This window comes from Styela clava, chromosome 14 (assembly GCF_964204865.1).
Source record: "Styela clava chromosome 14, kaStyClav1.hap1.2, whole genome shotgun sequence".
NCBI lineage: Eukaryota > Metazoa > Chordata > Ascidiacea > Stolidobranchia > Styelidae > Styela > Styela clava.
Window position 1 is genome coordinate 2331441 of NC_135263.1, and position 72089 is coordinate 2403529.

General features: G+C 37.0%; 5 protein-coding genes across 6 annotated transcripts in view; 2 read left to right on the forward strand and 3 right to left on the reverse strand.

The window, feature by feature from the left end:
- Positions 1 to 5417: 5417 nt before the first annotated feature.
- Positions 5418 to 31217, reverse strand: LOC120340768 (coiled-coil domain-containing protein 158-like). Of its 2 annotated transcripts, none has more exons than XM_078119717.1 (28): positions 31061 to 31217; positions 30147 to 30454; positions 29538 to 29645; positions 28963 to 29046; positions 27922 to 28091; positions 26417 to 26564; positions 25974 to 26096; positions 25013 to 25126; positions 24196 to 24323; positions 23428 to 23547; positions 22529 to 22655; positions 21882 to 22040; positions 21365 to 21456; positions 20292 to 20499; positions 19310 to 19391; positions 18593 to 18714; positions 17624 to 17755; positions 15987 to 16117; positions 15307 to 15441; positions 13690 to 13846; positions 12874 to 13045; positions 12223 to 12293; positions 11396 to 11526; positions 10814 to 10908; positions 9311 to 9464; positions 7472 to 7533; positions 6164 to 6286; positions 5418 to 5794 (listed from the first exon to the last, which is right to left on the reverse strand). In XM_078119717.1, the coding sequence occupies exons 1-28, from the start codon at positions 31173 to 31175 to the stop codon at positions 5724 to 5726; spliced, it is 3642 nt and encodes a 1213-aa protein (XP_077975843.1). In that variant the 5' UTR covers positions 31176 to 31217; the 3' UTR covers positions 5418 to 5723. The 2 variants fall into 2 exon arrangements, with proteins under 2 accessions (XP_077975843.1, XP_077975842.1); XM_078119716.1 differs by having other exon boundaries at positions 12868 to 13045.
- Positions 31218 to 33220: 2003 nt separating this feature from the next.
- Positions 33221 to 36512, forward strand: LOC120340404 (FIGNL1-interacting regulator of recombination and mitosis-like). Its single transcript, XM_039408650.2, has one exon. It carries the CDS (start codon positions 33861 to 33863, stop codon positions 36510 to 36512), a length of 2652 nt encoding a protein of 883 aa, XP_039264584.2. The 5' UTR covers positions 33221 to 33860.
- Positions 36513 to 36799: 287 nt separating this feature from the next.
- Positions 36800 to 45756, forward strand: LOC120341511 (putative cysteine--tRNA ligase, mitochondrial). The gene is made up of 10 exons (XM_039410036.2): positions 36800 to 37062; positions 38103 to 38239; positions 38883 to 39000; positions 39349 to 39526; positions 40005 to 40096; positions 41581 to 41696; positions 42224 to 42357; positions 43322 to 43456; positions 44701 to 44834; positions 45473 to 45756. The coding sequence occupies exons 1-10, from the start codon at positions 36808 to 36810 to the stop codon at positions 45704 to 45706; spliced, it is 1533 nt and encodes a 510-aa protein (XP_039265970.2). The 5' UTR covers positions 36800 to 36807; the 3' UTR covers positions 45707 to 45756.
- Positions 45757 to 46248: 492 nt separating this feature from the next.
- Positions 46249 to 56292, reverse strand: LOC120341512 (uncharacterized). The gene is made up of 7 exons (XM_039410038.2): positions 56103 to 56292; positions 54698 to 54786; positions 53708 to 53881; positions 52924 to 53089; positions 50485 to 50618; positions 48990 to 49157; positions 46249 to 47057 (listed from the first exon to the last, which is right to left on the reverse strand). Exons 1-7 carry the CDS (start codon positions 56236 to 56238, stop codon positions 46797 to 46799), a joined length of 1128 nt encoding a protein of 375 aa, XP_039265972.2. The 5' UTR covers positions 56239 to 56292; the 3' UTR covers positions 46249 to 46796.
- Positions 56293 to 68363: 12071 nt separating this feature from the next.
- Positions 68364 to 72089, reverse strand: part of LOC144431905 (uncharacterized) — an 8735-nt gene continuing 5009 nt past the window's right edge. Inside the window, exons 5-15 of the mRNA XM_078119660.1 lie at positions 71482 to 71842; positions 71076 to 71114; positions 70681 to 70731; positions 70378 to 70425; positions 70153 to 70206; positions 69789 to 69842; positions 69564 to 69662; positions 69215 to 69283; positions 68866 to 68913; positions 68499 to 68553; positions 68364 to 68400 (exon numbers count right to left, since the gene is read on the reverse strand). Of these exons, the coding sequence (XP_077975786.1) occupies positions 68379 to 68400; positions 68499 to 68553; positions 68866 to 68913; positions 69215 to 69283; positions 69564 to 69662; positions 69789 to 69842; positions 70153 to 70206; positions 70378 to 70425; positions 70681 to 70731; positions 71076 to 71114; positions 71482 to 71842 (900 nt within the window). The 3' untranslated portion in view covers positions 68364 to 68378. The remainder of the gene's footprint in view (positions 68401 to 68498; positions 68554 to 68865; positions 68914 to 69214; positions 69284 to 69563; positions 69663 to 69788; positions 69843 to 70152; positions 70207 to 70377; positions 70426 to 70680; positions 70732 to 71075; positions 71115 to 71481; positions 71843 to 72089) is intronic.

Consider the following 72089-nt stretch of genomic DNA (forward strand, 5'->3'; position numbering starts at 1 on the left):
AAATTTTATATGACGATATCAACTTCCCTTCACTTCGCTATTACTGCACGCATTACTCGACGTCGGTACTTCAATCCATACAGGGTTAATATCATATCGAAACTCGGCGACCGATGTCCCGCTGAGACGTCGTCCTGAAAGTTATCTTGCGCATTTTGCCACGCAATACGTTTCGAACGTACTTATCAACTTCTTCATGACGGTAGTCACGTGATCGGCTTTTGCGTAGCTGCGTAATCAGTGCGTCATGGCCGCTTATCGAAGTTGTTCACCCGACACAATGATACACAATTAAATATTTAAATATAAAATTGGTTATATGGCAGCCACAATAGTAATTCGAATATCAACAAGAAGCTTATAAAAAACTCCTTATGAACATCAAATATTGGCAGTATATTTTGTACCAAACTAACACAATTTCAAGCCAAAACTCACATACATGCAGAAAAATCACTGTTAGATTAGGGTCAATTTTATTAATTTTGACAAAATGTATTTCAAATTGGAAAATACATTCTGAATGCACGATAAAATTTACTTTCGATTGAAATATCACACAACGTGCTACCTATAAATGGTAAAAAGGTATAAGCGTGCCAAATAGCCAGTATTTAGACTTATTTTATTGTTCTACCAATACGGCGCCGCGAACCTTCAGGGTGAGCGAGTAACTTCGCTCAGAGCCGTCAGAGTTCAAAGAGTTAAACGCTCTGCGGACTCATTTGAGACCGCGGACTCGGGTTGGGAAACACTGATTTAGTCGAACGCATGGCTTCGACTCCGCACACGACCCTAGGTTAGATAAAAATAGCAATATTTAAGCCGTTTCACTCGTTCTTCTAAGCAAAATGAAGTCGTATCAATCCCCCTGCCACAGGGAGGATTCAGGCAATAATCTCGCAACGCATTTGCCACTAAAGAATAAAAAAGATTGGGAGCCACCAGTGTAGTAAACAAGAGAGCTAAGCTCAGATATATGGACACGTCACAAGGTGTCGCTATTTTATATTCGGACACATAAAAAACGAATCTCTTGAAGTCCACAGAAATTTTTGAAATAAGTAAAAGTAATAGCCTCCTGGCAAAAAAATCAATCTTTAACCACCGAAAATTTCAAACAATTGGTCCAGTATTCGAAAAGAAAAGCGATTTTTTAATGATAATGACGAAGAAGAATAACAACATAATATTGAAACGGTTGTTATGTACACTAACGTGTCCAATAACTGCTAAGCAATATTTCCTCCAGCCAACATGAAAAAATATCTCCAGGGGGAATTTCTCGCCAATTGGGAAACACTGCATTAGACTCGTGTCGCGGTTTGCCGTAAGCCGTCCGTCCTACGAGTTCTCCTCTCATCAATAATGTACATTAGAATCCTTTTTGCAAGCCTAAATTAGATACATTCCAATAGTGCAACTCTCAAAACCCGAGAAATCACACTTCGCTTATTCAGAGATGACATAATCATACTTAATTGTCTAAAATTTATTTTAATAATAACTAAAATACAACTTCTACAAAAATAAAATCTTTACAGAATTTAATGTGCAAATGAAAGAAAAAGACGAGTGAAAAAAAATTTCTTACTATAAATTTTCTAAGGGTATGCATTTCGATCAGAGAGCATGTCATTGCGTTTATTTTCCAAGTATATTCATGTATTATCACAAACCTAAGGTCTGATTAGATAGAATCTGTGCTTTTTCGTCCGCATTCTGTGTCACAAAGAGCGATTGCCCATGTTGTACATGTATATATGGTTTTCATAGAATCTTAGAATTTTTCAAAATTGCAAAGAGCATTTATCGATACCAGATATTGTTTTGGCCCTCATAGATGCATTGAATGAAGTAAAAATATATTGAGAACTGACTTCATAACAAATTTGATATGGTAAAGGGACTTTATGTCAGGTTTCAAACCTCATATCAAGTTTTGGCTTTCCAGAATTTCCAATTTATCTGTTTCAATTTTTATGTACCATGGCGTTCAAAAATAAATGAATTATCTTGTATAAAAGGTCTCACACAGGGAATGTACCAGAAATATCAGAAGAATAATTTGATTTAGAATTACCGTAATAAAATTCATATAAAAATATGATTCAGTAAAAATGTCGCAAAAAAGGATACATATACTTCTCCTTACATACAAATAATACCGCCTTGAGATTTCAAATTAAATGTGTACCATGAAAAGCATTTATTGGCACTGTTTTGACATATGGTCAGAAATTTGGGGAATCAAAATATGAATTGAGATAAAAATGAATCAAAAAAGGACTGAGTGAAAGTGAGAGTCTTGGCAAATATTAATGTACCATATATGCTATTATAAATATATATAACTTAAATTAGGAGACTTGAAAGAGGATTCAACAAAAGCTTATTGAAGAATTGGATCCATCCATCTTGGGAAGCCACCGGTCCTTCCAACCTATAGTAAGTTACTCCTTACCTAACAGTGGCTGTTTGTGCAGAGACTAGTTGAAACTGACCTATACAGGGTTATAAATCATAATCGTTTTATTTAATAGGAATTAACAACCAAAATTAGCACCTGGCCAATGGGAGTGTGCAGCCCACATGGTCGAATAGGTTGCATGGGCCTAAGGGCGGCCCTGATATAGAGTATTACAATGAAAGGACCTTCTGAAGTATGCGCACCAAGATGGCGCACAACCTGAACTCAGGTTGTGTACCAGGTTAGGATTCAGGTTATGCGACATCTTGGTGCGCATACTTCAGGAGTATCTAATAATATATAACAAGTCTCCAGTGCATTAATAAAAAACGTCTTCATTACAGAATGGCACACAATGAATATGAAATAAAAAGTTGAATATGTTAAAACAGTACCATGTCTATCGCCCAGTCATTAGTTCGGGTTGGAAATTGGGTAAGCCAATAGCCCAGGTTAAAATAGAAATTACAATCATTTGAAGGTCCTAGATAAGCCTGTCTCAACCTTTTATTCAGTATTATTATATTATTTATTTATGCACACATTATAAAATTATTCAAACTGTACCAAATCTTGAGTGTGAATTGCGAGTGTCTCTTGCTGATTATCTTTTAAAGATTGAACAGAGGAAATAGAGTATTTTGCTTCACAATGGGGAAAAAAGGAGGAATGTATATGAAAAAGATTGGATCTAGGGCCCGACCGATACTGCCTTTTTGAACCGATACCGATAGTTTTCTAAAACTAGGCCGATACCGATGTTTCCTCACCTACAAATATGGCTACAAGTAACAAGCAACACTCTAAGAATATTGTGTTTTTCTTGCAAAGGAATTGAAATGTTGACCTCATGCAATTGTGTGCATGGCAAGAAAGAACATATATTGTAAGGGCAGGAAGCTTATGAATCTCAATAGCTCCAGTTCAACAGTCTCAGATGTAGTTGAGCAGAGTTTTACTGCATTGGCTCCAATGCTTTTCTGCATTGGCTCCAATCATACTTGCTCTTGTGTTTTGCTTTGAAATGGCTCTACAAATTATAGCCATCTTTTTTTTTTTAAATTGGCCGAACCTTTCGACTTAATAATGATAAGCATATCCTACAAATTACGCCATCATTATGGCACACGAAGTATTGCCAAACTTTGCTCTGACTGCTAGAACCAGCCATCTATTGCATATCAATACAAGAAGTTGAATCGCGCCTTGAACGACCAAAGTGCAAGGGAAATCCAAGGCCGTGGAAAGTGGAAACGGCGAGAATTGTTTATTAATCAACGTATATTATTTGACACAAATAAGTCGTTCAATTGTTTCTCTCGTTTCAATTTGCAAGGCCACCACGCTCGCTTACAAAGAGTTAAATCCCGTGCCATACGTCCGTTTTGGATAAGTGAAACATAGTCAAAAGAATTTCTTTATTAACCCTTTCCATGCGATTTTTATTTTTTATTAAATAATCGTATTTGCTACGCCGACTTTATGCATTTGTACACCCACAACTAATCGATCGACTGACGAAAAAGTAATGATCCTCTGCTGCCCACTGACGGCTCATTGGAAAGCTTATTTAAAGAGCTTGCAATTGGCGTTTAAACAAAAAAGTTTTTTTTTTAAAAGGGGTGGTCTGAGTCACAAACCGGATAGAAAAAAGGCATTTTTTTTTTGGGTGTTGAAACTTCAAACCGTGATAAAAAATAGAAATATTCGCTAAATCCTTTACTGTTACCGCTTCTTGGTTGGCAAACAATAGTATAATATTGCTGTAGCAATTTCGTTCTATAACTCAAAATACTTTGGTAGATGGAAGGGATAATATGTCTTCTATTACCACCCAAAAAACACCGAAATTTGCATAAATTTCAAAAACACTCCATCGTTCCTCCGCAAATAAAATTCCCATGGTAAACGAAAGCGAGATTTACCGTCGCTTATGTTAATCTCAAAGAAGACTTCTTATCAATAAACTAAAACCCGGAAAAAAAATAGACCAACAGTTTGCGACCAATTGCTAAATAAAACAGTGGAGTACATCAACGTACCAGCCGCAATCTAGTGAGTTTTGTCGTGGGTACGTATACGTGCCCACCGCACGGAAAGGGTTAAACAACGTAAATTATTTGACACAAATAAGAGGTTCACACGTTTCTTTCGCTTCAATTTGCAAGCCATCACGCTCGCAAACTCGCTTACAAAGAGTTAAATTCCTTGCCATATGTCCGTTTTGGATAAGAGAGTCTAAAGAGACACAGTCAAAAGCCGCTTTTTGATAAGAGAGAAATAGAAGTAACCAAGAAAATGAGTATTAGGCAGAACCGGTCTCAATTAAACAAGCGATAAAACTGCTTTCCCGGCGAAATTTGGACACTTCGCAGTCACGTGATTGGCCGATATATATCGGTAAAATTAGCCGATACCGATAGTTCGAAATTTGTGAAAAACATGGCCGATATATCGGTCGGGCCCTAATTGGATCACTGAGTTAAACATTCTGGATGACTTGGGACCAGTGTTCCCTCTAAGGTGTGCGCGTGTGCGCGCGCACACAGCTCTCAGAGGCTGCGCACACGCAAAGATTTACTGCGCACAGACGCATTTCAATGTAATTTAACAATGTGCTCGGTTGGCAGGTTGGGAAAGTTTGTTGTTGGCCCACTTATTACCCGGTTAGAACGCCAAAATTTCTTTATTGGTTTTTGCACAAATATTAGTCATTTCCAAAAAAGTGCGCACATACCAAAATTTCTGCGCACACATACTACAAAAAATTAGAGGGAACATTGCTTGGGACGTTATCGACGCCACTTCTTTTCTGGTTATCAGCCCATGTACAGTATAGAATTTAAATTCAGTAATTCAGAGTCTAGACGTGCAACATTTTTTGTCGTGGGCCATATACCCAACTTCAGTCAAAAAAACAAAAAAATTAGTTTTTCCATGTACCAAACGAATTAAAAATTTAGCAACAACCAGAGCGCCACGGGAAGGCAAGAGAAGAGAATGCGGATATCGCTTAGCCTTCCATTAATGAAGGCACTGGGCAAAACGGCAAAAGATTTAAAAAGTATCGACAAGAACAAAAATTATTATATATTTTCACCCATTCACACCTTTTTAAACCTAAACTGTCGGTTTTATGCTTGATAGGAAAATCCTCTGAGTGTTGACAAGGACCACATTTAATTGTTTAGCGGGTCAGGTTGTGGCATGCGGGCCGTCTGTTGCACACTCCACATCTAGACGCTTGAACTTCTCATCTAAATTTCATTCCTCCACGAACTTTTTGGATCTTTTCATCTTGTTTTTGTATCATTCTTTCAGTCACTGAACAAAAAATTGACTATTTTTGAGTAATGGCAAAGCGACCACATACAGCCTAGTGTTTGAATCTTGGGTTTAAATCCCATCCTCACTTCACCCATGGTGTAGTAGGCAATTCCTGAATTAGCAGTACCTTACATATCAGAGGCTGCTTGTACAGTTTTTATTTTTCAAAAACAGGGGCAAAGTACGCCCCCCCCCTCTAATGTTGCTATAAATTTATGCTTTCAACCAATCTTTTATCCATAATTGATATATGTTTAACAAACTTGTGGCGCAGTCGTTAAAAATCAAACAGTGCTATCTATTTGGCTATCCTGATTGTTACACTGCCAATACTGCACATGATGACATTTCTACTAATGAACATACTTTTATTCTGTTGTTTGAGCTTTCCCCCCATTTTGCTCAAACCTTCCAGTCTGTCTTGCAATTGTCGACATAAATCCTCCGCTGTGTTTGTGATCGCATTCTTCAATGCTGCCGTGTTGGAAACTGAATAGAAAAGCAATATACTAAAACAGTGTTGTGAGCCAGGGTGAGTTAAATGTCTCGCCAAAAATTGCACGAGTTTCACAGATGCCAGATTTTAATTCACCTACACATTAGCATTACCTTAAAGCAGTACACAAATGATAAAGCACCAACAAGACACGACTCAGATAAAGCATGCCAAGTATGACTAAGCAGATAAAATACAGTTGCCAGTAAACAGACACATTAACGTACAGAATGATCAAACACTCCATCCAAATTTTTCAATTATATACCCGACCAACAAATTTTTCGAAAAGCTTCTGTTGGCCTTTCACCATTGCTCAAGACAGGTTTCCCCAGATGGGCTTTCTCCCTTCCCACGTGGCCATTGAGCGATCAGTGGGAAGTCACAAGCAAAAGACTGCACTTGGTATCATTAGCCATGCCCATGGCTACAGTCATTTGCAGAAATACTGACTGTGGTTTGTTTGATTATTTGACTGTAATGCATTTATTACTTATCGATTTTAATTGGTAAGTATGAGGTATTTGTCTGTATGTCTGTTAGATGCACGCGATATCTCACGAAAGCGAGATTGAATCTGCTCCAGATTTTGCATGTGCATTCATCTTATCTCGGACCAGAAGCCTATTGATTTTGGGCGAATTATGTCGTATAATTAGCGAGTTATCAATCAATTATTGATATAGTGATCTAGATTTTTGTAAAGCGAGAGAATTTTGAGACCCGCCGAGTGTGTGTGTGCGATGCGCAGTGCGCAAGTTACAAGAGCGGATGAATCGAAACTGCAGTTTCTGTTTTGGGGGATCCCCTAACTATCGATCGATAAGTCTTCGGTTTCCAACCGATATTCTCGTTTTTGTTTTATTGGCTTTTTATTAAACATGAGACATGAACTAACAGTTGAAATCGTTCAAATTGTGTCTTGCATTGGCAATAGTTCAAAAATTCTTAAGCGCTAGAAATTTTCCGCATTAGCAATGTGGAAACCCTAATCCTCAATTTATAGCAAAATTGAATGATAGATAGATAGATAATGATTTATTTCCGATACAAGTACATAATACAGTAATCATAAGCAAATAACAATAAGCATAAAAATATATACGAAAGGAGACTGGCAAGACTTCCAAGGTCAACAAGGTCGACCGACCCCTATGGAGTGGAATAGAGCGAGTTACCTGGTATATCACTGGAATTATCACTTGTCCCAGAGTTTGAGTCTGTGTTGTCATGAAGGACCCTGAACAACAAGAAAACACAAATAATAGGATTCATTCCATACAGTGTTTTTGCATGCTATTCACTCAAAACGAGGTTCACTGGTTTATTAGGAGCGACTATTATCTGCGAGGACTGTAATCGTTCTAGTTCAGCATTGCCTAATCAATTTATCACACAATCAGCCACTGATATGTATGACTGTCGGCCATGGGACACAACTAGGAAATCACTATCCGCCGAAAGTAATCGCGGCAACTGTTTCAGAAGCCGTTGCATGGAAATTTCCGACTTTGAATTACCCCGTTTTTGAAAGCCCTGAGCTCCTGTGTATGGAACCAATATATTCCCGGGAGAACCAGAATCTTTCCTGTTTGTCTTTGCTCACCCAACTGGGTAAGGTAGTGGGTTGTAATACCCAGTATCAACACACATAAGAGTGTAATTTTTTTTATATTATTTAGCTTATAGCAGTGGTAGGTCGCCGATAGAACACAAAGGGTCATATAAATCCAATATTACATATGAATTTTTTGACAAATGTTTTTTTCATACATCAAATGATCATACATTACGTTCATTTCAACTAAACAAATTGAATGCCCTTTAATAGATTTATTATGTGGTTAAATCTAACAATTCCAACAAAACTGTTCGGCCTTTTTTTTCCATTTTACTATTTGAGCCTCACTCAAAAAAACTTTGCCGACGACCACTGGCTTAAAAGGAAGTTGATGAGACGACTGAACTGACAGCATGACTTTGACTTAAAAGTACAAGTCATTTGAAAACATCTCCGGGGGCTCCCGAAGTATGCGAACCAAGATGGCGGACATAGGAATGTAATATGTGTACTAGGTTAGGGTTAGGCCATAATTTTAGGTATAAATACTACGGGAGGCTTTTGGCTAGTCTTCGAACTGATAATAGGACTAAAATAAGGAAAATTGGAAAAAAATTATCGCCTAACCCTAACCTGTTACGTTCCGATGTCCGCCATCTTGGTTCGCCTACTTCGGGAGCACCCATCTCCGGCTCACAACTTGGGGGGTTGACAATTTCTATTGCGGCTCCCGACTTCACATTGAAGTTTCACACATTTGGATTTGGAGTATTCAAGTACCATATTTGCTCGTTTTGTAGCCCGGGCCCATATTTTTTTCAACCAAACTCACTAACCGGGCCCTTATTCAAACCGGTCCGTATTCAAGCACGGGCGCTTGTTATTTTTAAAGTAAAATTATACTCAAAAATCACAGTATCTTTGAAGACAAATATTTGACGACATTAATCCTTTTTTCATGTCAATTTATTCACGGTTAAGTGTAATTCTCTAAATTTTTCTACGCACCACAGGTACAAATCCGCGAAAGAAGAAAAGTGTTGCGACGCCCTATAAACATTGAAACGACGCACTTGGGTGTCGCGACGCCCAGTTTGAGAACCACGGTGTTACGTAATCAATGCTATCTGTTATGTAATTGAAACCCTAAGGCGTGAGTGTTATCTACCAGCGCTTAAAATTCAACAGCGCTGTGACAAAAACGCTTCTTATTTCCTATTGTTCTCTACCACTCAAAAATCAGCTTTTACATCGAGCGGGTATTCAAGCACCGGCCCTTATTTATTTTTATGTTTTGTTCCCACGAGCGGCTATTCAAACGGGCCCTTAATCAAGATCGGGCGGTAAAACGAGCATATATGGTATTCAGGAGGGGAATTAGGATTTATTTAAAAAAGTTGTGGGACATAACAAAACTCCGTATGTTAAATTTCAGTATAAAAATATTAAATCTCACTTTTTTGGTGATTTTCTTTGCAGAGAAAACAATTCTCGTTTCAGTCTCGTATCGGGTGGTCTGAGGAGCTCGCTAACAGGTGAAGGATGTCGCTCAATGGCACCACCACTGGTGTGTGTTTCATCCGGTTTATATGGAGATGTAGTGAGAGAATCTGTGAAGATAACAAATTTTTGGTGCTCCCGAAGTATGCGAACCAAGATGGCGGACATCGGAACGTAACATGGTTAACAGGTTAGGGTTAGGCAATAATTTTTTTCCAATTTTCCTTATTTTAGTCCCATTATCAGTTCGAAGACTAGCCAAGAGCCTCCCGTAGTAAGGCCTAACCCTAACCTATTACATTCCGATGTCCGCCATCTTGGTTCGCATACTTCGGGAGCCACACAAATTTTTTATAATTATTAATTATTTACTTATCAATCCTATTTGATAATTCTGATTGCAAGGTGTCAATAACTGATCTCTTATTTGTTACTTCTTTCTGTTTTTAGCAACCTTGGCTGCTCTACTGTCAGCATTCACTCTGAATAAGGCACTGTACAATCAGCTACTATGACTAAAGGCGTTGGACATGTGTATTTAAAAGTGTTGCGTAAAAGTGCCTAAACCTCAAGTCACGAGTTGAAACATGGGTCATCAGAGTACAAGAGGCTGTTGTTTGCCATACGACTAAGAAGTCTATCTAACAGGATAGATTTGAAATTCGCATTCTAAATCAAATTTTGATACGATGCTTCCTGCACTGAACGAACAAGACTCGGTATAAGCGGCCACTGATATGTAATGAACTGCAGTTTTTGAAAGTACCAGGAATCTTTCCAATTCGGCATTACATACCAAAAATACTAAACCCTTGGTGTACATGGGATTAGATATATCTTTTATATGACGATTTGCACGCTTTAGACTATGAACAAGGCTTTGTACAAGCAGCCATTGGTATGTAAGAATAGGTTCTATTACATTTGAACCCGTGTACATTTGAACCCGTGTACATTTGAACCCACGTATATTTGAACCACGTACATCTGAACCCATGACAATTGCACCGGCATACTATTGCACCTATGGAAATTTTTTTGGTTTTACGGATATTTGAACCCATACTAACCCTAACCCATGAGTTTTAGCACCCGCATATAGATTGAACCCGCGGATATACACATGGGTTCAAATGTACGTAGGTTCAAATGTACGGTCACCGTAAGAATATGCTATTTTTGGAAGGACCGGGATATTTGACCACCAAATTTTATCACATTCTGGGTGACATGAACATGAAGGCCTAAGGTTTGAATTTTGGTTCTGTAATCTGTGATGCCAACAAGGGCCCAATGCTTGAACCAGAAAAGCATTACAATCAAATATAGAAAAAGGCCATAGTACAAAAAATAATCAAGCTGTCTTATCACCTTTCCTCCCCCTGAGGATAAATATGTCACATTTTGTTTCATTTTATGTAAATGAATGGGAAAATTTGGCAACAGTCATAGTAGTTACCTTTCATAGTAGAGCCCATAGTTGCAGATTGGAGTAGAGATAGGGATCCCATTGAGCTCATTTCTGATGCCATTGTAACCACCGGTAGCTCAGAACTGAAAAAATAAGATACCAGAAAGTAAACTGATGTGCAACACTCATATTCCCAAACACAGGAAGAAACTTGGACAAATATAATCTCTTTCCACAAGTAGCAAGTATAATTACAAGTATTCGTAGGATCATAACTTCTTCAGACAATCATGATACAACTGCAAAGATAAAGATCAAAATAACAGATAAATCAAGTTTCATATTAAAATTGAAAATTATAGAGACGGAAAGACTTCGTCTGTCTCCACTTCGCTGTCTAAGCTAATTGATATGGATTAATTCTGGGTTGGTATATTATAGTTATTATATTATCTTATTCATCACTTCAATACTAACTCTTTCAAGAATCATTGTAGCAACCGCCACATATGACCCAGAGTAGGAAGTATAAAAGGAGAATGCACCTGCAGTTCAAGATACAATATCTTAGTACTCAACACATAATCGAATCGTCGAAAAAATTTCAAATGCATATAACTAGGAAGATACCTTTCTGAATCAAACTCAATGAGTCTCTCTTCCAAATCCTTAGATTTTCTTGTTTTCTTTTTCACTGGCGATCTTTTCTTAACTGGTGATTTCTCTAATTTCGCGAGATGCTCTTTCACTTCTGAAAGGACCTAAATTATACAGAGATGAGCTAATGAATGGGCAATTGGGCAACAAAAAAGTTTCTAAATCACGTTAGAAAATTGGGGTTTAACTTCCGATTCCAAATTAAGAAAATTTGGACTCCGACATCAGCTCAGCACTCCAAGAAAATTAAAGTTCAAAGAGTAATAATGTAGTCTTAGTGCTAACTATTTCACCTATATTCACCACTAAATAATAATAATATTCCTTGCATTGTACGCATACAGATCCAAAAACACAAATACAGAATAGGTAGTTAGTACCAAAGAGACCCAATGGAAATGTCTACACCAGCGCGGGGGCCAACCGCGACCTCGCCAGAGTTTCTATGGGGCTTTTCTCGCTGGCAATAATTATATATTATCCAAATTCAACTAAGAGAAACTGTGGTGTAACAGTTTTTTTAATTCATTGAGCGGTTCAAAAATATATACTTTGCAATATTGCTATTATACTTTGTGTGAAGTTTTTTTCAGTTCACAGTATTCTAATATTATTAATTTTAAAAATTATGCGACTCTCACATATTTCTGACTTGCTGCATGCGGCTCTTATACTAAAATTTTTTGACCACCCCTGGTCCACACCATAAAATATCAATAATACTAAAAACTACATTACAAGCATGCTGCTTATCAAAAGACTATTTCAGAGTTATTTGATGAACATTCCATTCAACATACCTTATACATATCAGATGTTACAGTATCATTGCCAGGAGGGTTCTCTGAGTTACGGGGGACGTTTTCAGCACCTTTAAAACATTATAATTTCGTTATTCCGAGGTGAGAGTGGCAAAAATGAAACACAAAGTAGGATAGGATTTCTCATATATTTATCTCAGAGGTGAGGGGAGATAATAAAAGAGATTCCCAATATAATGACAACCACAGCTCCTCATGTTTCATGTTTAAATTAGCAGTAGAAATACCTAACTAGTCAGTTTAGTATTCCAGACATATGGGCTTCCTTCATGCAATAGACACGGCAAATGCTGCAGAAATGTCCTATATCAAGCCATGTACTTACTTAAAGAACCTGACACATACAAGATGTTAAAAAAGTTACGCAAATAAAAGGTACAATTTTTCGTCATGGCAACGTTAAAAAAGTAACCGTTAAAAAGAGTCAGTCATGAAATGATTAAATGGCATTTCACCGTAATTCAATACTGTTAAAAGGTGTCAGTCGGGAAATGTTTTAAGTAGCATTTCATTTTAACTTCTGTTAATTTTGCGTCGCTCTTTTAACACCCTGTATTCATCCCTGATGAATCAACTATGTTTTTCTGAAGGGACCAAGACTCAATTTGTATTTCAAAATCTTACCTTTACTTGGTACTTTTGTAGGATTTCCCATTTGGTTTGTGACATCATTCATTGCTGGTTGTGATTTCATATTCATAATGAGTCTGGCCAGCATAGATTGCGCAACATTTGTACCGGGTTGCGCAATAGTCGGCTGATATAATGTATTTATTGTAGAAGGTTGGTCAGGTGCTTGGATCTGTAAAATGAAAGATTCAGTAACAAATGTACATGAAATAAGAGTAAATCCAATCAGAAGAAAATACTCAAATATATAGGCGTATACTTTTTATATATGCCTTCTGCTCCGAACACGGCTCGGCACAATGCCAGCAAAGATATGTCTAATTGCTATGCTGGTTGAATGAGGAAGATAACCCCTACTTCAAATAATCAAAGTTTGAAAGCAAATAGCAATTTCTTTGCCCTAATAACAACAAATTACGAGAATATCGGTTGAAAACCGAATACTTATCGATCGATAGGTAGGGGATCCCCCAAAACAGAAACTGCAGTTTCGATTCATCCGCTCGTGTAACTTGCGCACTGCGCATCGCACACACACACTCGGCGGGTCTCAAAATTCTCTCGCTTTACAAAAATCTAGATCACTTAATCAATAATTGATTGATAACTCGCTAATTATACGACATAATTCGCCCAAAATCAATAGGAATCTGGTCCGAGATAAGATGAATGCACATGCAAAATCTGGAGCAGATTCAATCTCACTTTCGTGAGATATCGCGTGCATCTGACAGACAGACATACGGACAAATACCTATCAATATACTTACCGATCTTAAGATCGATAAGTAATAAGAAAAACAGTACACATATTACCTGGGTTCCAGGCCTCTTATTCATCATTTGTAAATTATGTTGAATATGTAATTGCGCAATATCCTTCTCTTGTTGCGCAATAGTTGCCTGAGCTGCTGAATTTCTTATCGCTGCTTTCTCAAGACCTTTTTCAAGCCTTTCAACAGCAAGTTTGTATCTGTAAATAGAGATCATATATAACAGGGGTGGCCAACCTGTTTTCTACCGTGATCGAATTAAAATATTCAAAATAGCTCGCGATCGACTGATCGGTAATAGGATCATACACAAAAACGAATGAGTACTGAACATGCAGATAACTGTACATACTCATAAAACAAAATTCATTCTGCCAATAAGTTGTATATGTACAGTATTCGTCCTGTTTTTAAAACACACAGCAGGCGCTGCATGGAACTGGTTCAAGGCAATTTTTATAGGTATGTTATTAAATTCTCTCAACATCAGACGCGATCGACTACTCAAGATGTGGCAATCGACCGGTCGATCGCGATTAACGAGTTGGCCATGATATATAAGAATATGACGAATTAGTTTCATATTCTATCGCAGTACACAAAATTGTAAAACTGTCAAATGTGTGCAAAATTGAGATATAGTCATTCCCTGCAGACGACTAGTTTCTTGGAGACTCGAGTCAGCTTGTGTGACTCGAGTGAATTGTTTATCTGAACAACTAACAACTCGACACAGAGGAGTGCAGTGAAGTTTAAAATCCGCTGAGACACGGATGATCTACGACTTGGGGTCTTGAGGCTTGTAACCACCACTCAGACCTCTGATACAAAGGTATAGGTATGGAAAGAGATGTAATTCCCAACAGCATCCTAAATATATAAATAACGCTCATACCAACTCAGTTGGGTATGACGATGAAAATCATAGCAGCATACTATTATAGAACAATGCATTCTGAAGGTTAACCCTTTCCATGCGATTTTTATTTTTTTATTAAATAATCGTATTTGCTACGCCGACCGACTTTACGCATTTGTACCCCCACAACTAATCGATCGACTAACGAAAAACTAATGATCCTCTGCTGCCCACGGACGGCTCGTTGGAAAGCTTATTTAAAGAGCTTGCAATTGGCGATTTTTTTAAAAGGGGTGGTCTGAGTCACAAACCGGATAGAAAAAAGGCATTTTTTTTTCTTGGGTGATGAAACTTCAAACCGTGATAAAAAATAGAAATATTCGCTAAATCCTTTACTGTTACCGCTTCTTGGTTGGCAAACAATAGCATAATATTGCTGTAGCAATTTCGTTATCTAACTCAAAACAACTTTGGTAGATGGAAGGGATAATATGTCTTCTATTACCACCCAAAAAACACCGAAATTTGCATAAATTTCCAAAACACTCCCTCGTTCCGCCGCAAATAAAATTCCCATGGTAAACGAAAACGAGATTTACCGTCGCTTATGTTTATCTCGAAGAAGACTTCTTATCAATAAACTAAAACCCGGAAAAATTAGACCAACAGTTTGCGACCGATTGCTAAATAAAACAGTGGAGTACATCAACGTACCAGCCGCAATCTAGCGAGTTTTGTCGTGGGTACGTATACGTGCCCACCGCACGGAAAGGGTTAAGTCCATGAAATACTTTATCATACCCTTTCTCCGTTTTCTTTGATTGCTTCAAATCTGTTTCTAATTTTTGCCGTGTGTTCTCCATTTCATCATATTTTTCTGTCGATATTTCAACCTCTGACTTCAAATTTTTATTTCCTCTTTCCAATTCTGTGAGCCTAAAAAGGTAAGATCATATAGCAGGGACAGCAAACTACTGACTCATGGGTTACAAAATAACTCTCAAAAGTTTTTGTGTGGCCTTTATTAGGAGATAAATTTTGTCTGGCTGAAATATTTCTTGGAGTAAAGTCATCATGGGTGAAACTTTCCTTCAAGGGGGGACTTTTTGATGAAGTTTTCTTATTACTTGTATTGACACGTTGCTAATGTTTTTATCAAATCATTACTACTACTGTTTACAAATTATATGAGCTCTTAAAATAGAGGTTTTCAATTTTCTTGGAAATTAAAAAAACTTTCAATTTTTCGAGCTGCATCAATTGAAATAATACAGAAAAGATGCAAATTCTTTTTACTGAATTGAATGAATGTTAATATGAATTGAATTCAAATTTTTATATGTGATACTTATACACATTTTTTACTCCGAATAGGGGTTTATGTAAGCAGCCACTGTTATCTAACGATATTTGAGGAGTTTATATCATTTGTACAAACTTTTATGTGGGGAGGAGATTAAAACCTTTAAAAAACCATTTACTTATCAAGAGTCTTTGATAACTCTGATTGCAAAGTGTCAATGACCGATCTCTTATCTGTCACTTCCTTTTGCATGTTCTCAGCAATCTTTGCCGCTCTGCCATCCACAGATTTAATAGTCTTCAGTGAGGCCTGAAATACAGTTTGTTAGTCATCGTTTTAAAATAAATCATATTCATGCTCCAAACAAGGCCGTACAGAAAAATCTACTGATATAGAAGCTATTATTTTAAAAAAAAACTGGAATTTTTCCTGTTCAGCATCCAATTTATTAAAACCTGGGCATGAGATTTGAACATACGATGTGTAACCTGCATAACTTTGCTCAGAGACGAGTCTCACTTACTTCTGAGGGAGAGCCGTAACTTAGCTCAGTGATGAGTCTTCTTTACTTCTGAGTGAGGGCCGTAACTTTGCTCAGAGATGAGTCTCCTTTACTTCTGAGTGAGGACTTTAACTTTGCTCAGATACAAGTCTCTTTTACTTCTGAGTGAGGGCCGTAACTTTGCTCAGAGATGAGTCTCCTTTACTTCTGAGTGAGGGCCGTAACTTTGCTCAGAGATGAGTCTCCTTTACTTCTGAGTGAGGGCCGTAACTTTGCTCAGAGATGAGTCTCCTTTACTTCTGAGTGAGGGCCATAACTTAGCTCATAGATGAGTCTCCTTTACTTCTGAGTGAGGGCCGTAACTTTGCTCAGCGATGAGTCTCCTTTACTTCTGAGTGAGGGCCGTAACTTTGCTCAGAGATGAGTCTCCTTTACTTCTGAGTGAGTGCCGTAACTTCGCTCAGAGATGAGTCTCCTTTACTTCTGAGTGAGGGCCGTAACTTTGCTCAGAGATGAGTCTCCTTTACTTCTGAGTAAAGGCCGTAACTTTGCTCAGAGATGAGTCTCCTTTACTTCTGAGTAAAGGCCGTAACTTCGCTCAGAGATGAGTCTCCTTTACTTCTGAGTGAGGGCCGTAACTTTGCTCAGAGATGAGTCTACTTCTGAGTGAGGGCCGTAACTTTGCTCAGAGATGAGTCTCCTTTACTTCTGAGTGAGGGCCGTAACTTTGCTGAGTCTCCTTTACTTCTGAGTGAGTGCCGTAACTTTGCTCAGATACGAGTCTCCTTTACTTCTGAGTGAGGGCCGTAACTTTGCTCAGAGATGAGTCTCCTTTACTTCTGAGTGAGGGCCGTAACTTTGCTCAGAGATGAGTTTCCTTCACTTCTGAGTGAAGGCCGTAACTTCGCTCAGAGATGTGTCTCCTTTACTTCTGAGTGAGGGCCGTAACTTTGCTCAGAGATGAGTCTCTTTTACTTCTGAGTAAAGGCCGTAACTTTGCTCAGAGATGAGTTTCCTTTATTTCTGAGTGAGGGCCGTAACTTCGCTCAGAGATGAGTTTCCTTTACTTCTGAGTAAAGGCCGTAACTTCGCTCAGAGATGAGTCTATCTAACTCTTGAGTGGGTGCCTCTACTTTGCTCAGGGATGAGGCTCCTTCATTTAAATATTATTACAGAACAATTCAGAATGGTGGATTGTTAGGTTTTGGTGCCAAATGCTCATCATCTCATCCATCTGTTTAAGTCTGAATTTATCTAGTCAGAATTTAGTGAGTGAAAAACAAAGCAATATAATTCTGGCAATAACATCTCACCTCTGCATCTTGTAGATTTCTCTTCATGTGTCTTAGTTGTTTCTTTAACTTATCACTCACACTTTTACTCTTGCTCTCGAAATCTATCTTTTGTCTCTTTATTTCATCCTTCTCCTCCAGAAGAGTTGTGATCTGATGATGTAAATCAAATTTCTAATTATATTGAGAATAGGATATATTATCCAAAGGAGAAGAAGGTGATAGAATTGATACTTAGATAGGGCACTCCTGAAGTATGCGCACCAAGATGTCGCACAACCTGAACCCTAACCTCGTCATAACCTGAGTTCAGGTTGTGCGCCATCTTGGTGCACATACTTCAGGAGGTCCAAAAATGTATTTGTGATAGTCCGCAGCAAGACTTTCGAATCACTTTAATAATTGTCTTCACTCCTGTCACAACATCCTTGTATTATTTGCATATGGACTGGAGCAAAATCATTGAATATACATTTAATTTCATCTATTTTTGCTGCACATGACCCATAATAGAATATAAATTCACAATGTTTTTATCTTCGCCACCTTCAAATGACAAATTCTCCATTCATTACACAAATTCAACATATCTTATAATTTGAAAAAATTAATTTTCAATGAATTCAAAGTATTGAGTTACGCAACGCAACCGCGAGTTACATTACACATGATTCATATGGCATAACATTTTTAATGTTATGCAGCAATCATGGATGGAGCATTCGTTGCAAAAGAAAAATAATTTTCAGCCAAAAACGAGTGGCTTAATCGCAACGTCGTCTCAGATTGAGACTGAAGCGCTAAATTCAAAATGAAATGTTGAACCCATGGCTGATACTCAGACAGCGATGCCAAACGCAGTCTAGTCGAGCGACTGTTTCAAAAGCAATTTCATGGGATTTCCGAGGCACTGAATGTGTATTTTTGAAAATCCTGGCTACACACCCTGTCTTGTGCCGAAATAGTGAAGATAAAGCACATTCAATCTACCTGCAATCGAGCTTCGCCCAAATCTTTGTCCAATTGCTCTAAATCTCTTTTCAATTCTCGATTCTCATCTTCAGTTATTCTCGCTTTTGAATCCACTTTGTTTTTCTCTTGAATTAATTCTCCTGAACGCAAATTGTTTTTATCAGAATTTGGTTGAAAGAAGGCCAGACATACAATTCAATGTGTGGTGGACGTCCATAAACTCTGCGTACTGGTCATTAATGTCAGGTTGGGTTAATCACTCAATGAAGGGGGTTTGGGGGCCGAAACCCCCTTTTTAAATGTAAAAAAAATTCGGTGCTCCCGAAGTATGCGAACCAAGATGGCGGACATCGGAACGTAACATGGGTACCAGGTTAGGATTAGGCGATAATTTTTTTTCAATTTTCCTTATTTTAGTCCTATTATCAGTTCGAAGACTAGCCAAGAGCCACCCGTAGTATTTATACCTAAAAATATGGCCTAACCCTAACCTAGTACACATATTACATTCCGATGTCCGCCATCTTAGTTCGCATACTTCGGGAGCCCCAAAAATTCTGTATCATATATAGCAATTTTACGTGGCTTGAAATGCTTTTTAGACCCTCATAACTCTTGAAGGCCCAGTCCCGCTAACTGTTGCAGTCTAACTTAGCAATTAGAAAACCTCCGCCCCCCGTCTAACTACACCCATGAGGTTAAATACCAAAACTCCTGAAATAACGCATCACTTACCAATTCTATTCTCATAATCAGACACTGACTTCTCATTCACAGTTAGTTGGTTTCTGATCTGGTCCAGATCTCGACTTTTCTCCTAAGTAAAATTGAAAGTAAAAGTCAATTCCCTTGCCCAGAGATAAGATAGTTTATGCATATTTATCCCAGGAAAGAAGAAAGACGATAATACAGCTTAATCATATGGCAAACCCTGGCCTCTGGTCTGATTACAAGTTGGTTATGGCAGGGGTGCACAACACGGTGCACGCGTGATAATTTTGGCACGCCATACACTCAAACGTGGCACGCGAACGGTTTCACGGTTTTGTGAAAAGAAAATTTTATTCATGATATACATTGAAATATCATGTTAATATCAAAATCAGCAGTTTTTCAGGACATTAAATTGTTTCAATGATAAGTTGATCAATTATTTGTTTGATGTGTGTTTTATGAGAGTCAATTTACAGTACAGACATTTGTGCGTGGCACGTGACAAGAATATTTTGAAAAATTTGGCACGTGTCCTCATTTGAGTTGTGCACCCCTGGGTTATGGGATTAGTCAGTTTGTTTCAGACACATGGACTTGATGGTGGAGGAATCCGTAACAGACCAGCGGTTATGTCAATCACCCTGTCTTGTTAGAAGCGAAGTTAGGAGGGTTACTCCATAACAAAGATGTAGCTTACATGAAGCAAATATGAAGTTTTACCAGAGTTTTTGACTCTTGGGATGTACGTGCACCAAGATGACGCACAACCTGAATCCCAAAGCTGGTACACATACTATGTTCAGGTTGTGCGTCATCTTGGTGCACATACTTCGGGAGCACCGAGTTTTATATACAGCGGTCATAGGTTCCACTCATTTTCAAGTCAAGTTAAGACTCGACTCTCCCCGACATCGCATGATAGTCAACTTACAAATTCAACTCCTCACCCCCAATAAGAAAAGAAAGTCAACAATTTCTTCAAGAAAAACGAGGTTTTACTTACTTTCACTTCAACGTTCAACCTTGATCTTTCAACTTTGACCTCTTCTATTTCCTTAGCAACCTTCAACGCTTCAGTGGTCATGTTCTCCACACGCAGCTGGAGCGTCATCACAAGTTTCTCTTTTTCATCCAATAAATTTTTCATTTTCTCGTTTTCTGTTTGATTTTTTCTCCATTTTTGAGATATTTCATTGTATTCTTTGTATAACCTTAAAGTAGAGGAGAGTATAATAGGTATAGAGCAGTGGTTCTCAAACTTGATTTGGGAACCCCTTTCCAAAGACTCTTAGCATCTGTTCTTCTATGAAAATACCTAGTTTTGTCCCATGTCCCCACCTAACCCACAGTGTCTGGAGGGGGGCCAAAGAGTCAGCCGCTCCGGGCAGTACGTTAAGAGGGTGACTTTGTTGCTTAGTTTGACAATTTAAATAATAATAATGCAAATATTTTACTCTTACTTAAATTTATTTATTTTCATGTATAACAACATCTATGATTTGTTTATCCTCCAAATTATTTTTGAAGTTAGGTATAAGGGCAGCATTGTCAGAAACTAGCCCCGAGCAGTAGAGAAGTTTGACACGCCACTGCTAACCCAAGGTTAAGAAAGATTTCATAAATAATAATTCTGTATCTATCTTTCATATCAATGGGTACTTGTACAGGGCATTGTTCGGAACAAAAAGTGTGAATAAACGTCATATAGAAAACTGAACTTACTTGGGGGACTCCCGTAGTATGTGAACCAAGATGGCGGATACCAAAATGAAGTATGTGTACCAGGTTAGGGTTAGGCCATAATTTCAGGTACAAATACTACAGGAGTCACTTGGCTAGTCCCCGAACTCATAATAGAAATGAAAAGAGGAAATTTGGAATAAAATTACGGCCTAACCCTAATCTGGTACATATACTACGCTTCGGTGTCCTCCATCTTGGTTCACATACTACGGGAGTACTGATTTACCTTGTATTCTTAGAGTAACTTTGGGTATAGTTATGGGCACTTTTAACATATACTTTTACGATAATATATTTATACTAAGATGGAATTGAAGACAAAACAGAACTTACTTCTCCCATTTTTCTTCTATATGTTTCCTAGCTTCAGTTGTTTCAGATAACCTTCTCTCAGCAGTATTGCATTGGCTCGAGATTCTTTCAAGCTAAAAGAAAGTTGGCAGCATTAATCCAAGGACTACTTTAGATCTTTGTGGTAAACCTCTCAAAAAGGAAAGATTTTCAGACCTTTTTCTTGGTTGTTATGGTCTAATCCTTAGCAACATTGGTCTAATAAAGCCACAAAATCTTATTGTATGTAATCTCGGAGAGAACCACTACTGAGGATTTAACTTTGTTCTTAATATATGAAAATTGGGAGGGTAGATATCCCAGGACAATATTAGCATTTGACAGGATAAATTGCTTATTGTCCTCCATTCTGGAAATGATGAAGCCGGTAGCTATGTTCAAGAATGTACTTCAAAACAAAGATCGTTTGATAAATTACCAAGTCACCTGTCACCTCCAAGTCCAATTATTGAAATTGACAGTTTTCAACAAAGTTGTCTGACTGATAATTTATTCTAACCTGCAAGTCTTTGTCTTGTATTATCTTCAGTGTGTCTGAGCGCTCAACCATGACATCTGATATTTGTCTTTCAGTCGACTCTAAGGTTGCTTTGGTTCTTGACAGCTCGTCCCTTAATCTTGTCATGTCCTCGTTTAATTCAGAGATTTTCCTGTCGGCCTGTTTATTTAAAAGAATAGTAAAAAGACATTTAAGAGTACATTACAGTGTTGTATGACATGTGACTCGGGGCATAGTGGCTTCTACTGAACATCAGTACCTTCCTCAAAGAAAATTTATTTTAGGAATTCAGATATGGAAATTCAGTCTCTGGCATTCTTATAGCTTTTCACCTCTCGTTCATGAGAAAAAGGGATTCTTTGGGATATGTTAATTTCTAAAAAAAAATCTTGTTTTCGAAAGTTATAATGTCAAACTTCATTCAATTGAATTTTCTGGGCCCCCCCTGGTTGTTATCATTACCCAATTATAAAAACAATTTGCAAAAAACATTAATTTTAGAATTTTCATATTAATCCAAGGAGGGAGAAAAGTTAATCGTAGGGCAATCAGCTACCAAGAAAGATTGAATTTTACAATAAAACTGGGAATTCAGTGTGCTGAATTTCCTTAGAACAAATTGTTACTGAATAAACCTTAGTACTGACCTTTGACCTCTCCACAACTTCCGCTTCCCGTACTTTTTCGACAACCTGGGTTGAAAGTTCAACTTGAAGTTCAGAATTCTTGTCTTTCAAGGAAGCAATTTCTGACGACTTTTCTTCCAGTTGTTGCCTGAGTAAATAAGAAACCAGTTGTTAATTTTTAACATGCTTAAAATACAGGCTATACAGAACGGTATTCCCGTAATGTGTGTACCAGGTTAGGGTTCGGCCATAATTTTATTCCGATTTTCCTTATTTTAGTTCTATTACGTGTTCGGGGACTGTCTGTGTTAGCCAAGTGAATACACCCCCTGCGCATAGGTTTCAGTCCCTTTACACAACTTGATGTAAAGTATTTAAGTAGGCGAACAAAGTTAGTTTCCTCCATATTAGTACACATACTTCTGGAGCGCCTAGAAAACAGTGTAAAAGTAAGTTTCATAACAGATACAGATTATCAAGCTGTGACACCATGGTGGAGTCTAACATAAAATGAAAAAAGAAATAAGAAAAAAAAATATTTTTAAAAAGGTCTTTTTTTTCTGTTTGTTTGTTTAAAATTAGAAATGGGCAATGCCTTAAAACCTCTGACACATGATGATGGCAATGGGAAGACAGATCATTGACTCAACTTGAGTTGGACTCAAACCACAATTTATTTATTATTTAAATGAATGACTCGGACTTGTACTTCATTAACAGTCAGCAAGACCAAAATCAATAATTCAAGGCATTTCAGACTCACAGGTATATTTTACCGAACAATTAAATAAGACAAAGATTGAGAACCCCAGGACGAAACAATAAATAAAAAATGTTCTTAATATATAATTCTGTAACTGACTCGATTTCGAATGACTCGATTTGGGGTTTAGGGAAGTCGACCCAATACTGGTTCTTACCTGATTTCTGTTATTTCTTTACTCAATTCATTTTCCTTAATCCATAAATTTCTTCTCTGCTCTCTTTCTGATTTCAAATCCTCATTAGTCCGAAGAAAATTCTCTTGAGAGTCTGATAATCTGAAATGTTTACAAAATTACGTTGGAATTTGTTTGAACTTTGAAGAAATAATTTGCAGATTTTTCGATATCAAGCTTGCAACCCGAGCTCTTCCAAGGATGACGATAAGTCCAGCAATTCTCTCGTACATGATTATCTCACAGAGCAGTGGTTTTCATACTTTTTCTGCTCGCGGTGCACTTGGCAAAAAAAAAAAATTTGCGGCACACTTGTAAAAAATAAAGTTAGCTTTAAACAAATTTATTCTACAAATAGTAATGCGATGTGTGTGCCTGTTTTGAGAAACAATTAAAACAAGGTTCCGTCGATCCCTTTTTTGCTTTCAATTATGGTCAGAACAGAAAACCCTTTTTAACAAAGCCATGGAGATGCAAATGGGTAGATTATTTTGATGGCTTTTGCACCAATAATTGAATATAATTTGTAAGTAGATGGCCAAAACTCATGTAAACTTGCTTTCCTGTTAGCCTATCTGAGCGCTCAAGTCAACATGGTAGAGAGTGGATGTCTTGTTTACAAATACATTATAACATTTCAACACAATTATAACGTGATAATCACCCTTACTACAACAAGAAGGCAGATGCAATATTATCAGTCTAGCAATGGCAAGAGCCAGTCACCAATACACTGAGAACCATACTTACTGTTTTTTCAATCTTTCACATTCGCTTTTATAAGTCTCATTTGTCTGCTTTGTCGAAGAAAGCTCGTTTTCTGTGTCTAGAAGTTTGGATTGAAGAGATTCCTTGTCATCAAAGTAATGACTTTTCAGCTGAAAATAGAAATTTGAAGTATCATTAAAAGATCCACAGAAATAAGAAATTATAATAAAATTTATTATAAAATAAGATTATATATAGTTCAATGTTGCTTGGCATTTCAGTGGTTATTCATGACAGAGATAAAATTTCTTTGCTTCTAAGTGAGAACAAATATTGACCTTGCTTTTGAAAAATTTATATAGTCAGTAAAAAGCCACTGATAGATGCGAAAGTACTATTTGTAAAAGGACCATGATTTTCCCGTTCTGCAGTGAAATACCCACTTTATAACCAGTAATTCTGAGCCGCAAGTCAGCTCATTTAAGACTTGGGTCAAGTCACTGGTCATCTGAAATTCAATGCACTTAATTTTCAATTCAAGTGTAAAATTCAATCTTGCTCAGTGGCTGATTGCTTTATGGTTAAGCCGTCTCATCAGCTTTCCACTCTTTTCAAATTAATATGAAAATCCTAAAATCATGTCAATCATTGAGTCAAATCTCACTGGTGTTTGTTTGATGATCGGTGAGGCGATGAGCATAAACCAAAGTTTTTTTGAACCAACGAGGTCAATGGGTTTAATGTTGACCAATGTAACCCAGGTATAGAAATATTTTTTCGTGAGTTACTCGCTAAGTAACTTGTCCCCTTTAGCTAAAATGTTGAATTTTTTAGGGCCCTAAGCTATATGTGCACCTACCTCTTCAAATTGGTCCGTAATCACAGTAAGTTCTTTTTCAATATCTCTGATTTCTTGATCTTTAGATGATATGACATATTTTTGCTGCTGAAGCTCGTCTTGGAGAGAATATACCTGTGTAAAAATATCATGTATATGAAGGTGTTCACTCTATGAATATAAAGAATACAAAGGTGCCTCACAGTTGGAAAAAAGTGAGAAAGTGCCCTGGCCGATTTTAACTAGTTAGGTGCCATAGCTTTTGTTCTAACTCTTTTAAAAATATTAGGTACTAAAAAAACGTTGTGCCCGTTAAAAAACGGCAGTCCCCATTGGTAACACATCATTGGACTGACTGTTGACTCCTCATGAAAACACTCGTATGCTAATTGGTTCAGAAGTTATGATGTTGGATATCCTACTCGAATTTTAATGTTCAGTGTTCCCCGACTCCCAAACAATTTTATTAGTAATCAGAAATTTATTTTTTCACCATCATAAAAATACACTTAGTATGAACAATGAAAAAATAACACATAAAAATGGCATTTCAGGGCGAAGGGGACTCAAAAAACCAATACTGGTTAACAACGGCGACATTAGTTATTACATTTTAAGATTTATTTGGATGGGGACACTATTCTAATTTGGTTACCAGTCCATGTCGGGTGTGAGGTTAGTCAGCCATTCATTCATTTCAGATGCATGGACTTGATGGTGGAGGATGCCATAACCGACTAGGGGTCATTCCTCATCGTCAAATAAGGGACACTAGTCTCACTCGGGTATAATTCCATCTTGAGTATGGGATTAGTTAGCCAATTATTTGTTCCAGATGCATGGAGTTGATGGTGGGGGAAGCCCAAATCGATTAGGGGTGCTCTTGCACATAGTTATCCCACAGAATTCGAGCCTACGAACTCGCGCAAGATAATCACAGGGGAAATGGCACGAGTATTCTTGGTGCATCAACCACATATACCTGTTTCATTGCACTGTCTGTGTTTAACTTCTCTTCCAGAACTCGTTCATTCATTTCAATTTTCAATTGTTCGGCAACATCCATTTGTTTGGATGTCAGCATATCAATTTCTCTTCCGTGGTCCTTCAAAATCATTGCCATTCATAAAAAAGTTGTGAAAACAAGGTAAATGGTAAGAAAAATATCAAGACATAATGCTACCGCGCCCGCCCACTTTCCTTGCACTACTGTCTGTATAAGCAACCATATTACAGTATTATACTATTTGATTTATTGTTTGTACTTATCAAAAGAGGTGCATAATGCACATTTGAGTTTTAGGCCAGTATGGTAATCTTGTGCATACAACCAGTCTCCAGTATTGATAATTATCAACTATTATATACCCCTTTACGAGAAGAAAAACATACCTACATATATTTTGATCAGTCTGATCACACTACCTGATTGATATCGCATAACTCGTTTTCCAGTTGCATAATACTATTCCTCATTGCTTCAATCTCCTCATACATTTCATTCATTGCATGCTCGACATTTTCAGCGAGGAATTCTGGAGAGATTTCTGACAAATGATCGTTATCAGCCACTCTGAAAAATAAGTTAAATAAATGAAACATGCACAAAGTGCCTGGTTGGTGCATCATGCTAAACTAGTGCCACAGAAACCTTTTTGAGCTGCGCCCCCTTTTTAGAATTTGTCAAGTCTTGCTCCCCACCTCAAAAATAAATAGCTAACAATAAACTACAAACAAGAATATCGGGCAGAGACCGAAGACTTATCGATCGAAAGTTAGGGGATCCCCAAAACAGCGCTCTTACTCCATAGTGACACCCTGTGTCCCATCACTAATTAATTAATAACTCGCTAATTATACGACATAATTCATCCAAAATCAATAGGCTTCTGGTTCGAGATATGATGTTTGCACATGCAGAACTTGGAGCAGATTCAACCACGCCTTCGTGAGATATCGCGTGCATCTAACAGACAGACGGATAGACAAACAGACAGCTGGATAGACAAACAGACAGATAAAAACCGATTTAAAGATCGATAAGTAATAACAGATAGTAAGGCGAAAGCATGTTTTATTCATAAAACACGTTGAAAATAAGTGGACGGAACGTAAATATCAAAATAAAGAAAGGTGAATGTCCAAAATAAAGTGGGCAAGATCAAATTTAACAAATAATTTTATTTTTAATTAGCGCCACGTCATCTAAAAAAATGTCTCCACCCCTCTTGTAAGGCGCACCCCACCATTTGAGAACCACTGGTTCAGTATAACGCTTCAACTGCTAGGCTACTGCACCAACAATAAAACGAGAATATCGGTTGGAAACCGAAGACTTATCGATCGATAGTTAGGGGATCCCCCAAAACAGAAACTGCAGTTTTGATTCATAACCTGCGCACTGCGCATCGCACACACACACTCGGCGGGTCTCAAAATTCTCTCGCTTTACAAAAATCTAGATCACTATATCAATAATTGATTGATAACTCGCTAATTATACGACATAATTCGCCCGAAATCAATAGGCTCCTGGTCCGAGATAAGATGAATGCACATGCAAAATCTGGAGCAGATTCAATCTCGCTTTCGTGAGATATCGTGTGCATCTAACAGACAAACATACAGACAAATACCTATCAACATACTTACCGATTAAAATCGATAAGTAACAAATTATCTTATATAAAAAATTGGGTAGGCCTACTCCCGTAGTATGTGTACCAGATTAGGGTTAGGACATAATTTTATTCCGATTTTCCTTATTTTGGTTGTTATTATTACAAGTTCGGATTTGTCTGTGTTAGCCAAGTGAATATACTCCCTGCCCATAGTTTTCAGTCCCCTTACACAACTTGATGTAAAATAGACAAACAAAATTAGTTACCTCCATATTGGTACACACACTTCTGGAGTGCCGAAAACCGTACCTGTATGTTCTTCCTTTTATTTTCTGGTGGGAAGAAAATAACATTTTAATTCTGTCGATCGCTTTGTCATTGGACTGATTCCGCTTCTCTAACAATTGCATTCTATCATTTGCATCGAGTAGTGATTGCTCTTGCATCTGGTTTGCTGCTGCTAACTCTTTTAATGTTGTCTAAAAAAAGAATGTTTTTTAAACAACGCTTATTCATCTTTTTCGATGCAACTGATATTTAACAATATGTTAGGAGCTTCTGGTTTTGGAAAAACAGGAATCTTACCAGTTTGGCAAAGGCTACATAATTTCATACACATTGGGTGATGGACATGAGATTTGAACAAGAAATATTTAACATGCGATGGGGAAACAGTCAAGCGCTTTAACTGGTAGTCCAAGGGTCGGCGACCTTCAGCATTGAAAGAGCCATTAGGCATCTTTTCCATCACTCTCAAACCTAACCTGAGCCGCAACATACATTCTCATGTCAGTGGCTATTAAAGCTCTCCGAAAACCACTTATGATGTAATAACCTAGTTCTCAGTAAGAAGACAAATGAAATAAAAAGGACGCAATAATTCAGTCTATGAAGAAATGAACTTGTAAAATGCAAAGAAAAAGTTTGTTTTAATAATAGACTTGCATCACCTTGAAATGCCACCTATTTTCACCACTCGCGTCTTATATTTTGAGAACTGACGTGATGTGCCCCAAGGACAAAGAGCCACATGCTGTTCCGAAGGCGCAGGTTGCCGATCGCTGCGATAGGCCATTACGTCCACAATATTGCAATGTTTTTTTACAGTAAAACAAACTGGGGTCGATTAATGTTAGTGAAAATCAAGTCGATCAGTTATTAAAGACTCAAAATTAAATGACTCGGACTAACACTTAACTAAATGTAAGTAAAAGTAAATTCAGCGAGTGCTCATTACAATCGATTGCCAACCAATTTTCACAAACTACAACAACATAAAAAATATCAAACTAACGTATAATTGTACTGACATGGGTTGAATTCAAACTCTCTGCATTTAGTTCAACAAACCTGTAACTTCTGGATCATTTCCTCTTGCTCTTCCATCTCTGTTTCTCTTAATTGAACAAGGTGTTTCCTGCCAGCAATCGTCTCCTGGATGGCAAAAAAAAAATTAAGTAAAAAAACAGAAAATTGGCTGATGGCTGAATGTACTTTGTAGTAATATTCAATTGCTTGCTATATATCAGTTTCATTTAGTACTTCAAGCCATGACTGCTCTGGCCTGCTCCCATAAAAATCTATTTATTAGAAATATCATCACAGACTGTGAGGAAGTGACAGATTGAAGATCTCTGGTGGCAGCAGAATTTGAATTGAAGATCATGGGGTTCGAGGTGATGTTTACGACCACGCTTGAAAATCTGTCTGGGTGAGAAAAGTGTTTGAGCGGATGCGAAAAGGGAGCATTTTTCCGTCACTTTTTACATCTTGCTGATTGGCCAATGTCTCAAAGTAAACAAGGAAGTCGATGCTCGGGGAAAGGTCCATTGACCTACAATTACAATGAAATCTAATGCTTTTAACCACTAGGCCTCCTGATTTTTGATCAAAGTGAAGGTGTAATACCAAAAAAGAAGCTCAACCTGTAGTTTATTCTGCAATTCCTCCACAGCCGTTCTGAAATGAACTTTCTGTTTCTCAGTAGTTTCCTGAGATTCTTCAAGTTTCCTGGTCAAGTATTTCACCTGGGTCTGTAATAGAAAGTGTATATTTGGATAACATATACAGGAAATCCAGAACTCATAATGTCATTTAGAGGTTTGGACTTGAATTGACATTTGACCCCGACTTTAGACTTTTTGCCCCCCCCCTCCCCCAGTTCTGAGAAATTTCAATTCCGATGAAAAAATCTTTTGCGACTGCAAGCCTTTTTCAATAGACTGTTAAAAAATCTTGGTAAACTTAATTTTTTTTGAGTTTCATCAAAAAACTTACTTATTTTGTGGTCATTCTTATTCAGTACAAAATTACAACTGAAGCAATTTTCTTTATGAATCTTGCATGTACGTAATAAACATGCTGAACTATACTTGATCATAATTTATAATGATAATTTAAATACTGTTCAAACCTGGAATTAGCAAAAGCCTACAGGAGTCTGCGGCCCCACTGCAGTTGCATAGGTTACAGTGGCCTCACTGGCATAAATTAATAATTCTAAAAATGCAACAATCATTAATAAAACATAGAACCTGTGAATCTTCCAATGCCCTTTCTAAGTATTCTGAAGTAGAGGTCCCTTGGTATTGTCTTGGGGGTAGCGGAACACTTGTAACATCTCCATATGGACCCAAAACAGGTGGGTAATTGTTAGAATTATTATTGGTATTCATGTTAGATAAAAAGGCTGGTTTTGGTCTTGAAGAACTTGTGCGGAATTTTACTGTAGTTTGTTTTATTTCATTTTGTAATTCCAAAGTCTTTTTGTTTTGATCGTCAATCTCTTGTCTCAGCTTTGAAACGTCGTTCGAAAATTGTCGAGTTCCTATCGGCTTTCGATCTGAAAGTATTTGTTTAAAATGATTGAGAATTAATCAGAAAATACTGAGCACAAAGATTGAAATGTAAAGAGCAACAAATTATAGAGAGCAAGTGGTACATATTCCCAAACGGTGGGGCACATCCCACAAGGGGGCGTAGACAATTTTTTGAGGGGACGTGACACTAATTAAAAATAAAAATATTTGTTAGACCTGATCTTGCCCACCTCTTTTGGATATTTTCAACGTTTTCAAAAGTTTGAAAACCTTTCAAAAGTTTGAAAACCACTGGTCTAGGTGAGAAGTAGGTGCTACTATAGTGTGGGATGTACTATGTCACCTATTTAGCAGAAGGTTTGATATAAGTGACATCATCACAGATGAAAATGTGCAGTTTGAGTACCACGAGCCTAAGGTTTAAATTAGATATCGAAATCAATATAACAACAATCAAGCATTACCAAGATCAAGAAACGAATTATATGAGCTTTTCCTTTGTTACTCTGAGATATACACACACAGTAGCAATGCGTAAACATACAGTGCACGAAACATGAACAAACACATGACATTCTCTCAGAAAATGCGCTGAATTATAAAAAATTACACATAGATGTATTTCTCACCAATTTTGACATCACAATCAGTTTCAACTGTTCCAAGTCTTCTTCCTTCTTCTAACAATTTCTTTATTGTATCGTCATAATTAAAGTTTTTCGAACCTCCCACATCTCGACTCATTTCTTAGGCAAAATAGAACCCTTTACATATTTAATCAAACAGTCTTAAAATGATAATAATTAGAAGAGTTACATATTATGATTTATGCAAATAATTCCCAGATAATTTAAGGAATTAGGATAAGGATTTACAAATTCATCCCCTTGGAGGAAAGCCAATAAGACGACTCAACCATATGGCGAACCACGGCCTCTCGTCCAATTAACATTCCATGTCTGGTATGGGATTGGTGAGTTATTTGTTTTCAGAAGCATGGACTTGATGGTTGAAGGAGCCGTAACCGACCAGCGGTTACGTGAACCACCCTACGGCGGCGAGGAGTCCAGCAATCCTCTCGCTTATAACCATCCCGCATGGGTTTCCAACCTGCGAACCAACGCAGAATAATTAAAGGTGCGGTGGCGAACGTATTCCTAACGCTCAGCACGATGAGCCACACCGCCGCAGGATAAGGATTATTTGACCTTATTCTATAGACTGGGGCAGGATTTCTGAAGCTCTGCCCTCCTAGGGGGCTTTGTAGCGGTCCACAAGCAAAGGCCACGCAGAATAAATAGAGGTGCATTGGCGAGTGTATTAAAGTACCATATTCAGATATTGCTCACGCTTACCGTGATGCGCCACACCGCCGAACCTATTCAGTTAGCCATGGAAAACTCAATGGACTGGGCATTCAGGCATTGCTAAAAAGGTGATAAATTGTTTAGAAAATCTTCAGAGAAAATTTATGGAATTTGGACAAAAGAGTCTAATGTCATACAACAATCTGATAATAGTAAAACACTGTTAGCTTTATTAGTAGACTATATCCTGATATCACTCACATATATATAAGTATATAAGTTTATTTCGACTCCATAATCAGCAAAACAATAAAATGAATGCTAAAAATAAATAAATAAAAACTGATTATGAAATCAGGAGAGCGAACAAAACCTTAGATAAGGTTTAAAACGTACAGAATGTATATAAGATGGAAGGTTTTGCCAAGAAGATGTGGTACGTGTTCACTCACCTAAAATAATTGAAATATTTCACACACGCTCACACACACACAACCATATAGAAGTTATTAAGTAAAGGGAACATGAAAAATTACATACTGGTAGTTAATAAAAAATAAATAAATAAAAATTACTTGCCACACCATATTAATAAATTTATCATGATTGCCACTGCCAAATTGATCAATTTTATAAATGGGAGTGAACAGTAAAGATAAACTTTTATAAAAAAATATATTGTCAAGCTGATTATAGATGGAGTCAAATGCCAAAATGCCCAACCAAAGTTGCCAGAATTGGGTGCATGAAGAGGTGGGCTAGACCACTTCATTGCCCAAACTAGAGCCTATTACCCGACATTAACTGTAACCGGACGAGAGACCTGTTCCGCCATATGATTAAGCGTTCTTATCGTCATTCCTCTTACATATTTTCCTTTTTAATCGGAACATATATGTAAATCTTATCTTATCCAAAATTATCACGGCCTATTTAAAATTCTTTGTCCAATTACGGTACCGGTATTATCAGAGACAAAAAAGGCTAGACAGAGCTCACTTCATGAAGACACCAAAATTTCATGAAACTGACAGTCTGATTTGGATGCCAAACAAACTAGAATAACCTTCAATTACAGAATTAACCGACTTTTTCGGATTAAATCTCTAAAAATAATAAAAGCCAAGGCGAACAATTTATAAAAACGTGAACGTTTAATTTTGTTTGTTTATGCTTTTACGCATCGGCGATTCTATCGAGTTTTTTCATGCGTGAAAGACTAAAAGGCGCTGTTTTAAGCTTATGATTAAACTTTTAACAAGGCAAAAAATATTTCAACAAAAGTTATTATTTTACATTTATTGTTTTAATTTATAATGTTTCAGAAAATAACATGAAAATATTGAGCTCTCTTGCACACCCCAGTGTTGTCGACAACCTTAAAAGTTGAAATGCCGCGGTTCAATAAATCACTCGATAGTTGCCAGATGCTGCATTGCTTTCAAGTTAGGATGGGATTGGGTTTGGATTTACATATTTATCCCGGGGAAAAGCAAAGCCGAATAAGGCGGCTTAATCGTATGGCGAACTACGGCCTCGTTTCCAGTCCATGTCTGCATGTTGGGTATGGGATTAGTCAGCCAGTTATTTGCTTTCGGAAGCATCAAATTTTCTTCGCTCAGCATTACTGCTTTATTTGGCTGCTTACCACTTTGTTCACTTTACTTGCTAGGCCCAAAAATACATACTGTACCGGTATGGCGGTATACAGGCATATGAAAATACCAAATCTGCAAATGCAGAAATGCTACACTAACTGTCTAATATCAGAATACAAACAGCCTGGCGTTATAATTTATAATACAGTAACTAACACATGTGCGTATTGTCGAATGGAAGAAAAAGATTTTTACAAACTTACAGCACTGGTTATAAACCCTCTCTAGGTTTTGCCCTTTTTTACCCAACTGTTTGTATTGCATTGTAACTATTTTTTTTATTAATACTGTAATAACATTTTTTTTTTAATGCTAGACTTGAAAAGGACCTAATAATTTCATATCAATGTTGGGCATATTCTGTCATTAGTTTTGCATGGTACCCTTGAAAACAATTTCAGCTAATCTAGGTATTTGTGTATTGCTGTATTGTCTGGTTGAAATCTTAGAATCGGATAATAAAAATGGAAAAATTTAACAACAGAGATTGTATTTTGGATGAAGTTTTGAAATCAAGTAATATCATGTCAGAGGAATTTATTCAACAAATAATTTTGAACAGTAATGAAGAGAAGGATTTAAAATCCCTTTTCCCTCGGCTGTCATCGGAATTTGAAAATGTACTTTCGAGACTGCCTGGCGGAGAAATAAAAACATCAGATCTTACTATAGAATCAATTTCAAAAAAATTAGAAGATGCATTAAAAATTATACAGTGTATTAACAATATTATTAATCAGTTGATTTCGATAATCTCAAATAAATCATCTGCAACTGAGTTGAAAGACATACCATCCCTTCCTGATAGTACTATCCATGTTTTGTCCAAATCATACAAGCATTGCAAAACTAGTGAAAAAGTGTACGGAAATTTCTTTAAAAACGTCAGCAAAACTCTTGGTGTGTTGTTTCAAAATACATACACATTACAGAAAAGTTTTGGCTTTGTTTTGAGCAAAATCGAGTTTGTTACGAATGATGAGTATTTTGAAGAAACTCAAATATCTGCCATCAAGATTTCCTCAGGATTACTCGAAATTTGTCAAGTCATAAGTGGAATGGATAATATGTTACTCGGGGCAACGTGGAAACTATTACTCAGCTTTCTATCCGAATTCAAAAAAGTTTTGCCGAATAAATTAACTATAGAACCATATATCGCATTGCTGTGTGATAATGTTCATGATTGTATGAAATATACAAGCGAGTTATCTATAAGAAGTGCCCACCTACTTTCATCTGGTGATCTACCCACACAAAAAGCATTTTCTCGGTCTTGCAAGTTCTCAATGTTCTTTCTGTCGTCATTAGCAACGATTATCAAACAGTATGGTAGTTCTATATGTGGGGACGATTTTGAAACTTTCATGAAATTCATTGACAATATAGTGAATGACCTTGATTTGACCTTGACAAGAAACAAAGATTTCAGTAATTTGGAGAAACAATACATTTCAGATGCAATAATAGAGATTGAAAATATTCTTCGTATACTGCTCTCTGAAGATGTTTACATTCAGTTTTTCAAAAGTTTAAAGTTGGATGCTTGTTCACTTTCTTTATTGTTGGGAATGGCTAAGATATCAGTTATGAATATAAAAGAAATAAACACACAGTGGTTCGTCACAGATGATTCCTCTTTAGAAAATAGTTGTCCAATTATTCATCTAATCAAGCAGATACTGGAGAAATGTGAAATTGAAAATTCCACGTCTACATTTTCATTGACTGATTTTAAATGTTCAAGCAGTCGCCACGACAGTGTTAAAATTTTATTGTTCTCGCTAATATCCTGCCTACCTCCGGACGTATATCCATCAGTGGAACTGATTCTAGTTGAAAATATGTTTTCGAATTTCCCACAAAGAAGTATTTTTGCAATGGATTTATTAGTCTCAATTTGTAGATCATCGTCAAAATTGTGTGAACATTATTTCGCTTTGTTTTTGCAATTGATTGAGTCTACTAATGGATTATCCTTCAAGATTCCCATACCTGTTATGGTAACATTAAAATTTCTTCAAAGGATTGCCCCTCTCTTATCAAATGAAGTCATAAAGACGTTTAATTCTGAAGATATACATGCGATGAATGTTATAACCCCTTACAGAGAAATTTTGAAGCCGAATTTCCAGTTTATATTCATCAGCGTTTGCAAAGAATTTAATCATGAAGTAAATTCGTGGATAGAAGGGTCACATCGATTATTAGAACTTTCTAAATTGTTAAAAAATTTTGACAAAATACTTGAATGGATTTTTTTGGTTCAAAATAGGAGCCGTGATCAGCCTGAGAAAAGGAAAGAAATTTCACAAGGGGAACAGATACTGGCAACAGCAATTTTGAAATTGGTAAAATGCATTGAATTTGAACCATACTCGGAGAAGTTTATTGTTGTAACAAAATTTTTATCACTGATTCTGCATATACTGAATTCACTAACTTTTTCAAAATTTGAAGCATATGATATAACATGGATGTTGTATTATTTTTCAAGCCTTTTGAAAAACGAAAAATTACTTGTGAATAGTAAAATAATTATAGCACAGTCATTACAGAAGTTTGAATTAAAATCCAATTCTACAGATGTTGAGAACGAATTTTTAAATATGTTTGTACATCTAATTACCGATGAAAATTGGAGGGTGAAACACCAAGCTCTTAGTTCGTTCGAATTTTTAACACGGACTTCAAGTGGGACGTTTTTATTGGAAAAATGTGTGAACCTTCCTACTATAGTGACGAATTACGAGTCGCATTTACGTTTTCAAATTTTGGATGAAAATCACTTGACTGAAACAAAAATGAGTCAAAGAAAACTTGAAGCATTTAATTTTGATAAATGTTACCAACGTTGGATTAAAAAGCAAGAAGAAAAAAGGAAACTCTCTCTTCCAATGAAGCATTCTATGGATACCAAGAAAAACACACATGATAACACCCAAGTTCTCCATGTATTAAAAGAACTGAATAAAACTTTGATTTCAGTTGACACTTTCCTAAAAAAAGAAGGACATGTTGAATTCATACTATCAGATGAGCAAGTTTTAAAAGAGTTTTCAAATTCTCAATTATTATTTAGTAATATTTGTGATAAGTTGAAATATCCTTCATAAAATTATATGTCCACAAAGTTCCTTTATAATTTCAATTTTGTTATTAAGTCAGTTCTCAATATATCTTAACCAGGTTTGTTGTTTTTTAATCAGTAATTGTTTTTAAATATTTTTACTTCATTTAGTACCTGTGCAAGGGCCAAAACAATATATGGTATCGATGAATTCCCTTTGCAATTTTAAAAAATTTCAAGACTTCATTGACACCCTATACTGCTAATTTAATAAATGTTGATGTATATAGTTAAACTTTATTTTTAAATTTTTGATAAAATCGTTATTTTTTTGTAGAAATATGCTAAGTAAAATTTGTAGTACTAGAGCTTTACTAAAACTCATAAAGGTGCCAAAGTCTGCTTTACTATGTAGAGGTTCTGTTAATAGTGATGTTACATCGAAATTATGCGGAATTTCGTGCAGATTTATTTCTGTTTCATCCACGAAATGGGCCAATCAAATTCATGAAAAAGTTGATCAAATTGAAAATGAGCTTGTGCATAGAGAACCGTGGCAATGGAAAAAGCCAGAAGGCCATGATACCGGAGTAAAGGTAAGATAGCTGAAATTATTTTTTCGTATGATTCATTAATTCACTCTTTGCTTTGGATGAGGTTCTGAAAAAGCAGCATTTCCTTGATAAGTAGCTACCATACTTTTAGAACAGCTGGAGTCTTTCCAGATTAAGGGGCCTACGCCCCTCACCCACCCTTTGTAATGTGGAAAAAACATTTACCTGTATAGTACTGTCATATATTACACATCTGGGTGAGGTGACGGGCATGAGGTGTGCCCGAAATTTTGATCTGCAATGCTAATATAGTTAGGTCTAAGCGAAATATTTCATTCCGAAAACGAGTTCACTCCCACACTCTAATTCAGTTATTTGTCATTCCCATGTATGCACCACATAGGTTAGAATTCCAGCAAATATCATTGTGTAATGCAAATTGGGTTACAATGCACTAGCACGCAACTTATTTGTCAACTCCATACTCGCTCGAAAATATTTGTCAACTTTGAATTTTTGCCCTTCAAAATCGAAAAAAGTGCTATTTTGCAGTCCCTGAAAAAAAGTTCGACAGTCAATTCATCATTTATTTGTCACTATTTGTTGGAGACTTGAATCATCAGTAAAACCCAACTCAGTGAACTTGTCATAAGGCTTTGATGACCCACAACTTGACCCCATTACTAGTTTTTGAGGGCCCAATTTAATGTGATAGCTGATGAACATGTGAGTCAGACCTGAGACCTTCATAAGTTTGGGCAGTACGGTTATCAAAATAAATGCAATGTGAATTAGTCTTCTTCTTCTTCTAGTGTTGTGGCATGTTCATGCCGTAGATCAAATCATAGTCTCCATAAGTGATCTCCATAAGCTTCGGTCCATTGCCTTATTTATTATTATATATTAGTTATTAGTCACTTTTCAAAAATGAGTTCTGGTTCTCCTTTCACACCAAAATGAGTACTGAGTTCTCCTCTCACACTAAAATGCCATTTATACTTCATTTTATTTGTACAATGCGTATTTTTAACGTGGTGAAACAACTAACTACCCACTTAATGACTTCTTTACTTTACTTTTAGATTATAAACAGTTACAGATGCTTGTGGCAAAATAAAATGCCAGCAAGCATACCGTTAATTGTCAAAGACCCGAACTACGTCACTTGGTATGCATGTGGACCAACTGTATATAACAGCTGCCATATTGGACATGCATGGTAAGTTATACCCTCTTTTTGTTATATTTTTGTTTCTTATGCGATCCTTATTCATGCCTTTTGCTCTGAACATGGTTCTATTCAAGCAGCCACTAATATCTATGATAGAATCACTACACACAGGATTTGCACCAGATATGTGTAATTTGTGGTGCCAGCATAGTTACCTCTAAGACGTAATGTGAATCTTAATTGATGAGTAGCATGACAACTCCTAATAATTTGGCACCCCTGAAGTATGTGTGTGTACTAGCATGTAGGTAACTGATTCTTTAGCATACTCTACATCAAGTTGTGTAAATGGACTGAAACCTATAGGCAGGAGGTATATTCACTTGGCAAACACAAACAGTCCCCAAACCTGAATAGAACTGAAAAATCGGAATAAAATTATTACCTAAATTCAATCTGGTACACACACTACGGGAGTACCCCTAATTGTTGCGGTGCGCCTCATCTGTTCAGTCTGTCTCACCAGTCATTGTATAGTTGTGTTAACTTGTAGATGTTTGTTTCTGATCACTGTTTAAGTTGAATTGTGATTGTTTAATTTTTTATTGACTAAGGACCATTTCATCATGTGTTTCATGTTTATACACATTTTTATTACTTGTATTTGTTTCTATTTTTTTGTTTGTTGAAGGACTTATCTCCAGTTTGACTTGATTCGAAGAATTCTGACAGAATATTTTGGTTTGAACATCTGCTTGGTCATGGGAATTACCAACATGGATAACAAGATCATTAATAAAGCAATGCTGGTGAGAACAAGGGTTGTGAGGTCTAGGAAAATTTACAATCGTCTTCCCAATTCTTCTCAAGACTTGCGATAAAAACATATCAAATCCTGATTCCACAGCCCTCGTAAAATCACACTTTATTTCCATTTTTGTTGTTACAGTAGGCGCATCATGCTAAGCATTTAGAATGAGCTTGACATGGCACCACTGAGTGCCCTGCGAGGGTTCGCATGTTAATATCCCAGGGGGGATAATTATGAGCTAGACTCCTTGCAATCGGACCCACATAAACTGATGACTGGAAGAGACACCCCATGGTTTGCTATGGAGACAATTTTTAAACTAATTCCGAAATTTTATATTCCACAGTATGACCAAGGATTTATGGAAGTCGCCGACAATTTCGAACAAGAGTTTAAAGAAGATATGACTGCTTTAAATGTTCTTCCACCTACTTCTTATATCAGAGTTACTGACGTTATTCCACAGATAATAAGTTTTATTCAAAGTGTAATCGATAACGATCAAGCATATGTGACTGAAAGAGGTGGGTACTTAAGATTAGTTTTCAAATTCAAGCCTGTTCTGTAGAATTTGAGTCGGAGTTTGTACTTAAGTTTAGTTCGTTGGTTGCGACTGTGCGGTCGGAGTTAAAGATGTTTACACTGGAGCAGTGGTTCTCAACCTTTTTTTCAAGCGACCCAATTTTTTTTTTCAAATAAATTTTGTAAAATCCGCAATCCAAGGACATGGTCTAATACTAAACAACATTCAATTACTATTGAGCAACACTTCAATGCCAAATGTAAAATAAACAATAATTATACTAGAAAGTTACTTTTAGGTTTTTGTTAAAAAAACAAGCCCATGAAAATTCGAAGGCGAGCCAGTTTTGGGTCGAGACCCATAGGTTGAAAAACACTGCAGGGTAATTAGATGTGCAATTACAAGCGAGATCCTAACACATAGACCGTGCACCGACAGCCGAGCCTCTGCAAACTTCATATAAATTTCCTTTTGTTCAGGCAACGTCTACTTTTCCTACAACTCATCTCATCAATCTATTGCGAAACTAAGATTTGAATTCTTTGAGCCAGACTCTTCAGTTGGTGAAAAGGTCTTGTAAGAACTTGATTTGGTATTTATTGAGAGAACTACGGTATAAAGACTCCTCTTCCCTTGAAATTGTCTAAAGACAGAAAGGGACACTGATAATGTTTGTGATTTTTACAGGGCCTTTTTCGTTATAATTGCTGATTATTTCCGTCTGCATGAAGTGAATATTTAGGTTGTTTACATCTTTATGGCAGTGGGTATTTATGTCTAATTCCACGAGGATGCCTATTATTATTAGCTAAAACATTTGACTTTTTTTTTCCACTATATTTTTATATTAGATATAACTTGACCAAACATAGAATAGCAATTTTAACACAGTCCCTACCCTACAGTGGATTCCTTTTTAAAGTGATGTGTCGTGTAAAATACACCCATTCATTGGCAGCATGCTGTATAGTTGTCTATATCAGGGGTGCACAACTCAAATGAAGACACGAGCCAAATTTTTCAAAATAATCTTGTCGCGTGCCACGCACAATTGTTGGTATGACCTTTCCCCGATCTTTGACCGCCGAAAAATTCTTCCTATACTTTACCATTGCAAAATTTTCGGTGTTTATTTTAAGAGTGGTTATGCAAGTTGGTGTCTGTAAAATGGAATATTTGTTTCAAGCCATCATTCTGATTCATATCATTCAACAATCTGTTTTTTAAAAGTACTGGTAAAGAATTTTAGCCTAGTTTATCACAGCTATATCTACACTAATTTTTGATTACTGCAATTAAATTAAAACTCCTCTAAGAAGACAGAGTGATCATTAAATTATCTGATTTATATTTAAATTCCCGAAACACAACTGAAATTTAAGGAATAGAATTCGAAAACGAGGTGATGTTTACGACACTCCTGAAAAGCGATGTTACGTTACTTTTTGCATCTTGCTGATTGGCCAATGTCACAAAGTAAACAAGGAAGTCGATGCTCGGGGAAACAAGCTTTGTAAATGAAATGTTAAACACACTTCAAATATCAATAATAATACATAATAAGGAATATCTGGTGCTCCCGAGGTATGCGAACCAAGATGGCGGACATCGGAACGTAACATGGGTAACAGGTTAGGGTTAGGCGATAATTTTTTTCCAATTTTCCTTATTTTAGTCCTATTATCAGTTCGAAGACTAGCCAAGAGCCTCCCGTAGTATTTATACCTAAAATTATGGCCTAACCCTAACCTAGTACACATATTACATTCCGATGTCCGCCATCTTGGTTCGCATACTTCGGGAGCCCCGAATATCTATTTATTGAAATAATTTAAAAACTGCTGATTTTGATATAAACGTGGTGATATTTTAATGCATATCATAAATAATTTTTTTTTACAAAACCGTTTGCGTGCCACGTTTGAGTGTATGGCATGCCAAATTTGGCACGCGTGCCCTGTGTTGTTCACCCCTGGTCTATATATATATATTATATACAGTGAATCATACACTTCATTATATTCCTAACCCAGAGATTGCAATTTCTCTTTGCAGAGGTTTCCCAAAGATATTGCTTTATGGAAGACTCCAGGACCTGGAGAGCCATACTGGGACTCACCATGGGGTAAAGGAAGACCTGGATGGCATATTGAATGCTCTGTGATGGCCAGGTAAGAAGATGTTTAGATAGCACATGATTTCTATTGGGTGAAGCTTCAAAGGCCTTGGTTTTCATGATTCTTGATGGTCTAAAAAGCGTTTCCGAAGAATTACCATGTTTGATACAGTAAAAATTTCAAAATGGGGGGTTTCGACCCGCAAAAATAGTTACTCCTCACCAGTGTTCCCTCTAAGGTGTGCGCGTGCACACAGCTTTCAGAGGCTGCGCACACGCATAGATTTACTGCGCACAGACATATTTCGATGTAATGTAAAAATGTGCTCAGTTGGCAGGTTGAGAAAGTTTGTTGTTGGCCCACCCATTACCCGGTTAGAACGCCGAAATTTCTTCATTGGTTTTTGCACAAATATTAGTCATTTTCAAAAAAGTGCGCACACACCAAAATTTCTACGCACACACACTACAAAAAATTAGAGGGAGCATTGCTCCTCACTCATTAGAAATTGGTGGCTGCTTGTACAGTGCCTAGAGTAAAATGTCGTGCTATATAGGAAACTCTTTAAATCTTTATTTCAGCATGTGTTTTGGTTCGAATGTCGATTTCCACTCCGGAGCAAACGATTTAAAATTTCCTCATCATGAATACGAGGTTGCTCAGTGCGATTCATTCCATGGATGCCACCAATGGATCAATTACTTCTTGCATAGTGGTGAGTGGTGTGTTGCAGGGCTAGGGAGTCTTGGAAATAATTTCACTTAATGTCAAAGTTGGAGCCATTCAAAAAACGACTGGAAAAACTCTTTTCAAATGTGTTTTGGAACGGTTGCAATAGCTTAGCAGTTGAATTGTTAGTCTTGACATTGCAAGTTTTATGCATGGGGTTGAAATTTTCCATGCCCACCCATGGTGTAATGATACTTGGTGTCGCAGACTTATGATGACCATCTCTGGTCAATTGCAATGAAATACGTTACTGTAACGCATAATTACTTTTTCCTATTTCGCATTTGTCTTGTGATTTCTTGCACGATGAAATAAACTTATTGTTTATTGTCTATTGTCCTGCAATAATATTAGTCCCTTGCATATCGTTAGACATGTCGGCTTGGCGCATCGTGGTAAGCGTACGCTTGCCACAGCACCACTGATAACCCTGCGTGGGTTCGCAGGTTCGAATCCCATGCGGGTATAGTTATGTGTGGGAGGATTAACTCCTCGCTGCCTCAGTGTAGTCCACGTAACCACTAGTCTTTTACAGCTTCCACCACTATCAAGTCCATGCTTCTGTAAGCAAATAACTGGCTAACTAATCCCATACCCGACATAGACTCTGGTAACCGAATAAACTACTGTGATTCACCATTTGATTGAGACCGCTTATCGTCTTAACTCTCTGGATAAATATGATTCCTATCCTATATCAAGGGCTACTTCTACATGTCCTTGTCTAACGCGTAAAGCATGTAAGAGCAAAATAACTTCTTTATGCTCCGAGAGGATTGAACAAAGAGAATCTGCCATATTGTATAATGAAGACAAAATTAAATAATCATCATTTAAAATAAAAAATATAAAAATTTCCCTCCCCAATTCTGTCCTCAAAATCTTGCCTATTTATTCCCATTTTTCATCCATTATAAATTCCTCGTTCATTGAATTCTCAACTACTACAGGTCACATGCAGATAAAAGGAGGAATAAAGATGTCAAAGTCTCTCGGGAACACAATAACGATACGAGATTATTTGAATGAGTTTGAAGATCCAGACACGTTAAGAATGTTGGCCTGCAACACTATTTGGCATAAGAGTGAGTATTAGATCTCCACTCTAGGAGACTTTTATTCTTAGTCATTCTGTCTGTCTGTCTGTTTGGTTGTGGCGTCTAAATAGACAGGACAAAAGCGTTGTCTATTTGTATTTCACAGTCGTTAGAAAAGAGAGCGAAAGCAGACAAAAATCTTACTGTATTCCTAGCACTCATACAATGTGTTCCCAGTCACCCATACAAGTATTGACCAAACCAATACTAACCAATTTTCTCGTGATTTTTCGACATTTCATAGTCAACTACCGTAAGTCGAATATTAAGATTTCTTTCATCTTGATAGTCCTTGAACTGGCGAAGTCTTAGAAATGCTGGTGAACATGTTCAAATTATTAGCTGCCCTTATTTTCAGTTGTTTGTCCGTGTGTTTAGTTGTAGCGTCTAAACAGCTGGGCCGATTTGATTGAAATTTCTCACGTAGGTTATGTTGTTGACTTGTTGTTATAAACACTAAAAGCATGGATTGATGTTTTGTTACCATGGCAGCAGTGAAAAAACAGGCTGATTTTTTTGCCATTTTCTAGTCGACTGAGTTGAATATTGAGATTCCGAAAATGCTCTCCTTTAGACTGAAACACGCTTTCAAACAAATTGCTTGGCATAAGAGTGAGTATTGGAACTTCGCTCTAAGAGACTTTTATTCTCAGTCATTCTGTATGTCTGTCTGTTTAGCTGTAGCATCTAAAATGGTGGGTTGTTGAAAATTTTCTCATAATTTTTCGACATTTTGTAGTCAACGAAGTTGAATATTGAGATAGTCCATGAACTGGGGAAGTCTTAGGAACGCTAGTGAACATAGCGCAACTCTAGCATCCAAACATCTGAGCTAATTTGATTGAAATTTCCCTGTTGGGTTATGTTGTCCTTGTCACCCTAGTAATCATCAAAATTCTGGATTGATTTTTCCATTGACTTTTTCTAGCTTGCTATCAATAGTCCGTTTACCAGATGAACCAAACTAGATAGATGAAAATGCGCGCTTATATGACTTGGTTGACTTTGACAGCTAAGTAAGTCTGTAGAGTGATTCCTTAAGATATCGCAGTGGCTATGTTTATCTGGCTTTGTTCAAATCAAAAAGGCGCGAGCGAGTGTCATATTACGTCATTATACAAAAAAAATTTGGGGACCCCCCCATAATTTTGTGCTGGCTATGCTTTTGCCCATGTGACTTCTATATTCACCCACTGTCAAGCTTGAGTTTAAAGATTAAATTTTATTTTAAGATTTCAAATACACTGAAGGCATTACAGAATCAGCCGTCAATCATATCAAACTATTTTCTCAATTTTTATCGAAATACAAACGCGTAATCAGAGGAACAGAGAATTTAATTGTTGATAATGCGAAGGTTCTAGAGGTGAGTGAACAAAAACTCTTCGGAAATTAATAAAAAAATGCACGCCATGCACCAGATGAGTACTCACAGGGAGTTGAGTTGCTGGTCAGGCCCTCCTTTTGAAATGTAAAACAAAAAAGCATTTTTCTGTGTCATAAATAGCAATTTTTTCGAGGCTGAAACGCTTTTATAAATCTTCGACATTTTCCGGCCACAAATTTCAGATCACCACCCCCTTAGATAATTCCTGACTACGTCCCTTGTCGTTGAGCGTCATCTGGTTAGAAGCCCTCAAACTCAGGGTTGTGAGTCTGATATTTCCGTAACTGACTTGTTCCAAAATAAATGGACACATAGTATGTATACCAGGTAAGGGTTAGGCCATAATTTCAGGTACAAATAATATGGGAGTCACTTGGCTGGTCCCCCCATACTCGTCATAGAACTAAAATAAGGAAAATTGGAATACAATTATGGTCTAACCCTAACCTGGTATACATACTATGTGCCCATTTTTTGTGGAACAAGTCGGTTACGCAAATATCAGTTTGCTTTTTTTTAAGCATTTTGTACTTCGTCTTGGCGTCATTTCTCTCACGTTGTGTAAGTACGTTAATCCTATTTCGTTATCATCTTAACTTAAATTTTTTTTATTTTAGGCAGTCGCAAGATGTGAAGCAAATATGAAAGAGCATTTTGCCGATAACATGTCGATAAGAAAAGCGATAACAGAATTAAAAAATCTAATCATTGAAGTCAAGAAGTCTGCCGCACAAGACGATACGAATGAGCAAATTGGCAATTTCTGCGATGTGTCTGCGATCATGAAGCTTACTAATTTATTTGATAAAACTTTTTCAAATTTGGGATTTACTTTTCATAAAAAATTATAACTATTTCGTATGAGTTGGTATTGAGAAAGAAAGACGACAAGACGGCTTTATCACGTTGCGAGCCCTTGTTTTTTTTTCAGGCTAATATTGCAGATAAACAACCCCAGTCTTTTCTAGTATGGTTATAGTGCGTTCAATACTCCCGTAGTATGTGGACCAAGATGGCAGACACCGGAGCGTAGTATGTGTACCAGGTTAGGATTAGGGCATTATTTTATTCCAGTTTTCCGTATTTTATTTCTATTACGAGTTTAGGGACTCGCGTAGTATTTGTACCTGAAATTATGGCCTCACCCGGAACACCTGCTACGTTTTGGTGTTCGCCATATTGGTTCACATACTACGGAAGTAGTAGGAGTCTTGGGAGTATTTTCAAGTTGTAATTTTTACCAGTCTCCGGATCCATGACAAGAGTACAGATAAAACCTACATATGATTAGTAATAATACGTGTTTATACTTGATACTTTGCACAGACAAAGCATTTTTGTCAACTGCAGTGACTATAGTACAGGGGTGGGCAAGGGTTTTGTACCAGGGGCTAAAAATTTGGCCCATCCAGACTGGCGGGCCATGTAAATGTGAAATAAAAAATTACATTTTTCGAGCAATATTTACAGTCTTGCAAATGTGAAAAACAATCAGCCTCTTGCCAAAACTAAATTTAATCGCAATCTCAACAAATTCCTCGAGCTATTTTTTTAGATAAAATATCAAAATTTGGGTTTAGTTTAGTTGTGGCAGCATCAGGCGGGCCTGATTAAATTATCCAAGGGGCCGGATTTGGCCCATGTCATCTGTAGATCTATCTCGGGATTCGTTTTGTTAACCATAACCGTCAGAATTAAGGTATTTAATACATTGTATAAATGCACAAAAATATGTCATGTCGTGTTTTGGGCTTGGGAGCATCGTGATAATACATGGAAAGTGACAAAATTATCTAATCAAGTTTGTGATATTGCGACAATACATGCTTGTGGCGTACACGCAGGAGCCGCTGAAAAGCAACTTAACCAACTGAAATATTTATGACTTTGCGCATTGTGAAAATATTGTCAAATAAAAGTCCGTTTCCATATTCAGTCAAACTAGACCACGAATTCTATTTTGTACATCACATAGATCGCTACAAACAATATCAAGACAAAATCAGTTTTCAAAATTGTTCCCTCGTCTGTCGGGCATTCCTCTACTGCCCCAAGTGTTAGATAGTTGTTCAGAGATCCAGGGAAATCAGTGAACAAGCCGTCAACTCCATGGTTGATGAATAACTCGTACTCTTTGTAAGGGTCGGATCCATAATCGTAGGCGAGGAATTGATATTCATTTCGGAAAGTGAATGGGTGAACCTAAAGTAAATAATGGAGTAGGTTGAGATAATATTACTTATCGATCTAATCGGTAAGTATGTTGATAGGTATTTGTCTGTCTGTTAGATGCACGCGATATCCCACGAAAGCGAGGTTGAATGAGGATACGTATGAAAATTACTTCGTTTTTGATTTCGTGGTCATATGTTGAGCATCGCTCTCTAGTTTATGAAAAGGCGGAGAAAAAAGTCCAATATTCTATTCAATCTTATGATGAAACACTTTTCATCGTTTCATTCCAGTTCAAAGAGGATATAGGAATATTTAATCAATCATTTTTCTTTGTTCCAGAGGCGTTAGATAAGAAGGTGGGGAAGTATTAGTGAACTAGCGGTTGCCTGACTACCAATGACGGAAAGGAGTCGCACACAAAAGGCACTCTACAGTGCATTGGCAAACGTTTTCGTAATTCCTATCGCCATTTAAAAGCCGAGCCATCATCATTGATGTTCTGATCACGCCATGCGCACCTATTAATTAAACGAACCGTATTATTGAATTCGGTTTTGTAGCCAAGAATCTGAGATAAAGTATATACAGGGTCAGTGGCGTAGCATCCACCCCCGCAACCCCCGCGGTCGCGGGAGGGCCCACAGCGCAAAGGGGCCCAAGCGGTTAGAATTTAGAAATTTAAGCCGCAAAACCAAAAGCTGCGTTACAAAACTTGCACATCTTATAACGTTGATGTTAGTTCTGCTCAAATCGTTTTGTTACGTACCAATGCCAGGGAGTCGTCGATTTTCGGCGTCTTGTGGTTTGATCGCACGGGCAAAATTACGAAGGCTGTCAGAATGATGTCGAAAGCAAAACCTCTCAGTGGCGCACAGAAACACAGAAAAAGGGCAGAAGAGGAAAAACGCACGAATCAAATAAAAGTAACCAAAATAAACGGCAAATTTTAGATTACCATTGCCTTTTTATAGCGACATGTTATGCTTTTTGACGAAATAAAAAAGCGTTGTTTCAGATTATGTCCAAGAGTTTTAGGGTCCTTTCCACGGAATATTTTTTCAGGGGGCCCACGAGAGACTTGCTACGCCACTGTACAGGGTGTTAAAAAAGTTACGCAAAATTAATGTAAATTTTTTAGTCATGGCAATGATAAAAAAGGTACTGTTAAAAAGCATCAGTCGTGAAATGTTTAAATGGCATTTCACCGTACGTCAATACTGTAAAAAGGTGTCAGTAGTTAAATGTTTTAAATAACATTTCATCTTAACTTCTGTTAATTTCGCGATACTTTTCTAACACCCTGTATTTAACGCGTTATAATTTTGTTTGTTACTCGTCTATATTTAACTTACTAAGCTACATTTCATTACCCCATCTAAAGGGTGGTAAAGTGGAGTTTTAGGCAAACTAATTCCTTACGTATTCCTGTTTGAACGAAGCCTTGTTAAAAGCGCCGTATCGACGAAATGCGTGGACTAAATATCATTAAAAACGTTACAGACTGCTCTTTATACAAAATTCAAAACTAACAACGAATCCATCCGTACTAGTGTTGTAAGATACCATGCAAAACACATTGATAAGCAAAAATAACAATTTAACAAAATAGTCCATGTGTAAACTTTATATCCAATAAGGCAATGGTTCCCAAAGTTGATTGACCGGATTCCAGAATTAGAAGCGGAAGAATATTAGCGGACCCGCGGAGGAGAGCGCCCGCAATAAGCCGGCATCTGTACGTATAAATAAATACCGGTACATATGAATTGTTACGAATATAAACGTGTTTAAATAAACTGTGATACTAACGTAACAATTGACGAAACGATAAAAAAGGTAGAAACATAAAGTCCACGTGCCGCGGTTTGGGAACAACTGCAATGAGGACCGACATGACATGGTACACCATTATAAAAAGACAAAAAATGACATCACTATGTAATAGGCGGAAATACTTACCACAAACCCATACTGATGAGCCCTTGCAAGAAAAGTCGTTGTTCCGATGATCGTGTTGCGTATCGGATCGATTTGAACAATCACCGATTTTGAAGGCCCGATCCCACTGACGTAAGTAGATAGTTCTTCCATGATATCGTTGGTCAGAGTTGACCCGGTGAGATAAACCTATGAACAAAGTCATTGGTGAGGAAGTATATCTATCATAAGCAGGACTGGGATTTTTTGTACAGAACTCCCGCCCAAAAAAAAAACCGCCAACGCTTAAAACGAGAATATCGGTCGGAGACCGAGGACTTATCGATCGAAAGTTAGGGGAAAACAGCGCTCTTACTCCATAGTGACACCATGTGTCCCATCACCAATTAATTTATACCTTGCTGATTATACGACATAATTCATCCAAAATAGACAGATAGACAAAATAGAGCAGATTCAACCTAGCTTTCGTGAGATATCGCGTGCATCTAACAGACAGACAGACAAATACCTATCAACATACTTACCGATTAAAATCGATAAGTAATAAGAAATTCGTAATTATCCAGTTAGGGTTTGAATTGCAGATTTCGCTGGAAATTCACATTTTTGAATTATTTCTAACCCAAACTGGATAATTATTAATTTGTTATTTAAAAACTCGACGGGGAGTGTTTTTTTTGTTATCAAATTTAACATTGTGGAGGGGGCTTTGTGTAAAAGATTCCAGGCCTGTAGATTCGATGAAAATATACACTGAATTGCAAACTTTGAGACATCACAAAAAAAACTCCGAATCCGACGCTTGGTTGACGCCGACTATAATCACTTATTGGACTTATCACTTATCTGCTTATTGGACACGAAAGGTACCTATGGATCTTTTGTTATTATGTTTCTGGTGTTGTTAGCAGTGTTCCCTCTAAGGTGTGCGCGTGTGCGCGCGCACACAGTTTTCAGAGGCTGCGCACACGCATAGATTTACTGCGCACAGACGTATTTCGATGTAATGTAACAATGTTCTCGATTGGCAGGTTCAGAAAGTTTGTTGTTGGCCCACCCATTACCCCGTTAGAACGCCAAAATTTCTTCATTGGTTTTTACACAAATATTAGTCATTTCCAAAAAAGTGCGCACACATCAAAATTTCTGCGCACACATACTACAAAAATTTAGAGGGAACATTGGTTGTTAGTGTTTTTATTTTTGTTGTTGCCGTATGGATATCGCTTTTTGCATTACCTACTGGGCTAGACAACTTTAGTACTTGGATATTGTATTTTTGCTGGAAGGCTATCACTTTTATTTGTCCCTAAATTTTTCATGAGATCTGATAATTCTTCTAAAGTTCTGCTGTTATTTTATATACACGGGAACACGTTTTATGACACCGTGACAGCGTGTATTTGTGGAAGATTACATCTATTTTGTGTCCAGACATTCGAGCATCGCTGTTACAAAATTTGGGTATAATTTTACTAACCCACAACAATAATACAAACACAATCCTTCTTACCAGTTTTAACTCCGTACGATTCCGTAAGTATTGCAGACTTCTTATATCGAACGACTGCAAAAAACACGGAGAATTCTTTTTATCGTAACCGTAGCTTTCCAGAGATTCCAAAAGTATGTCTTCCATAGTCGTGCCTGTGGAATATAAGTTATATAAATTTACAGGGTCGTTTACTCACTCCGAGTACGGTACCCTATTTTGGTACTCATGTAGTATGTGAACCAAGATAGCGGGCACCCGAACGTAGTATGTGTACCAGGTTAGGGTTAGGTCATAATTTGAGGTACAAATACTACGGGAGTCACTTTGCTAGTCCCTGAACTCTTAATAAAACTAAAATAGGGAAAAATTGGAATAAAATTAGAACTTAACCCTAACCTGGTACATATACTATATTCCGGTGTCGCATACTACGCGAGATATGATATTTAAAAAAAGATTTGTCTAACAGTTTCTTTTCAGTTACAGTTTCACTCACTCAGATAAACGCATCTGTGAACAAAGTTACCTGAAATATAAAGCAAAACTGAAATTGTAGTTTCCACTTAAAGTTTTGACAACGACTCCTTACTTTGAAGGTAACACCGGTGTTTTCAAAAATTCCGTTCATATTTTTATTATTTCCAAACAAAAAAAAAATAGGAAACTTTTGTAAATAGTGTATATAATGAATGAACAAGAGGTATTGAAGAATTTAAGACCGAACATGTTAAATCATTTTATTACTGAGAATATAATTGTATGACTCCAATGACCCCAAAACGTCGTATCGTTGCTTCCCAGTTATGAACCAAAAGCATCTTCATATTTAATATTTATTATGTATACATTACGTTGTGTGTTTCATGGTCTGACCAATGAAATAACCCCTCTTTTTCTCTTTCGCCCAGTCATTATCAAAATTTTGGCATTCGTATTTATTTACATACGTTAGATGGCGCCAAAGAACAACTCAGAATATGTAATTACTGTATGAATGTAATTTCTTAAATTTTTATCTGCCAAGTTAGATCGAAACAGCTAGCGGGTCCGATCGAACGCTGAAATACGCGTGTTTTTATTAGTCTTGGGGTCTAAAAAGCATTTAAAGCTACGGAAAATTGCTATCTATGATACAGAAAAAGGATTTTTATTTTTTTTTACATTTCAAAAAGGGGGCGGGGGGGGGTTCGACGCGCAAAACCACCCCCCTTGCTACGCCACTGATGGCCAGTAAATCACACTTTTTCACACAGATTAGAAGTTAAATTTGGATCAGCACGCGAAGACTGACAATTAGAATATTTTCTGCACCATTGAACCATTTGCACTTAGCATCAACTCTTCTGCGTTTGTTGCCATTTGTCTAATTATATTTAAATTACAGGCTCATTAAACGCGTAATTGTGAACTATATGCTTGTTGGGTTATAATATAATTTTGTCTGCACGTGTCCCAAAATAAATTTTGTTACGTAAAGAATATAATTGTCAAAACAGCTGTTTTGTTACTATTTCAGTGAAGCGTCGCGGGCCGGATTATATTGCTCCGCGGGCCAGATCCGGCCCTCGGGCCGTAGATTGCCGACTCCTATCCTAACATATAACATTTTAAATTAAATTATAAAGCTTGTTGACAGCTGCGATGAATGTTACATATTTCATCCGGTTTTCTAACGCGAAACGACGGGTTTCGCTGGTATCATGACATTCCAAGGACGGGTTCGTTGATATCGCGACATTTTAGGAACGGATTCGCTGATAACGTGACATTACAAGAACAGGTTCGTGGATATTATGATGATCTTACGATCGTGGCATTCCAAGAACGGCTGCGCGGAAAAACGACATTACAAGAACAGGTTCGCTGATATCACAACTTTCTAAAAACGGTTTCGCTGATATCACGGCATCGCAAGAACGGTTCGCTGATAACACAACATCAAGAACGGTTTTGCTGATAACCCACTCCAGGAACGGGATCTCTGCTATCACGATATTTCAAGAACGGGTTCGTCAATATTACGACATTCTGAGAACGGGTTCGCGGATATTCCAACATTTTAAAACTGGTTATCACTAGATTCCAAGAACAAGTTCGCAAATATCACGAGATTCCAAAAACGGGTTTGCGAAAATCGTGAGATTTCAAGAACGTGTTTGCTGATATTACGAGGTTTCAGGAATGGGTTAGCTCATATCACAACATTCTAAGAAGGGGTTCGCTGATGTCACGATATTCCAAAAAACGGGTTCGCGGGTATCCCGAGATTTCCAAAAACGGATTTGCTGATATCATTACATGTCGTACAACAGGCTCGCGTGAACTCGTGCAAAACCCCTGAAACCACCACTATTTTGATGTTATGTTGTTGTGCCTAAACCAGTCATTCACATTCATTAACACATTATTCATTCATTATAGTACTGTGTTGTTTTCAAGTCCAACACTCACACTCACCATTATCTTCCAAATATTTATTGAAGAAATCCGGTACTTTTGTCTCCGGATATATTCCAATTGTACGTGGGTTGCTCTGGTTTTGTGCTACTGCAATATATTCGTCAAACGAAGCCATTGCAAACTCGCCGTTGTATGATTGATCCCGATATGAGCGAGTTTGCACCTGTTAAAAAACGATTAAAACTCAGAGGCAACGGTTAGTGGACGGTGGTTCAGATCCATAATTCTAAACAGTTTTAGTATCTCTTGTTTTTTCAGTAGAACCCCGTAACTTCTTATAGAAATAAAGCATTTTTTCTTCTGAATAAGAGCGCTGGACTTCTTCAAGCAAATTCTCGTAAGCGCTACTTCTAGCTTACCATATTTATTACACATCGGGAGAGGTCGCGAGCATGGTATTTGAATCTTAGATGTGTAATCTGCGATATAGACCCACTGGACACCAGTGGTGTACCTACGTATAATGGTGCCCATGAAAAAGTTTAAAAATGCGCCCACTTGATCGTTGACTCACAATTTTAACGACTGTTGTTAAATTGAGATTCTTGTACGTTATTATATAAGTAAAAATACGAGTTTCAATTATTTCCAATTTAAAACTATTTTGATAAAATAGTTTACGAATAAAAGTTTTTACCCTTCCTGAGCCCCAATAGGGCCATTACTTATATTTTTCAAATTTTCCTCCGAGCGACCTCCGCGTACAATAAATATTTGAGCATTATTCTCTTGTTTTTGACAAATACTGAGATTGTTGTCAAATAAAATAAACCCGACCAACCTTTCTCAGCGTCTTTAGTTCTTCAAGGGTAAAATCGATCGTAAAGTAATCCGTTCTGAACCCTAAATCCGAAGGAATGAAATAGGTTTTGGCTCGATCGCGGAATTCAACGTGGGAGTGAACATCTGTGGAATGATTCAGCCATGGTTCGTGTGTGCAGACTAGTTGGGCGTCCTGTGGCGTAAAATAGAAAAGGCTTAAATTTAACGGGTGTTCATAAAGTCTGCTACAATTTCAATTCTGTTATTAAGTTTCAGTCAGTTCTCAAATATATCGTAATCAGGTTTGTTTTATTTTAATCGGTGATTATTTAAAGTTTTCACCTCATTTAGGGCCAACAAACTGCACATGATCTTGATAATTTTTTTTGGCGTTTCATAAGTGTGTGTACCAATATGGAGGTAACTAATTTTGTTCGCCTATTTTACATCAAGTTTTGTAAAAGGACAGAGATTTATGGGCAGAGGGTATATTTACTTGGCTAACTCAGGCAGTCGCCGAACTCGTAATAAAACTAAAATGAGGTAAACCGGAATAAAATTATGGCCTAACTCTAACTTGGTACACACACGACGGGAGTACCCTTTTTTTGCAATTCAGAAAATTTCTCCGATGTATTGCAGAAACGACACTAACTTCCCCCGTAAATTTGAAAACACTTTTGCCGCCGACCTAGATTCCGAACACCGAGAAGCCCTAATTTCGACTCCGGATCCGAATCCTGACTCTAGAATTTTGAAAATCCGACTTCAACGTCGACAATAATAAAATTACGCAAAACTCACAACACATAAGCAATTTGCTGACTGGCGAAATCCGCGAGGTGGCGCTACATCACCTTGGATTGAACAATGTTTCAGAGACTTAAGAAAAATTTCCCATTTGAACAATTAATTACGAGAAATCACTAGCGGTGATACCAGCTATAGTACCCTATTAAAGACGACACAATTTGGCTACAAAAAATGTCATTAGATTGTCCTGACTTACTTTTGTAACAGCCAAGTCGCATTCTATCACATCAGCTCCTTGCTCGATTGCCAGTTGGTAAGCTTCTACGGTGTGCTCGGGTAGCATGCCTGGGAATGGTATAAATATTCAGCCGTTATTTTTCCACCATTCTATGCATACGTGGTAAAAACGAAGGTGAAAGATTCAGATTCAGATAATTTATTTTTGTCGTGAAAGGAACATTGTACACAAGCATAGTAAATCAAGGCAAAAGGAACAAGAGAGCAATGCTCAAATATATGGACACGTAGAGCCACATAATTTTAATGACGTCATAGCAAAAAAAAAGTGATAGCCTTCTGGAGAAAAATTCTATTTTTACCCAATGAAAATTTCAATTGGTCTAATAATCAAAGAGAAAAGCGATTTCTTCAAAACGTGTCAAAGAACAACAAGACCAAGAACAACATAACGATCGTTATGTCCACTACGAGTCCAAACAAACAACAGGCACACAATGCTTTGACTGAAATTGACGAGGAGCCGCGAAAGACTAGTTATCGTGTCAGCGACACCATAAATGCCGAATGACGTCAAAAAACGTCAAATAATTAAGCTGGATTTAAATATGTTGAAGGGGAAAACCAGGAAACGTAAATCGAATCGAGAGAGTAAGTCAAAACAGAAAAGTTTAAATAGAAAATATGAATGTAATCAAGAGAGTCGGGAGAGAAATGTTTAAATGGGAAAAAATATTCATCATTTCGAGTATATCAGAAAACGCGCAGGGCAGGGAAATTATTTGTATGGGGATATACAGCGCTACACCACCACGCATATAAAAATTGAAATGCTTGCCACATTTTGCTTGCCATTTCTCGCTTTTCAGAAGCACTGAGATGGTTAACCATTGTAATCTGAGTGGTAATTTGACCACAACGCTTAAGCATTAAATAGCCCAAAATATGCAAATGCACCTAATTTTTATAGAATCATTCGATATATACATACAGCCAGTGGTGGGATTTAAATTTTTTGTCAGCCGGTTCCTTCGCAAAAGTCATATTTTTCAGGGCGTTCTGTTACAAACAGAACATTCACAGTAACCAGTAATGCTAACCGGTTCGCTGATCTCATAAAATTTCGTGAGACGGTTTTATAGAACCGGTGCGAACCGGCTGAATCCCACCACTGCATACAGCAGAACAATATACATATACAGCCAACCAAAAATGCATTTACAACAAATTAAACATAAATATACAACTAATGACATCGTATATAAAACAAACCAAATATGAATATACAGCCTTTTCATATGCATATGAAGATAACAAAATATTAATATACAATCAAATGGCATATACAGCCGACTTAATATACATATACAACCATTGCATATAGCAACATCATTCAGTTTACTACAACACATATACATACAGACCTGAAGCCCCACGATGAGCTATAATCAAAGGCCGATTTGTAGGTAATTCCCCCAAGTCATTTGCTTCAGCGTAATCCATTGCAAACAAGGCGACGAAGAGTAGTTTCCATAGAATACGACAGTTACACCCAACCATTTTATGTAATGAATGTTTCAGAAATTGTCCTTACGTTTTTAAAGTTAATGAAAAATACCTGAATGAAAAAGTGCAATTTTAAAATTAAATGAAGACTGGGTAATTTTCGTACAGTATTTTTCACGTGGGCGCGGTGCCTCATTGGTGAAAGTATAAGACTTAACTATTTCGCTATCGCGGATTTAAATCTTGGGTCTCTGTCTCCATGTCTAATAAAATTGGTAGGAAATGCTTGACTGATCAGATGCTGGTTATTTCATAAATAGTAGTTCCTTACATATCATTTTTCGTACCTATAACGATCGTTTCAAACAATAGTGACTTCTTACATATCATTTATACATTTCACCCAGGGTATAATAAATTGGGAAGGCGATGCCCAACTGGTCAGATCCCGGTCTGTCTAAATCAGACATGGGCAAAGTATGACCCGCGTGCCAATTCCGACCCGTTGAGTAATTCAATCTGGCCCGCCTGAAGCTGTCACAACCAATCTAAAATCAAATTTTGCTGTTTTAGCAAAAAAAGAAACCAAGGAATTTGTTGAGACTGTAATCAAATTTAGTTTTGGCACGAGGCTTTTCGTTTTCCACTTTTGCTTTTGTAACACTGTAAATATTGTCCATGAAATGTAACTTTTTACTTCATACTTACATGACCCGCCTGTCTAGATGGGCAACATTTTTAACCCCCGGACCTAAAACCTTGCCCACCCCTGGTCTAAATATTAGTATCTCATTATATATCATTTAACGTGCCGATAGTAAGATTTATATATTATTTATACACACCTATGCTCACCCCCTCACCATGGTGTGATAACTTGACTAGGAGATGCCTAACTAATACGTTTCTGGTTATAATTCAGGGGTGGGCAATTACTTTCCTGAGTGGGCCGGATGCGGATAACAGACTTGGTTACTGGGCCGGATGATCAAAATTCAGTATGATCAGAAACGGTTATTTGCAAATACCTAGAGTCCTAGACACAATGATCAATGGGCCGTTACAGGAGCTGGCAAATTACGGCAGCAGCGCAAAATACAGACCAAAATGCTGATTTGTCAGGAGCTGGCGTTTTTGAATTATTGTACAGAAATTATTCAGATGGTTTTATAATTATATTTATGGCCGATAGTACGTGTGGAATTACAATATTTACATTTGCGGACGATTTGTTGTTTCTCCGACCTCTTCAACAATAATTTTTATGCAGGAAAACTAATTTCAGCACGTACAAGTGGGCCTGATAAAACACTAAAGTGGGCCAGATCCGGCCCGCGGGCCGTAATTTGCCCACCCCTGGGTTATATCATATAAACATATAGCACACCTATTCGTTGCACAAACTTTCTGTCTAGTGATTGTCACTGATTATTCCACAGTATGGTGATTTTAATGGCGCTCCAAAAGTGTATGCACCATAAGGAAGTAAGAAGTTTTGTTCACCCACTTCAAGTTGTGTAAAAAGACGGAAGCCTATAGGCATATTTTTTTCCAATTTTAGTTCTATTACGAGTTCGGGGAATAGCCGAGTGACTCCCGTAGTATACATATACTACGTTCCGGTGTCCGCCATCTTGGTTCACATACTTTGGGAGTACCCAAAATTGAATTAAAAAATTATTTCGCTGGTCGCACATCATTACTTATCGATCTTAAGATTGGTAGGTATTTTGATGGGTATTTGTCTGTTTGTCTGTTAGATACACGCGATATCTCACGAAAGCGATGATGAATCCGCTCCAAATTTTGCACATACATCCATTATATTTCGGATCAGAAGCCTATTGATTTTGGATGAATCATGTCGTATAATTAGCGAGTTATTAATTAATTAGTGATGGGACACAAGGTGTCACTATGGAGTAAGAGCGCTGTTTTGGGATCCCTTAACTTTCGATCGATAAGTCTTCGGTGTCTGACCGGTATTCTCGTTCATAAAATTGGCGATTCTCCGCTGGTCGCACATTTTCTATGTTGGCGCTGATTGCAGGTTGCACACCCTCGCACTACAGGGTCCACAAGCGCAAGTGATCTACACTAACCGAGTGAAACATCTGCCCTCTCTTTACCTTTCATTTAGTGAATTAGTTTTCTGATTAAGATTGCTTATCTAATGTGTGCTTAACCTCCCATCACATTTGCTAATGTGATAACCACATCCGATGTTAAAGCGGAAGGTTATCTTGAAAATTAAAATTACAGTTATTTAAATGGCATTGCACTGTAAAGATTTTTTTAGTTTGCATAAGAAAGGCCATATTTCCCGGCATTTCGCCACATCGCGCGGTAGCGTTTGATCTAGCTATGTAGGTCAGAATGTAATAAATTGGACTCAAAATGGCGAACCGAAAAATTACATCGGTTGAAAAATAAAATGCTAGCGAATAACGCCATACCGAACAGTATCTGCTTGCAGATAGACCCTTGCTAACTGGGCATGTGTTAAAACGTCCCTCAAAACGCAATAATTGTATGTTTTTCTTATCATTATAAAAAATGTTAGTCTGAGAAATTCTTTTTTTCTAGGGGCCACCTCGTTCCGATATTTACTAATATGATAAGTACACACGACGTTAATAAAATAGGCTTCATCCGATAAAACTAAAATGTTACAGTTATGGCATTACACTTCTGACGTTTCTCTAGTTTGGACAAGAAAAGATGCAGGTGCCGCGCATTAGCGTTTGATCTGTTCATGTAGGTCCGGGTGTAATAAATATGATATAAAATGGCGTACTGGAAGATACATTCGCTTAAAACAATGGGTGCTATTAGCTTAATACATAATAGGGTGCTCCCGAAGTATGTGTACCAAGAGGGCGCACAACCTGAACATAGTATGTATACCAGGTTAGGGTTCAGGTTGTGCGTCATCTTGGTGAACATACTTCCGGAGCGCCCCAAATAGTATCTGTTTGTACAGAGCCAACAAATTGGTTTAAAAACACGAATACTTTCATTTTTTCTTCTAAATATTTAATATTGTTTGTCTGGGGAATTCTTTCTGCCCGTTGGCCACACCATTATGATATTTGCTTGTGATAATTCCATCCGATGTTAACTAAATATGCGTTATCTAATAAAACTAAAATGTTAGTAGTTTTTAGTGAAATTTCGTGGTTAACCGCGGCTTTTGTTTTCATTTAAAATTTGCCATGCCTCTGATCATTTTAAATCCTATGTCATTGCCCTCATGACACGAAACAGGACATATAGCACGCGTATATGTAACTACTTTTAAAAAAACTGCATTCTGCGCATAATTACTCAATTAGATATTTATATCCATCATCTATCACTCGAACCATCATAAAATGGCGTCGTATAACGAGTACAACAATCATTGTACACATAATCACACCCCAGGGATTCACTATATTTCCTAATGTCTTACACCATTACACTAAAGTCGGGTATATTTCTATATAGCGAGTAAAACCAAAGTAGTTTATGATGTCACAATTTTCAAAACCGAGATTTTTTGATATTCTGATATTATCGACCAAGGGCCATTTTTTGGTCTGGCTTTTAAAGATGTGCCTGATTTAGTTTTGACTAGATTGTGCTTTATGCCCATTTTTAGGTGGCTTGGTCGTTAGATCTGATAAGTAAAAAAAATGCAAATTTTTCATAACCTCAAAATGTGACATAAGCTAATTTGGATATACTGTTGCCATATCATTCGCTTTACTCTGCGAAACGCCCACCTATTGCCGCCATTATATTGATGAATTCCGGACTTTTCAGCAGTTATGCAATCAGTAAGGCCTTGTTTGTTTAACAACTTTACTAAACTAATTTTTTACTATCAGGTGTGCAAATTCGTCATAGGTTGAACGAATAAAATTTCGCCCTGGCGTCTGACTCCGAGGCAGCTCCAAGAAAAAAAAGGGAGTCACTGGACTAAACGAATCGAACATCATAATACAACTCACGACGCCATATTTATGATATTTTAGATACCAGATTTTGGATACCAAACACATTTTTTGCATTAGTGACGGGTGCTTTGTACCAAAATTCCACAATTTCAACAAATACGAAGATTTAAAAATTCCGAATACCAATCCTACCTAATTATTAGAGTCTACGCTTCTACTAATCACACTGACACTTAAACATTTACGCCAATAGTCGTTACTCATTGCCTATAAGAAACGTTCGGATTTATTTAACCTCAATTAAATCGCTGATCTGAGGCAATTTGAGTTCTTATAGTGATGCTCACAATTTGTCTGTATTATTGAAATAATGTCGCTGTCTATTTGGCAAAGTAATATCTATTTCCATAGAAGAGCATTCGTATGGCGATTGCGGCCAGTTGACCATCCGTATTCCTAATCTGCTGTCTATATGGCAGACCAATAGCTATCTTCAGAAAAGGACATTTAAATGGCGATTGAGACCATACATCCATCCGTATTCCTAATCTGCTGTCTATATGGCAGTCCAAGAGCTGTCTTCAAAGAAGGCCATTCATCCACCAATATTCCTAACCCGCTGTCGGAATGGCCATTACGGAAGAAGTTATTTAAATCGTGTTTCAGACCTCATATTTACCCCTATTTTCCAGTTACTACTTTTATGACAGCACAACAGCCATACAGAATTGCTATTTTACTCCAACCCTAAACTATAAAAGTGGAAAGAACACTGATATGGAAGATTGGCGACAACTAACTCGTTAAATGCGACACCAACCGTTTGCCAAATATGTTAACCTTATATACGTCTCAAAAAGCATTAAAATATAGTCGAATCATAGTTGTTTGAGGAATATATTTTTGCAAATAACTATGAGTGACGATTGTCATATATGCTTAATACTGCAAGGCAAACATCCGCCCGATCGTTGCCGTAACATCAACTTTTATTACAATTTGCGAAAGCAAGGTCGCGAGAACACTCGGTAGTAAACAAGATTTCTCTCTGAGCAAAATTTCGTGTGAACACTGGAATTTTGAAAGCCCTATATACACCCACTCATAAATGAAAGCTACTCATCTTTGAGTAATGTTAGACGCACTCACTCAGAAGTAAAGAAGACTTTTCTTTGAGCAAGTTTGCGTGCACTCACTCAGACCTGAAGAAGAGTCATCTTTGACCAAAGTAACAGGCACTAACCCAAAAGTAAAGGAGAATCATCTCTAAGCAAATTTACGGGCACTTACTCAGAAGATACTCGTGTTTATGCAAAGTTACGGGCACACAATCAGAAGTAAAGGTGACTCATATCCGAGCAAAATACGGCGACAACTGAAATACCAAGAGACACTGAAACACACTATACTATATGAAAAAACACGCTGTGGCTGTCTATAACGATACTCCGGATAAAAGAATATTAAAAGAGAACACTCGTCTATGAGCCAAGTTATTTGCGACCACTGGGAATGCCAGGAGCTACTGAAATCATATAGAGCTATAGTGGTGCGTTACGTGCTATCAAATACTGATTAAAACCCGGCATGACTGTCTATATAACAACTTTCCGAATTAAAGTACATTAAAAAAAAGAAGACTTGCAAAGCAAAATTACTCCGGACCACTGGAATGCCGATACCGACTGAAACCATACACATTTACAGTGGTGCATTGCGCGTTAGTAAAAATGTCGATTGACAAATTACGGCATGTTTGTCTTTAACGCCTGTCCGGTTCAAAGCATTTCATGACCTCACTATTGATTTCAAATCAAATAAGCGAATAACAGTTGTTTGCGAGTCTCTCGTGGTACATGTTGTGCGTAAATCGAGCACTACTGAATAGCAAGGCCCGACACCAGTGACAAAAAATACGGGTTCTCGTTTGTATCAATTTCAGAAATATATTTCAAAACGGCAAAGCACTACTGAAACTATATGTTGGCGCATTACGCGTTAGTAAATGCCGATTGTCATTGAATTTCAAATTAAATTTATCCCCAGACAGTTGTTTGCTATTCTATTATGAATGCCTAAGCCGACACCTTACCATGCAAGATAGTGATTAGTGACATTGACATGGTTTGTGCCCAGGGCTGGATTACCCTATATAGAAAATAAGCACGTCCTTGGAGGAGGGGCAGCACAATTTTTTTGGCCAATTTCCAATGGTGATTCGGTGTTGGGTGAAATAGTTTGAGTTTGTCAGTCGACACAAACTCGAATATTGGCCCGGTTAAAATGAATTTTTGTTTATTTTTCATTTTAAACCACTAGAAATGTTTGTTTTGTCTGTCTGTTTCATTATTGCTGTTTTTATATATAAGGCATCAAAGTCTTAAGTGCTCAGGGCCTCTGAGACGCATAACCCGGCCCGGCGGCCCTGTCCGTGCCACATACCAACGGTACAGCTTTACGTTGATCGGACATGACAGCGTGACCAATATCGTATCAAGAATATCACAATTGAGAAATAATAGGCAGTTTAGCCATGTTACATATCAGCTAGGTAAGACTTGTGCAGTTGTATTGGAACACTAGGAAATACTTGGTGATGATATATTTTACTCTGCGCATGAAACTCTGCATCATGGGAATTATTAAACAGTATTCAATTTATCATTAGCCAAGTGAATATGCTCCCTGCCCATAGGTTTCAGTCCCTTCACACAACTTGATGTAAAGTAGGTGAACAAAATTAGTTACCTCCATATTGGTACACACATTTCTAGAGCGCCATATACTTGGCCCCCGGGGACCTTAAAAGCACTGTAGAAACTAGTGAATTATGTAGATCCTGATTGGCGAGTTACGCAATTGTTGCTAGCCTGAAAAAAAGTATTCCAGTATTTCATGACCCCGCTATTAATTTCAAATTGAATACTCAATAAATGCCATTCTGGGAATTATAGCGAAACTTAATATGTCATTAATCGGACAAAAACTATAATGACTAATTAAATGCGTACTCTGAGCGACCCCTGGTAACTCTTGTCGGACTGTGGACAATTAAAAAAGGAAATTGTCTCGCGTATAGGTTTTTAAGAATCCATAAACTTTCAGCAATTAACTCATTTGTTTGCGCTATTCCGAGTAAATATTGTCACAAACACTCAATACTGCAGTTCAAACATTCGTCCTCATTGTTCCCGTAAAATCTACGTCAATTGACGTTACGTCATTAGGCAGACAAATACCACCAAGTTGCATAATTTAATAATTACTTATAGCAGTTGGATGCACTCCTTATGTCAGTGCTTCCCAAACATTTTAAAATCTTGACACATTCATTTTTTTTTGTACAAATCATCACGACACATTGGAAAATATTTGACAGGAAAAGCCAGATTTCGGTTTCATTCCTCGATTAGGTTATTTTACGGGATGTTAGCATGAATTGTTTGAAAAAATTGGGATTTGGAATCTACCAATCATAATAACACTGTGAACACCACTGAAATGGTAAACGTGGGGCCATGAGAGCTAAACCCCTTTTGGCGGGGGTCACGGCCTCACGGGACATAAAAGGTTGGGAACCACTGCACTAGTAAATGTCGAACCGGGGGAAAATCGGTTTAATACTTATTGGTTTAATACTTGTAATTTGCTTTGTTCGGATCAAAAGGTTGAAGTTCATATACATAATTGCACTGAATACAACTATGATAAATATTTCAATATTGCTATCAATGTGAAAGCATGAAAAAATGTTTCATAATCTCGCAGAAAACACCAGAACCGAATAACGCCAACATTTTGTTCAGCGAACAATATTTCAATGAATGCCTCTTACGCCTTCAGGAATTTCCCATAGGTAAAAAATGTTTTGGTTGTTGGTAACGCATGCCAGTCTTAAACTATATTAAACCTTCGTACTAACTGAACACGAAATGGACCTATAGATCGTTCTGTTATTATGTCCTTGTTGTTCATGGTTTTTTCCCCATAACTACTGGACCAATTACCTTAAAATTTTAAGTGCTCAAAGTATTTTTTGCTAGAAAGTTAATACTTTCATTTTCTGCAAGATCTGATATTTCATCTGGAATTCGCTTTATAATTTTGGTATGAAGTATGGGAACTTGACTTTATGACATCGTAACTGATGCCTTCAACGGTTTATGACATCGTGACGGCTGGTACCGATAGCCTACTCATGTACTGTTGGTCTGTGACAGATTGCATGCCCGCGCTACGGCGTTTTGAATTTTGTATCCGTATATTTGAGCAACGGTCTTTTTTGTTTTAAAATATGCTACTCGGAGAAATTTAACGGCAAATGATCATAATTGGACAAAATGCGGATTGGCAAATCGAAATCAGTAAGTATTTATGTTTTACAGCAAATGCCACGAAATTGCATTTAAAAAAAATAAACATTTTGGGGCCCGATCCCCACCCCTAGCTACGCCTATGTAAGGTACTGTTCTTGCTCCACCAATAATTTCAAAGATCGTTTCCTCAATTATGTTTATCTCTGGTTAAGTTATGGTTATGTTAGTGTGGCGACGCATTGTTTGCTCAGAATTTAAATTTAGTGTGTTATTGTTTGCAACACCGAGGGCATTAGAGCCAGGGTTGCCATATTGGCTTTTCACCGCCAAATTTCTCAATTTTGGCTTTTTTGAAACACGTTTGGCGTCAGAATTTTCGTTGGCTTCTTTGATGTCCATTCTACTGCCTATTACTAAAATCATATAAAATACAATGTCGGTATTTTGTGTGCAACAATACCAAGCTTAGCTACTCAACATTTACATTTTCCCTTGGCCACAAGCCACAACCAATCAAAAATAAGTCAACAATGGCATACCAATTGCAATTGTTGCTGCCGCTCAGATAGATGTTCAAGCACGCCTCGTTTTCATCGTTTTGCGTGTTATTTGTCAGTTTATTTCTTCAACTATTTTTCAATATTGAAATATCGGAAGAATTTTCTGAGGTATATATGTATATCGCAAGCTTCAAGATGTTTTTAAATTGTTATGTAGATGTCAGCTTGATAGATGTCGGATATACACTTAATTCTTCCTTCCTATAATCTTTCTTATATGTAAACCTTCATCGTCATGATAGCAACCGAAACTTCAACTTTTAGTGGGAAAAGACATTTGGTGTGGTTCACGAAATCAACTGATGACTCTAAAATTCTAAATCAACATATTGAAAATTGTGCAAATCCACTATTGTGCTCGGAGTTTTAAACCTGTCAAATCATGTGGCTTACTTATTAAAATTGTTGGCTTTGGTCTGGCTTTTTTCATCAGTGGGATCTGGCAACCCTGATTAGAGCATTTGCTATTCGGTATTTTGTTACTAGGATAGGTAGGCTACGCGATGCAGTATTTCCGGTTGTCTGTATTGTTTATATTTAGGACTTTCTAAGGTCTTTTATCTCGCTATATTTGTCATAAATTACTAATTAAACTATGGGGATTGCTTGTTTCTGATTTAATGATCAGTAGCCCTGTATAGAGCACTCCTGTTAGACATTTTGTTGACTAGGCTATCGGTACAAAAATGCGGGTGGCATGAATGCCGTTTATACTGTATTGTTGAGATGTTAAGAGTAGTTAGTTAAGGATGGTGTACCTGACTTTAGTGCCCGATATCCCGGATTCTGGGCTGTTTTATTGTATATAATATTTCATATTATATATATATATATATATATTTGGCGCTCGATCAAGCATTTCGAAATAACCACACCCACTGATATCTGGCGATATGTGAAGAGCTATTGTCATTTGGAAAGACAGATACTTTGCGGTTCGGTATTGCCAAGATGTGTAACCTGCGTCTTAACTTAAGTCTTACGCTATTACTGCTAGGTCATCGCGATACCTGTTTCATGATTATTCATGATATTCTTTTTGTTATGGTTTATTCGTTGCAGTATTTAGCGGTCTAATGTTGTACTTTAACGACCGGAATTGAAATTGTAGAGAAGAAACATAACCTTACACTATATAAGAAGATATTTGGACACCTGGCAAAGAAAATAAAGATACGTTGCAGGTAAAGGTAAAGTTTTTTTACCACAGTAAATGTTTGATAGATTTGATCTTGCCCGCTTTGTTTTTGATATTTGCATTTCTTTATTTTTGATATTCATGTTCCATCCACGTATTTTCAACGTGTTTTTTATAAAATTTACTTTCGCCTTAGTATCTGATATTTGTAGCTTATTGTTAGTTAGTTGTTTTGAGGTGGGCCGCGACAATTGACAAATTCTAAAGAAGGTGCGCACTTTGAGAGCCACTGGTAGATGTTCGCATGGTTTGGAAGGTTTTGAGACTCAAGCAATCAGAGGGTTTCACTCGAATTATTGATTACCTAATAGACCCGTCTCGCCAAGATAAGAGGGCTGGCCAAACTCATTGCTGTCAGGGTCAGGTAGGTCGTATTTTGTTCTGAACGAAAAGATAATTCATAATTACGCGCGAATCTCCTCCGTTGTTGCGTATCCGATCAGCGGTTCCCCTTTCAGTTTTCAAAGTTTAAATGAGAAGGTGAGCTTGACCGACTAGCGGCATATTATGTGGTTTCAAATTTTTGTAAGATTTGCTGCGAATTCTACTGGCTAGAAGAAAAATAGCGCTCATACGGGCTCGGCTGTCTGGTGGGTGCATCGTTGAGCGCTAGGAGTAGGCTTGTCATCGCACCTTTGACTGCCGTGCACACATTCGCAAAACTGTTTGTGTTTTTAAAGAGAGTGGCCTGTCAAACAGGATAGAAAAGCTCAGGTTCAGAATATGTAGTTTCATCCGGAGAATGCGTATTTACTGAAAATCAAATCATTCAGTTTTACGTTTCCGCTTTTGACCATTCGAGAAATAATCACCACCGTTTGTGGGAAACCCGCAGAATGATAATATCTAATCAACTCTTCTGTGAGTTTTTTGTGGACGTTGCGGAACTGTTTATTTTCATTTTCAAACCCAGACCACTTTTGTTCCCCGATATCTGCGTTTTTTCAACATGTATGCTGGCTAGCAAGATTACTCGAAATCATTGCGAAGCTACACTGAAATATAGCCTGAACATCTTAACTCATAGAACACACTTCTCAGGTATCACAAATAATGTGTTTTATTTTATTAATTAAAAAATTGTTAGTTACTCAATGTACTGTAAATCATAAAAACATGTTGAAAAAGTTTAAACTAACAACGACACGAAATTTGAATGGTCATATTTTCGTTATGTTTCACCTATTTTCAGTGCCTATGATATCATTCCAATTTTAAGAATGCGCTTCAACGTGGCGAAAATTTACCAATTTCCTAGCGCGCCGTTCAAACCAAACAATGAAATAGTGTGTGCATCTCTCGTTAGATTTCTGATGAGCCATATTATTTGAAATTTGTTGAATTATTTAGTTCTGCAAGAGTTGGTTGGCGGACTTTAAAAAAAAACAGTGGTGAATGATGACTCTCCGTCATCAACATTAAAATCATAACAGACAATTTCAATAATGAACGCCAAATCTATGGCTGTTGTATTGAACGGGAAAATAAAATATCAAACGCTAACCCAAACATTCCCTCCTTTCGAAATTTTTGAAAAAGTGGAAAAGTCGACAATAACGCGTGCGATTTCATTTTGCTAAAATTGCCGATTGTTTTTGTCATCGTGACGTGTTTTTTGCCCGTAAACACATTTACGTTGGTGTTTATTCTCCCTAAATCTTAAAAATTGTGCAACGACAACGATGATAATAACTGTCTTTTTGTATTAGGCACAGAATTGTGAATCCATTCAGGGTTATTATACATTCATCGGAGGCGAGATGATAAACACAAATAAAGGAATGAATCGGCGACGCAATTTTTTTTTTATTGAAGTGAGGCAATATAAAATACTAAAACGATGGCGTAAATAATTTGTTGTAGGAGGCCCCGACAGATTAAAAAGGCTTCTCTAGGCATTGTAAATTGATTGATCGACGTTGGGAACCATAAATCATTATACGCTGAAAAAGTCGGTTCTTTTAACGAGAGCTTAATCATGGCGACTATTTTAGAAGAAAATGAGAATTTTAAATTTTACCCCCCCCCCTCGTTTATGAAATCGAGGGTTATTTCAGGGAGAGCACAATTATAAACCCAAATTCAAAACACGCTTATTCAAAATAAACTGAAATGCACAAATTAGGTAATTTGTGGAGATTGGATCCTGTCTGAAACTTCAACGTTGCGACGCATTCATTTATCTTCTGTTAGCACCGTGTCTGCAATTTGAAACAGTAGTTTAGTGAACATTTAGTTTCTCGGACTTTACCTCAATTAAAGTGTTCCTCATAAGTCCGAGGACTCCTTGTATGCCTACCTATTTCCTCTCAGGTTGTAATAATGCGCCGAACGGCTTCCGCGACGTTGGCGACCTAAAATGGAAAACGCAACCTAATAAACAGGTACTAGAATGCAATAATGACAAAACAAAGACAAATCCAACATCTCCTACATACAAGCTGATCCCATGAAATCATTTTTCAAATTTCTGAAAGTTTAATTTAATGAAACGCAAGAATAGTTTCGTAGTTGAAATTGAAATAAAAAAATAAAAAAGGAATAACAAGCATCTTACGAAAAACCTATCTTTTATATTTTTCATGTTAACGACGCAGTATGTAAAAAGAATATCAAAGCGATAATACGAGATGCAACAAATAAAACATTTTTTAATTCAGACTCACGTTCTGGTCTATTCGCGTTAGCTCTATTATTCCTATCTTCTGGTGCACCTGTAAAAATAGTGATACCCTACATTACGTTTTTAATCTGAAAGTAATTATATCGGTAAAACTGTATGTACTGTCATATAATTGTGAGAAAGATTAATAACGCTAGACACTATGGCGGCGGTGGAAAGAAAAATGACATGAAACAACAGGCAGCCATTTAACATAACTTGTCTTAATTTGTTATGACTCTGGTTAATATTTAAATAAAGTAGAATTAGTACAACCGCGTAAAAATGAGGTTTCAGATTTTACATGAATCACATTTAAGAAGTCATTTATCAGGCAAAATAGTTCTACTCACGGTTTGCGTCCTGCTCCCTGGCTTGTTCATTTCCTTCTTCTTGGCCAATGATCACGTTGCTATGATTACCTGGAAAAATACACTGGCACTTGAATCTTATAAAAATGACATATTGTTATACAAAAACTTAAAACAACTTTTAAAACGTAAGAAAATAGTAAAATACTTGACATCCATACACAAATTTCCATGAATAAACGCCATTTGTCAGATTGTCAAATTTTGCTAACGCAACCAGTGTGTTTTGGAAATGAGGTTGTTATAAATACCTTTTCATTTGGCAATTTTGTGGTTTCGTCTTCAGCGCATATGGTCCTAACTAATGCGAAAAAATAATTATGTAGGCTACCTGTAACAATAGTTGGTCCATGGTGATGATGTAGAGAAACAGCTGTTTGGCTCTCACAACCATTCCTTCTATTAGGTTCTGGTTCGTCAATCGCTTCTTCTGCAATGAAATAGAGATTAAAAGTTTAAAAAATGTCAATCTTATTTTGTTTTCTTTTTCAAATTATTGTCATAAATGTCTATTAATTCAGCTAATATCAGTTTTTTTTGCATAGGTGTAACTCACCTACAGGCCCGTTTGCATTTATTCTGAGAGAGAAAGATTCGTATATTGGCTGCGCTGAAAAGAAAAGAAACCCTAATTACTAAACAAAAGGTACTGTGTGGGGTTTCATAAATACCTTTACAACGATAAAATTTAGGTAAGTTCACTCATTGTTATATAACTTAAAATAACATATTTGATTCATTAAATGAAATGAACTTCAACAATAAAATATTATAATGATTTATGCACACAAAAGTATCGGTGACAAACGACGCGAACCGTCGCGGTTGGCCAAAGTCTAGTTTTAGAGGTCAATTGTATGAAGTCAGCAACATCCGGTTTAAACCACGCTCTCGGGATGCTTTCCGACATTTAAACTTACCCCCTCGCCTATTTGAGTCTCTTCCCCTGAGCTCTTCTTCCGGTATTGGTTCAGCTAGAAATAAAAAGGAAGACAATTGTCATTCATCAGTTATCGGAAACGTTTTGCGGTCGCCAGTCAATAATATGACCCATAATTTATCGTTTTGAAATCTTACTTTTATCCAAAGTTCAATTGTGATGTGTAATATAAGGCCACATCTAACAGCTATAAATTCTTATATACCTTTGACCGGATGCTGGGAATCTTCCGAATAAGTGGATCTATGCGTACCTGAAACACGATTGATTAAAGTATTATTTATTGGATAATTTAGAAGATTGGAAATATGTATTTTAACGATACCGATACGAACGACATTTCATCGTGGGCCAAAAAAATTGGCTCAACTACGGTACAGCCAAATGTCGAATGACTTTTGAAATTTTGTTTTAAGTTTTTATCTTGAACACAGCAAGATTTGCAACTTTAAATATGTTTTGTTATTTATTGTAGTTTTATTTTTCGTAAAAGTAATACCATGCATACCAAATACATCAAATCCGGATGTGCTAGTATCATCAGATTCGGATTTGAGGGCTGAAAAAATCATTAAGATCAGCTTCAGTTAAAAGGTACATTGCAATAGAAGATATATCAATTCTGATTAACAGGTGTTTCAATAGTTATTAGTCAACCTTTTTCAACATGTTCTTTTCTTTATTGATTAAAAAAGATATTTGATATTTGTACAAGCGTACCATAGACGTAGCAAAACGCACTGCGAGGCATTTGGCGCTAACGTTCTTGTTTTTACAACTGAACTGGTAAAAGTTACTTATTCAGATAGAGATTATGCAAGTAAATTTTTTCATTTTTGGCATTGTCGATGTTACTGGTTTTAATCTTAACATATCTATATAATTTAAAAAAAAACAAATTACCTCCTAAAGCGGAATCGGATCGAGCAGTTATAACAGAACCTGGAAATAAGACAATGGTTAAACGGGGTTCTTATTGTTATAATTCAGTTTATTCTTGGTAAATTCTTTCTGAAAAAAAGGCATAAAAATGAAAGATAGATATTGGATTAAAGATATTGCGTTTGTCATTGGATTTATTTGCTATGATTTTGCTATATATTGAGCAAGACATGCCGATAACCGACTATAACTCCTTATTGGCTTATATGTCCCTTTGCTCGCTTTCGAGTATTATCTTTTGATTTGCCTCAAATTGAATGGGGTTTGTTTTTCAACTGAGTTATTCAATTTTAATATTTAGAATGCAACATTAAAATTTAAAACAACAAACAATAAATTAAAATGTGCACTATAAACCTATTTTTACCTTTGAACGGTTTCAAGTCCTTGATCAAAACGATGCTATCTGTGAGAAAATCTTTTATTTCTATCTTTAATTGTATATCCACTGAATGATCGTTAATGCGAAACACTTTCGAATCGTATTCGAGCACTTGAACTTTTTCTACTATCCACGCTTCTTTTGATACATGTACATGTGATGGTCGAACGGGGCGGATCGATATTGCAATTTTATCCCCGCCAAATTCGAATTTGCTTTTGCCGAGAAATTTACTTGCTCGCCAATCTTCGAGGTGGTGACGACCGGCAGCAGAGCTCAAAATAACGACTGTTATACTGATACGGTCTCGATAAACAAAGTACTCGAAAATATCAGTACTTTCTGCCTGTAAAGAAATATGTCTGAATTGAAAAAAATTGTAGGTAGAATAGAATTTTAGAACATTTCTTGTATATAATGATATTAATTCTAAGTATTATATTCGAGTTATAATTACAAATTAATTATTAGTCTTGTAAACAAAAATGAGATGTCTTTCGTGAAAAATTTTCCAATTTTTTTGAATTCTGAATACACTAGAAACACGCCTCTATGTGAGACAATCATGAACTATTAGCTGACCTAATATGCTG

Coding starts and splice junctions, on each gene's coding strand:
- LOC120340768 (XM_078119716.1), bottom strand. CDS start 31,175: ATGAGTCGAGATGTGGGAGGTTCGAAAAACTTTAATTATGACGATACA. Junction 20,500..21,364: donor ATAGAAGAAAAATGGGAGAA/GTAAGTTCTGTT, acceptor CTCTACTTTAAG/GTTATACAAAGAATACAATG. Junction 12,294..12,867: donor TACAAAAGTACCAAGTAAAG/GTAAGATTTTGA, acceptor AATGTTTTAAAG/GTGCTGAAAACGTCCCCCGT.
- LOC120340404 (XM_039408650.2), top strand. CDS start 33,861: ATGGAAAAATTTAACAACAGAGATTGTATTTTGGATGAAGTTTTGAAA.
- LOC120341511 (XM_039410036.2), top strand. CDS start 36,808: ATGCTAAGTAAAATTTGTAGTACTAGAGCTTTACTAAAACTCATAAAG. Junction 41,697..42,223: donor GAATGCTCTGTGATGGCCAG/GTAAGAAGATGT, acceptor TCTTTATTTCAG/CATGTGTTTTGGTTCGAATG. Junction 42,358..43,321: donor CAATTACTTCTTGCATAGTG/GTGAGTGGTGTG, acceptor CAACTACTACAG/GTCACATGCAGATAAAAGGA.
- LOC120341512 (XM_039410038.2), bottom strand. CDS start 56,238: ATGGTTGGGTGTAACTGTCGTATTCTATGGAAACTACTCTTCGTCGCC. Junction 53,882..54,697: donor GCGACTTGGCTGTTACAAAA/GTAAGTCAGGAC, acceptor TTTACGCCACAG/GACGCCCAACTAGTCTGCAC. Junction 49,158..50,484: donor ATCGTACGGAGTTAAAACTG/GTAAGAAGGATT, acceptor CTTTGTTCATAG/GTTTATCTCACCGGGTCAAC.